We start from the raw sequence: 72,089 nt of genomic DNA, 5'->3' as shown, positions 1-72,089 counted from the left end.
ATGGAATCTAAGAGATTTGAGGAAGGAGTTATTCCTTTCAGTTGTAGGAGGAAAGGACTCATAAAAGAGTTAGTGTATGAGCTAGGTCTTGAAGGAAGAGAATATGTTCTATACCTGGGAGATAGCCTGAACAAAAAAAAATACATGGAGATAGGAGAGAGTAGGATGAGATAAAGGAATATCTAAAATCCCAGTTTGGCTTCAATGTACGGTATATGACCCTGGGTGAATTAACCTTTTTTTAACCTTAGTTTCATCATTTGTAAAAATGAGATTAGGCATGTAAAGCATTTCATGCCATATATATGTGAATGATTTAATTATTTGTAATCCAAGCATGAGGTTATGAGGAGCTGGATTTACATGGTTACAATGAAAATGGAAAAGAAAGGATGAAGAGAAGAGAGACGATACAGCTTTGTAACTGATTTGCTATAAATAGGGAGTGAAAGGACTGGATCAAAGATGATTTCATGGTTTCAGGGTCTGGGTGATTGGACAAATGCTTGGTAGTTCCTTTGACAGAGACAAGCTGTGAGCAGGGGAGCTGGTTTAGACATAAAATGATAATGGGATCATTGAGTCTAGATCTAGAAATGGAAGGAACCTTAGAGGCCATCTAGTTCAGCCCTCTAATTTCATAGATGAGGAAATTGAGGCCTTGGGAGGTGAAGTGATTTGTCAAAGGTCACACTGGTCGTGCCAGAGGTGGGATGATTTCAATTGGGACATATTGAGTTTGAAGTGGGACAACCAAGTGGAAAAAAATACAGTAATTCTGTCCTGATAGGGGATGAAAGGTCAGATAAGAAGACCAGAAATAGTTATAGATGAACTAGCCATAGCCTTTGGAGAAGAAGAGTAAACCTTGGCATTTTTCATAAATTTCCTAATTGATTTCCCTTTCTGAGAGCATGGGATGAAGCTTTATCTTTAGTTTCAAGGTAGGTAGAACTGCTTCTGGGTATGCCTGCATCAAACAAGATTGTTACATAGATCAGTGGAATAAGACCTTTGGGAGACATGGAGCTCTATGACCCAAGCCCTTCTGAATGCAGTTTTCCCACTGATAAACTTTTCAACACCTCTGAGTTGTTGTGGTTGGGTGGAAGATTTAAACAAATACTGAGGGCTCCTTTGGAGAAAAACATCCACTTGTCAATGCCATCAGTATGTTTTCTTTACTCAATCTGGAGCTCTCCCAGGCAAGGTCCAGCACCACCCTCCCCCAACACTCACTTTTAGAGGTCTACATTTGGATAGCTGTGTTATGGGTACAAATGTCTGAAAAACCTGTACTGGCTTTCTTTTCCTCTGGCAAAACTACTTAGAACTCAGTCATCCAAGGACATGGATGAGACCAGATTTATTACCAGCAGTAACTAAAGGATGCAGTGCTAAGGCATTCCCTTAATACTTAAACTCATGCACAAACCACTGATGTTAAAATATCACTGTTGAACCAGGAGTTCACAATTAACTTCAGGCACTTATGGGTCACTTGGCATAGGCTGTATACCAAAATGAAAATAACAGTCAGGCTATTTTATATGGTGCGATGTCAGCAACTGCTTAAAATGAGCAAGTGAGTGAGTGTTTGTGTGAGCTGTGTGTGGCAGACGGTGATGAAAGGTGGGGGGTTTCTGGAGTATTACGTGCATTCGGAAACAAGAAGGGGATACTTTCATTTCAGAATTAATAAAGATTGGTATCCCGAGTACAATGCTCAGGGAGTTGTACACCCTTAAAGTGACTATTTTTTTGAAAAGAGAAATCAAACTGGGATAGTAGAAAGGAAATTGGTTATGATGTCAGAAGAACTAGGGTTGGAAAACGTAAATTAAAACAACTCTGATAATGCACTCCATACCCCTCAATGTGGTAAAAGATGGACATAGTCATGTTGGATGGGATGTAGGAAGATAGGCACACTAATACATTGTTGGCAGAACTGTGAATCCAGTTATTCTGAAAAGCAATTAGGAATTGTCCAAGGAAAATCACGAGACTGTTTATCCCATATGATCTAGGAATCCTACTGTTGCTCCATGGAGGTCAAATACAGAGAGAAAAATGCCAAAAATATTCCTAACAATACTTTTTGTGTTAGCAACAAACTAGAGACAAAATGAGTACCTATTGATTGGGAAATTACTAAGCAAAATGTACTATGTGAGTATAATGGAAATAGTTATCTTCATTGTTGGAGGGACTATCTATGTAGATGAAATCACAGTCGTATTTGAAGAAGAAATAAGGGATGTGGAGAATTCAAAGAAACAAGACACATAAACTAATGCAAAGAGTAGGGAAAAGAATTAGAATATGAGTATATTAAGGAGATGACTATAATAATGTACATGAAAACTGAACTAAAAGACTGAGCAATTGTAATGACCAATCATGGTCAAAGAGAATAATAGGTGATGAAACACATCCATTAAGGGAGTCTGTAGGTATGGAATAGTACTGGTTGTCAGATGCTATAGCCCTATGAGATGGTTTTGTGTGGCTGTTTTTTAGTTGTTATGAGAGAATAATTAATGAGAAGGTAAGGTTTATGGATTGTGGCAAAAAACCAAAAGGCTTTGATTAAACTTTGGGGCAAAAAAAGACCTGAAATCTAATCTTAATTTTCCTTCTGACTGCCTACACGACTTTAGTCAATGTTGTATCTTGAGTGCCTCATTTTCCCAAGTGAGAAATTTGACCTAGAGGTATGATGGATTGAATATTGGACTTAGATTCAGGAAGAACTGGGTTCAAATTCCCATCTCAGATACTTACTAGCTTGGACGGGTCACTTAACTTCTTTTTTCTTCCTCATATGTAAAATGAGGGGGTTGGACTCCATACCCTTTTAAGGCTCCATTTACTCTCTAAATTCATGATCCTATGTCTGGACAGTCTCTAAGGTTTTTGTCAGCTTTGAAATTCTCAGATAGCCTTCACCTGATTTTTTTTTCTATTTTCTTTTTTTTTATGATGATATAGTTATTAAGCACTTATTATTTACTTGCTTTTTTGTAGCCACATCATACTAATATCTCTTATTTTTATGGTCAGCTAAAGTTTCCAGATTCTTCCACCTTCATGAATTATCAGACATAGATTACTTAAAAGTATTGTTGCCTATACTAGAGGTGATTAACAAATAAAACTATTGACTGAGCCTTGATCCTATCTATGAAGTATAAGATTTATAAAATCTAAAAACTCATTATGTAACCAAAGAAATAATTATGTACAGGGTATTGTTCTAAGAACTGAATATGTAAAAATAAAAGACAGACATGAAACCAGGGCTAGAAGCTCATATAATGTTGGTGGCGAGGGAATTATACAATATATAAACTGATATTTCAATATAAGGTGTAATTTCAGGTTGAGAAATAGCACACCACCAACTGGGAGGATTAGGAAGAACTGTTAGGAAGAAATACTATCTGAGTTGAATCTTGAAGAAAATGATTATAAGAAGTGGAGACAATGAGGGAATCCATGCCAAGCAGAGAGGACAACCTTGGCAACTGAAAAGAAATGGGAGATGAAGTGCACTGTTCAGAGAATATATTTCATATTGGCTAGTTTGGCTGAAGCGTAGAGTACATAAAGGGGAATAATATGAAATGTCAGGAAAGATAGGTTAGAATCAGATGTTGGAGAACTTTAAATGATAGATTCCATGTAAAGCAATTTAAAAAAAAGATTACATTCTATTGAGATGGCCAGGAACAATTGATGGCAGAACAAATACAATGCAACATCATTCATCTGACTCTAGTCCATTTGGATCAAGAATTTAGTGGGACTATTCTGCCCTTCATGCTACTTTGTCAGGGGATACCTCTGACCCTTTTATCTGGGCCAAGGATGGGGAACCTGCAGCCTTGAGGCCACATGTAGCCCTCTAGGTCCTTACGTGTGGCCCTTTGACAGAATCCAAACTTCATAGAACCGATCCGCTTAATAAAAGAATTTGTTCTGTAAAACTTGGACTTGGCCAAAAGGCTGAACCCAAGGACCTAGAAGGCCACATGTGGCCTTGAGGCTGCAGGTTTCCCACCCCTGATCTGGGCAGTGTACTTGTCCTCTTGGGATTTTATGCAGGTTGGAAAGGTCCCAGGTCATCTACTCCCACTGCCAACCCTCTCCCTAATGTACCTGAAGAGAAAGATCCCCAAATATTTCTCCTAGATTAACCAATTCTTTACCTTCAGATTTAGAAATGAAAGAGACCTTAGAATTCTTTTTGTCCAACTCCCACATCTTACAAATGGGAAAACAGAGGCCGATAGAGGTTCAAAGGATCCTAGGATCATGAATTCAAAGCTGGGTATGGCCTTAGAGATCAAGTCCCATTGTCTCATTTTAAAAGGGAACTGAGGTTCAGTGTCACACACCTAGTAAGTAACTGAGGCAAGATTCCAACCTGGGTCTTCCTGAATCCAAATCCAGCATTCTATCCACTAAGCCACGCCATTTTAAAAGTAAAGCTGGAGGATGCAGTCCATGATCCTGCTCCCTCTTACAAAGTGGTTTGCCTTAGGTTACGCAGGCAGCGGCAGAACTGGGAAATGGACATGGGTCCTTTTGCTCCATTTCTAGCACTCTTTATACATCACCCCAAACTAATTTGCCTTCCATTCTGACCTGTATAGATTTAGGTAATTCTGATAATTTTTCTGCTTGTGAAGTGGGAAGGATAGATATGGTGATTGGTGGGTGATCCCAATACTCTAGAATCACATAATGCCCCAGAGATAGGAGTGGGTCTGTTAAGTAGCTTGCTCTGGTCCTGGTAAGGCCTTAAACTATGCCAGATGTTCCATGCATTCTTTGACTAAGATGTTTTTGGTGATACCAGTCCACTTGCCAAGGTCAAGGCCGGAGTACAGTTATTCAGTTTGTATATTGCCTACAGGCACATGGTTCATATTGTCCATTATTATAATCAAATAGATCATGGCATAGTTTGGTTTTTAAGGTCATTCATCTGGCCCCCATTCTATTTTTATATGATTATCTCATTTTTTGCATTTTTATCCTTATCACCCATCAGAACTTAGCACATGGTTGGTTGATTGTTGTCCTTCATTCTCTAAGAGGCACAAAATAACATCACTAGGTCAAGGTACAGTGTGTCTGACTGTGGCTGATCAAATGAATATGAGCCTGGAAGACTCTACCGTGGGTTTGGCCCACATAGTCCATATGAACATTTGGAGCGGAGATGGCTCTAAATTTGTGCATCTTGTATTTCTTTTGAGCTACTGAAATTCTGCTTTGCTCATAGAGCATAGCACCTTCCTTGATGTGGGTATGCCATGCTGGGTGGTCCTGTGCCAGTACTCCTATGTCTTCCAATTGATTCCAGAGTTCTTCAGAGAGACCTTGAGAGTGTCCTTGTATCACTTCTTCTGACTTCCATGTGAGCCTCTTGCTTTGTGTGAGTTCTCTGTAAACATATGTTTGACATTTGAGCAATGTGGCCAGTCCATTGGAATTGTCCTCTTTGCAGTAGAGTTTGAATCCTTGGCAATTTAGCTGAAAAAAAAAGACCTCAGTGTCTGGTACCTTATTTTGCCAGGTGATCTTCAGAATCTTCCTAAGACAATGATGCTGGTATACTGTCAAACCTGGGGAGCATACCTGCACCACGTCAGGAGACTGAATCATGTCCTTTAACACATAGTAGGCATTTCATAAATATTTGTTGATTGATTAATAGTTTACTAGATGGAACATTGGACTTGGAATCAGGACCCAACGATCTCATTCCCTACTTTGCCCATTATTTTTACTCCTTGAGAATTGGAGGATTAAGGAAGTCCTTCTATATGGTCATAATAAGGAGCTTCTTCCCCTTTCATCCTATAACTTGTCCTATAATACTATAACTATTTGCACTGATTAAAGCGAATACATTGGCTAGCACAGGTTTCCAAAGTAGGTGATACCACCCTCTGGAGGCACTGGAATAATCCAGGGGGGTGGTAGTAGCTTCAGATGCAATTGGGGGGGCATTGAATTAAAATAAGAGGGTAGTGGAAGCATAAGGAAAGAAGAGAAGATAAGATTTTGAAAAACCATTCCTACATGTTTCATCTGTTGTGTAACAGAGTTAAAGTCATAGTGATTACATTATTTTCTAAATGAACACACAAAATGCAAGTTATAACTGATCAGTGGTCAAGTCTGCTGACAAGTCTTAACAAGCAAGTGTTGGCCAATGTGCAAGTCATGCATTGTCTGGAAGTCCAGCATGCATTTGAAGTAATATGTGAATGTAATGACTTGTTTACAGTACAGTACTATACAGTTACATGACAATATTGTATCACCAAATTTTTCTTTTTTGGTTAGGCAATAGGATTAAATGACTTGCCCAGGGTCACACAGCTAGTAAGTGTTATGTGTCTGAGGCCGGAGTTGAACTCAGATCCTCCTGAATCCAGGGCTGGTGCTCTAGTCACCAAAATTTTAATGCAAGAAAAACCCCACAAATTTACAATAAATTATTAGATTTAAAATGTGTAATTTAAAAAATATTTTATATTTTTTTGGAAATGATACAAATTTAAAAAAAGTTAAAGGGTTAAAGAAAGTAAATTTCCAGGGGAGCCCTATGGATTTTTTTTTGAAAAGAGGACAGTAGGTCAAATAAATTTGGGAACCTCTGGGCTAGAGCCTACAGGGACAGACTATGTAACCATCTCCAATTATGGCTATATTTGGCTCCAATTATGGTAATTATGACATTAGGAGGGATAATAGAACTGGGATACAGATATAAGGTATCAATCATTAACAACTACAACATTACCAGGAGAAGTGGGGAGCTGAGGACACTTTGTAACAACCCTATTCAAGAAACACTCCTTTAGGATTCTTACAGATGCTTGTAGAAGTACTCCACTCTACAATTTAAGAAAATGTTGCTGTGTCTGATGCAGCCACAAAGACAACACTCCCCCACCCCCTGGGGGTTTGGGGAGATCTTCCCTCCCCAATAAAAGAAATATGTGTAGGTGAAATACATCTGCAAAACTTTCACTTGTTTGGCAATATTCCTAAAAAGGGCCTCATCCTATATAAGGTAAGAAGTTTTACCAAATGAGATAATGTAGCAAGAGTCCTTTGCAAACCTCAAAGCACTCTATGTGAGATATTATTATCACACACAGAGGGCCCATCCTACAAGCAATGCTATGGCCAATTAAAAGTCCAAAATATCTCAGATCCAGAGATAGCACCTCATCTCCTCACCAATTAAAATGCCACGAAGTCCAAAGCAGAAATTGAGAAGTGAGAATAAAAGATAGCACCTCTGAAGGGAGCATAAAGAGAGACAGAGACCATTAGACTGTGTTCCAGTTCCCCATGGATGCTGAGCCCTATGCCAGTGGCTACTACTTACAAAGACCCAGGAAACATGCTTCCTGTGGAACTGGACTGACGCCTATCAGGGGCCAAAGGTAGTCATGTCTTACCCGTGTTAAGACTAGCCGACTGTGGAATGTGTATTTTTTCAGGTATCACTGCCTAGAAGTAGATCCAACGACATGGGAGTATGTGTATGGTACTATATCCACATCGAGGTGAGTAGAGTTTCTCTGCTGAGCAGGTATTGAAAGTGTCTGGTACTTATCATACCCCATACTTTGTCTGAGCTTGAATACTTTTTTGCCTGTAGCACAGAGGAGTTGGACATACTGCTTGCCCATCTTCCATGAATTAGACTCTTACCACCTCAAAACAATTCTTTCCTCAGAACAACCCTTTGCAAATGAAAATGTGCTAGGTGGGAAACTCAGGAAGTTCCTAACATTTTCTTGTGAATGTCTATTAGAACCTAATATTTTAGTAAAAATTAGTTTATTAATTCAGTATGAAGACCCTAGTCAACTTGAATAACTATTTAGACTTGACTCTGGGAAAATAAATAAATAAATAAACGAAAACTTCCTTTCAAGGGTGCAGTTCCTGAATCATTGGACATTCTCTGTAATGCCCCAGAAACCTCTTCACTTAGATGCCTACCCTACCCTTGGCCTTCACATGTTGGAAGTATCCTTCCTCCCTGTGACTTCTCCCTCTGATTGGCTGGTTCCTTCCAGAAATTCCATTTTAAGGAAGTGGTCATGCCAGCTGTGTCTTCATTCTCCTCCAGGCTGCACTTCTGACTTTTCAGACCCTCTCTACAATGTTCTCATGGTACCTCCATCTCTCTCCCAGAGTCTTCTTTTTCTTTAGCTCCGCTATGTGTTGCCTTTCCTCATTAGACTGTAAGTTCTTTGAGGGTGGGACCTGTTGTTTTTTATGCTTGTATTTGTATTCCCAGCACTTAGCAAGAGTCCGAAATATGGAGGGCATGATAAGTACTTGTTAACTTGAATTGTTGTTGACTAAGAATTAGAGCTATCCAAAAAATGAGATGGGCTGCCTGGAGAGATCTTTAAGTAGAAGCTGGATAAGCATTTGTAATATACGTTATAGTGGGGATCCCTTTTGGGTTTGGGTTGGGTGAAAAAATGGCCACTTAAGTCCCTTCCAAGTCTCAGATTTTCTGATTTTTTAAATCTTTAGGGAAGGAAAAGTCAGTAAGAATAGATTGTGAAAGGGCTACTGAAGGAAGGGTACAGTAAACAAAAATAGATCAACTTCACAGTTTTGTTGCCTATAGGAGTGAGGAAAGAAGACACAAAGCTGAGCCATAGGTACATAGAAAATTGTAGCACACTTGCCTCGGAGCTGAGTAGTGTCTAGTGCTCTAAGAGAAAACAAACCAAAACCAAACAAGCAAAACCCCTCCCTTTCGTTGGTTTGCCTTTATGCCAAATTAATAGGGCTTCAAGTAAAAGAGCATTTTCCCCCTCCAGGCAGGATTTTTCTCAATGTTTAGACCCTCCTTATTAAAGCAGTGCCAGCCATTTTAGTCAGAGGATGGCCCCCATTCCCAACAGGTGAATAATAACAAATCATAATGACTGGCTAATAGGTTCCATGTTGACTTTTGAACAGAGTGCTCAATTACTTCAGATTTCCTGTAGCTCACTTTTGGACCAGAGTAATACTGCTTCATGTGTGTGGTTAGTACTTGAGACCAGAATGTGTACAGAGTCTTGAAAGATAGATTTTTATAGGTAAGCACCTCGTAAAATATTTCTCTGAAGACATTTATCAAGAGAGACTTTGAAAACCCAGGAGGAGAGGAGAAGAGGAAGGGGGGCAGGGAGGAGGTGAGAGAAGGGAAGAGAACATGTGCTTTTCAGCTGCCACTAGCCCTGGAGCAACAACCTCCATGTGAGAGGTGAAGCTTTGCACACAACAACTGTGATCTGAAAGATTTATACCTGGTACACCAAATATATATCCATGACTCTCCATGGCGCCATTTTGAAAGGGTGATTATTGGTCTGATGGGAGGAATATTTTATATGAAATTGCTGAAAGTTCTCTGTGTACACATCAATAATTGACTTAATGTCACTTCCTTCCCTTTCCCTCTTATATGACCACAAAGAAGAGCTCTAAAAAGTTTTTCAAATTGTTTTCCAAGACTCATTGGCTATGAAAATTTGTATGCAGTTGACCAAAGGAACACTTTTTGTTCTGAGGGTATCCAGCAAGTTCTGGAGAAAAGAATCACCTTATTGTTTCTTTATGTTTGTTGTCTGCTCACCCTACCTCAGTCTTTTTCTGTTGTGTCAAGAGAATCCAATATTTCAATTCAATTCAGTTAAAGAAACACTATTAAGAACCTACTGTGTGTTCTTCAGCTATCACTTGCAGGATAGCTCTTATTTTTATAATACAAGCTGTTAATAGCGATATGAACAATGCTCCCAATTGCTAATCATTATGGAATACAAATCAAAGCAACCTCATACATATTAGATTGGCAAAGCCAACAAAAAAGGAAAATAAAAATGTTAGAGGGGCTGCAGGAAAACAAGCACATTAAAGAACATTTATTTTATTTTATTTTTTTGTTATATTTTGAGTTCTGAGCTGTCTCCATCTCTCCCTCCCAACTCCACACTACAGAAGGACGACATTTCACACACACACACACACACACACACACACACACACACACACGTATATATGAAACCATACATAGACTTCAATATATCAGTTCTTTCTCTGGAGGTGGATAGCATCTTCCTCTATAAGTCCTTCATAGTTAATTTGAATAATCGTATTACTCAGAATAGCTCGGTCATTCACAGTTGATCTTCTAACAATATTGATGTTATTGTATACAATGTTCTCTTGTTTCTGCTCATTTCACTCTTCATTACTTCATGTAATTCTTTCCATGTTTTTCTAAAATCAACCTGCTTGAAAAGCATTCGTTTTTTCTAGAATGTGGATTTTGCTGGAAGAAATGATATTGTTCACAAATAGATTTTTATTACCTTCTGTGTAAGATGAGGCTAATTTTCATTTCTTTTGTTAAATGGGTCAAATAAAAGCACTCTAAGTGCCACCAACAGAGTTCGATTTATTACTTGGTGCTTTAGAAAAATTCCATGATAATTAATATATTGGTTTCTTAGCCCAGTTCTGTCATTGGTGCTGAATTTGCCATTAATATTGAAAAAAAAATTGACTTGGCACTTTAAGGCTTAAATCTTGTTCAAAATCTATTGCCTTAACAGATAAGCAGAAGAGTCAACAGCACATGACATACTGATGATGATAACAAGAAGAGGATTTTTGGAGGCATTGGGGAGATCTTATTGCATCTTTATGTTAAAGATTTCATCTTTATGTTGAAGGTTTTTATAAGAAAAAGCAAGGTTGTTTTCCTTGAAAAATTGTCCTGTCCATTGGTGTTGTTAATGGTGTTAAATATTATCATACGTATAAAAGGTGTTAAGTGTATACATTGTACCTTGAGAATTGTTGATGCCTCATGGAAAAAAGTAGTTTACTTTTTATATAAAGACAAGGTATTTGTGCATCTTGGTGGAGTTAACAGAGATATTTTGCCTTTCTACTGTTAAAAATATTTCCATGAAAATTCAGGTTATATTTTTGTTCCAGAAATATCTTTGTCCTATAATTTGTTGTAAAATGGTATGACCTGCAGATTGATACAAAGAATAGATGAATGTAAAGTAACAAGACGATGATCCAGCCAGCCCTTGCTTCTTTGCTGTCCTCCTCAGTAGCCCCCAAGAGCAGAAACACAGCAGCTCCAGGAGCTTTATCTATCTATCTATCTATCTATCTATCTATCTATCTATCTATCTATCTATCTATCTATCTATCTGTCTATCTAATAAATGAATATTGAAAGAAATGTTGGTACATGTTAAGAGTTCATTTTCCAAGAGGTGCCAGTCGTAACTTGAGGTGTGTTTGCTTACAGGGTTGTTTCATTTCAGTCTGAAGAATGAGATGTCCTGTCAGGAAGGCCACATGCTTGGAGCAATTTTTCCACTGATAGTGATGGATTATGCTCCACTTTTGGCTGGTAGCATGTGTTTGCAAGACAGTCATCTTGGGTTCAGGGTGTAGTCTTTCTCATAGGATACAGCAGACCTTGCTAGTGTCACACTGTAACCAACTCTGCTAACTAGTCATAGGTACTAGGAAGTGTATAACTGTTTCAGTAGTAGAGAAAGCTGAGAGACATTGAACCTATGGTAAGTGAGGAAAGAAACCTCCTTAGCTATTAGTGATAAAAATACTAACAGAACTACTTTTCTTAAAAATCAAAAACTAAATAAAATCAACCTGCTCATCATTTCTTATAGCACAGTAGTTTTCAATCACCATCCTATATCATGACTTATTTAGCCATTACCCAATTGATGAGCTTTCCCTCAGTTTCAAGTTCTTTGCCACCACAAAAAGATCTGCTATAAATATTTCAGAATACATAGGTTCTTTTTTGCTGATCCCTTTGGGAAACATACCTAACAGTGGTAATGCTGGCTTAAAGGAAACACATCATTTTATGACTCTTTGGGCATAATTCCAGATTGCTCTCCAAAATGGTTGGATAAATTCACAATTCCACCAATAGCATATTAGTGTCCCCAAAACAGTTACATTAATATATTGTTGGTGGAGCTGTGAATTGATTCAACCATTCTGTAAATTAATTTGAAACTATGCCTCAAAAGTTACTAAACTGTACATACCCTTTGACTCAGCAATGCTGCTAGTAGGCCTGTATTCCAAAAGGAAAGAAAGAAACCATGAAGAAAAGATTAATATGAAAATATTTATGGGAGCTCTTTTTGTGGTGGCAAAGAATTGGAAACTGAGGAGGTGCTGGGGAATGGCTGAACAAATTATTCAATATGAAAGAAATGGAATAGAAAGTGGTGAAACTTGAGACAACTTGTATGAACTGATGCAGAGTAAAGTGAGCAGAACCAGGAGAACAATTTATAACAACATTGTAAAAATGAATAATTCTGGAAAATTTAAGAACTCTAATCAATGCAATGACTACCCATGATTCCAGAAGACCAGCGATGAAGCATACAACCCATCTATTGCCAAAAAGGTGATATACTCAAGATGCATCTGAAAACATTAATTTTTGGACAAGATCAATGTGGGAATTTATTATTTTTTTTCCCTGAGAATGCATATTTGTTACAAGCGTTTTATTTTCTCTCCCCCTCCCCAATGTATGGAGTGTGGGAAGGTGGAGGGAGAGAATAAATGCATGTTAATTGAAGAAAAATGTCATTAAAAATGACACTTTTATGTGAAAGACATTGTGCTAGGTGCTGGGGATAGGACGATAAAAAGAAAATAGGTTCCTGCCCTCCAGGAGCTTATGCTCCACCATGGGGAAGCAGCAAATTCACAGAAAAATAAATACAAAAATATATAAAATAATACTAATTAATTTTCATGGCAGGAGGAGAAATTTACACTTGCTGTCAGGAAAAACTCCTAATATTAGAGCTGGACAGAAATAGATGAACTCTGCCAGGAGGTGGTAGAGTATTCCCCCTCATTGGGGGTCTTAAAGCAGAAGCTGAATGGACAGTTTTTTGGCGATGTGATATGGGCATTTCTTTTGATTATGGTTTGTATTAGATGACTGCAGAAGTTTCTGACAACTCTAAAATTATGTGGTTCAGTGATTCTTTTAGAAGCATTCATATCTGGATAGTAGAAGGAATCAGGGAAAGCTTTTTAAAGGATTTGGCATTTGAGTTGTGCCTTGAAAGGTGGTAGGAGTTCTAAGAGCTGTAGTTTAGGAGTGAAAGCATTCCAGATATGAGGAACAGTCACTGGAATATCGTATATATTGAGTCATATTTTTTGGTTCTGCATCTCTTGTCCTCTTGTCTTTCCTTTCAATGAGTTCTGTTGCTTAGGACTGAACAGGGATGGTGAGAAATGATGACAGGCAACACCTCTTAAATCCTAGTGGAAGCCAAGAGTCAGAAATACCCATAGCAGTTTCAGACGGGAGCTGCAGGCCAACGTGTTCTCTCAGTGAACATTTGTTAATTAACATTTTTCATCACCTGAGGCCCCAACTGGTATCAACAGATGAAACTTAGGAGGCGAGATGACAGAACTGATGGCCATTGTTTCCAACGACTGTGTTTCTGGTTCTGGGCCAAGTTGCATCCAGCTTCTCGGGTAAAATAAGCTGCTTCCTCTTTCTTAAGTTTCATTCTCTCTTCATTATTATAATGGATATTGTAATTTAGTTGCTTGCTTTTTTTCCCCTTATGATTTATTTCCTTATCCAAAGAATCCATGTCAAAGTGAGGTGAATTAGTCTGACTGTGGTAGTAGTCATACCTTGTTACATGTGGTGGCATGGTCCAGTGGAGTTAGAAAGACATTCAGTTTATGATAAACAGGGCTGACATGAGAAGACATTGTTTATATGTAGGCCAAGTCATCATTAAGCTCTTTCTCCTCCCCCCATGTCCCACCAGTTGCATTTTAAAGGATAGGCTATCTTCTAAAATTCTTGAGTCAATATTTTTGTGCTTTTTATTTTACATGAGACTTGGGGGAGAATTTTAAAGTTGTAGGGGAACAACCCCATTATTTTATCAGCAAGGACTTCAAGGCTAAGATAAGTGAAATAGCTTAGTCAAAGGATCATGTATTTAGGGACGGAAGAAGCCAGAGAAGCTATCTAGTTCAATTCTATCACTTTAAGAGACTAAGTGAATTAATTGTCCAAGGTCATATAATCAGAGGCAGTATTTCAACCTTTTCCTTTAGACTCAGTGTCCAGTGGGTCTAGTCCACTGCATTGACTTGCCCAGATTTTTACAGTTAAGTGATGGTACCAGAACCTAGTTCTTTCCCCATCCTGGTACAGTGTTCCTTTCAGTACACCAGGCCATCATTCGGATGTGTCTTAACTAGTTCACTAGTTTTCTTTTTCCTCTTTCTCCTTCATTTATCTATTTTCAGCAGACTCCTGGGAAAGGAAGTAAATTATCTCTTCTAGATCCAATGGATAAGAGATAGGAAGCAAACCTAGGCCTCTTATTATCTTTCTTCATTAGAGTCACATACAAATTGAATTAAGAACAAGAGTGGTGACAAGATGGAGCTCTACAATATAGGGCTTCGGGGAATGTATTGTCCCCAAAGCCTCTCTTGGGTAGCACTCCACCAAGGAAAGACCAGAGTTAGCGTAATGTGACTCTCTCTACCCCCTGAGGAGGCATCAGGTGAATCAACAAACTGGTGATCAAGGATACCAAATACTGTTGATAGACATGGGACATCTTCAGACAAAGAGCCTGAGATTGCTTTTTTTCTCCATTCTATTCCTGAGCCTTGGGATTTACAACTTGGATTATCAAATTCCAGCAATGTGCCAAAACTGTTTGTATCTCCTCTGTTGCCGGTGACAAATGACTTTTCAGTGATTTGAAGGTCAGTGACAAGGGTCTGCCTTTGGCTTAATAACTTCCCATTTTAAGTGAGGCAGATAGTATAATGGAAGGAGTGCTGACCCTGGAGGTAAAAAGAGTGGAGTTTGTATCCTGCTTCTGACTGTTATTAGTTCTGTGACCTTAGGCATGTGTAATTTCTTTGAATCCTCATTTCTTCATCTCTCAAACATAAATAATAATAACTGTAGTATGTAGCTTACAGGATTGTTGTGAAGTTAGAAAAAAACGATAATGTATAAAAGAATGTAATATGCTAAAGGATTTGTGATCTCATCAATATGGACAATTCCTTCAACAGTGTAGACCACTGTTGATCCATACCTGCCCATTCTGGGATACTCTACTACATGTCCTTCTGTAAGTTCAGCACTGATACCACATGTGGTAGGGGCCATCCTTGCTTTGTCTTTATACCAGTGGAACATTTGAGATGTCTCTTCAATATCCTTTCCTGTTGCTACATAAATAGCCATCTTCTTTTTCATGCATACATCTCCGACAAATCAAACATCATGTACTTATTCCTTGTCCTCTGATTTACATATGTTCAGTTCTTTGTAGACTTTAATGTTCTAAGACATAACTAGACAACAATGCTTGTAGAATATTGATACAAAAAGCTGGGCCTTTGTTTCAGGGAGAAGCTTAGGGTCAATAAAAGAACTTTGCAATTCATGAAATAATTCTGTGTATATGAAGAGTGATATAAATGCTAGTTATAATAACAATTATAATTATTATAACTTACAATTACCATTTAGACAGTGCTGTAGGTTTTATACAGACTTTTGTAGATATTTTCTATAGATACTGGGAGGTAGGTGCTATTATTATCCCCATTTTACAGATGAGGCCACTGAGGTTGAGAAAGGTTAAGTGACTTTCCTAAGGTCATACAGCTAGTAAGTATATGAGTCAGGATTTAAATTCAGGTCTTCCTGACTTCAAGTCTGCCACTGCTCTATCCACTATCCCACCTGCACACAAAGGTTTGTTATTAGGTGAATGTGGGCTTTATTCTTTCTAAAGGAAGGAGTTCTGAATATTTAACTAATGCTTCCTTGGGCCACTTGGCTAAAGCAGGGGTAAAATATTCCTTTGTGAGGCCTCCATGCAGCCCACAGGCTTGTCTCTTATTTCTATTTATATAGACAAGGCCTTTACTTATCCTACTGTCATGAATTAATAATTTGTTGTTCAGTCATGGTAGCCATGTCCAGCTTTTTGTGACCCCATGTAGGGTTTTGTTGGCAAAAGACACTGGAGTGGTTTGCCATTTCCTTCTCCAGCTTGTTTGACAGATGAGGAAACTGAGGCAAACAGGGTTAAACTACTTGCCCAAGGTCACACAGCTAGTAAATGTCTGACACCAGGTTTGAACTCAGGAAGATGAGTCTTGCTGATTTCAGGCCTGGCACTCGATCCACTGTGCCACCTATTTACTTCTTGTACTTTTCATTGTTGTGTCATGGAGAGGAGTGCTATTCTTCCTTTTCGTTCTGGTAAGGAGTCTAGGTGGCAAAAAAAAAAAAAAGAAAGAGTGTGTGGGTTTTGGAGACTTTTGCTCCACAGATGAAAAATTGCTTCAGAACCACTTAAGGCAACTCAATTTAATCTGCCTTCCTTTATCTCCAAATAGTTCAAGGAGAGGCACCTTGTTAAGAAGAAAGGAAAGAACTCGAGCCTTCGTTTCACTAGTGCTCCCTTATTATTACGGTAATTTCTCTTGTCTTTCCCATCTCCTCTACACCTCCTCCTCCCTGGCCACTGTCTTCTGCAAGGTGAAATTTCTAGGCACTTAAATATACTGTGATGTAGGAGAATGGAGGTAATACGGAGTCTCTCACCTTGCTAGAAGGAAGGAAATGGTCACAAGATCACAGAATTTTAGAATAGGAAGGGATCTTAGTGGCCATCTAATTTAACTTCATGTCCCACAAAGAACCCTGATTCCACTATACTTCATAAATGGTAATACAACCTCTGCGTGAAGAGCTCTGATGAGGGAGAGCTCATTATTTCCCAAGGCAGCCCATTTCATACCATGAGAGTTCTATTTGTTAGGAAGCTTTGCTTTACACTGAGTACAAATTTGCCTTTTAGCAACATTCATCTATTTGTCTTGTGACCTCTCAATTCTTAGCTGAGTTGCTCCTCTCTTCTAACCCTCCAGCTGTAGAAATTTGGTGTCAGTTAAATTTATTCTTTGGTTTCTGAGGTTGGAAATAATTTCCAATCAGAGAAAGGCTAAGGGGGTATTCAGTAATCACAGTGCAGGTCTATAATGTTTGAGTTATGGGTATATCCCATTGATCAGCCATATATACTACTGGCCATATATTCAAGGCCACTAAGTCCAATTCAAGTCCACAAGGTACTATATTTAGGAACTAAATCGTAGTTGTTTTGATTCTGCAAATAAATAAATAAATAAATAAATAAATAAATAAACAAATAAATAAATAAACCCACTCTTTGCCACTCTGGATGTCACAAATACGGCAGTAGATTCATCTTCACTTAATTAAGAGGGTAACATTTCCACTGAGTTAGTGAAAGCTAAACTTTGCTGTCAGCATTAGCACCCATTTAAATTAAACTGACAGAGCTGAAGATTTAAAAGACTTTGTTTATGTATCATGCAGCTTTCATAATAAGACACAAATCACATGCAAATATATGGGAGTCACTAGGGTAAATTCACAATGGAAGATTCATTTCCCCCTTTTGCTGTTTGGTGCAGTAATGAGGGGAACGCGAGGGAGATGGTAGACATGATATCTGCTTATATTGAAGTGAATTTGGAGGAGAGAGGATGATAGTGACATTCCTTGAAATGGTTCCTCTGATGGGGCCTAATTCCTTGTTCCCATGATTCCCATGATCATTTTACAGGTGCTTTCTCCAATTCTATTCTCATGTGACTAAAGAATCTTCAACAATTAGACACAGTTACAAGTCCTGATTTGTTTCTTTTGTATGAGATTCTCTGCCTTGGTAGTTGGATCTTTTTCTTTTCTCTCATTTTGTTTGTTGGTTTGTTTGTTTTGCATTTTGTCATTTTTTTATATTCTGGTAAATCTTGAGAGGAAAAATGTTTTGCACAGTGCAGGAGAACAGAAAGGAGGAGAGAGAAAAAGGGAATGAGAGCATCATAGAAAAAGAAAGTATGCCATGGAGAAAGAGGAGAGGAGTAATGAGACAAGAAATAGATAGATAGAGATAGAGAGAGAGAGAGAGAGAGAGAGAGAGAGAGAGAGAGAGAGAGAGAGAGAGAGAGAGAGAGAGAGAGAGAGAGACAGAGAGAGACAGAGAGAGATAAAGAGACAGAGACAGACATAGTGACACAGACAGAATGATGGAGAGAGACAGAGACAGATAAAGATGCATAAGAAACCAGTAGATAGACAGAGAGAGACAGATACAGAGAAGAGAGAGACAGATACAGAGACAGAGGAAGACAGAGAGAGAGACAGAGGGAGAGAGAGAGAGAGAGAGAGAGAGAGAGAGAGAGAGAGAGAGAGAGACACACACACACACACACACAGAGACAGAGAGAGACAGAGATGTAGAGAGGCACAAAGACCAAAAGAATAAGAAAAATGGAGTAGACAGCAAGATGGACATAGGGAAGGGTAGAAGAAGGCTAGGCTCCTTCTCTGGTCAGGTACATACCATCCCTAGGACTCCTCCTGAGCCCAGCAGGAAGCTGGCAATAAAGAATCCACAGCCACAGGGATACATTATCCAGAACCAGGAGTTGAACCTAATTGTAACCAGATCTTGCCCGCCTCCTTCGGATGAGTGATGGCCTACTGGCATGTGACCTGGCTTGGCAATCCCCCTCTCCTGTCCAGGCTGCCATAAAGAGATACGTAATGTCTAGAGTGATGGGAAATTCTCGCCTGCAGATGGTACAGAGCTGCCTCATAAAATGACTCACTGTGAATCCTCACAGAAATCTCAGCTATAAAAGTAATAATGGAAAAAGCACAAGAAAGACTTAAAAAGGCTGGAAAGAAATTTGTTCCAGCTTGTGTATTCCACTTCAGATTTTGAAAACAATAAAAAAGGAGAACGAATTAATAAAATACCAGAGAGATAATGAAGTCTTTCCCCTCCCCCCCCCCCACTAGCAGGAACGTGCACACAACTGACCTCTTTTTGACTTCAGTAGGAAAGGAAAATTCAGGGCAATGAAAGAAGAGGAGCAGTTTTGGAGAAAGATGTGAGAGTTATTTATTGAAGAGGAATGTTACTCTGGAGAGGGAGCGGTGTGTTGCAGAGGGAGAGGAAGTTCTGAGGAGAGAGTGAGGTATTCTGGAGAGAGCCGAGGCGCTGAAGGAGGAGAAAGATTTGTACTTTCCTTGGGCAGGCTATCCAAGGATGTGGGAGTGTGGCCCTAGAATGTGAGGTCAGACGCTGGAGGAAGGGGAAGCAATGTATTAGAGCTGAGTTGTACACTCTTTCTGTAGCAAGTGGAGGAAGTCTTTAATAAATCACAATGGTAAATCTAAAAGTAATTTTTGCAGCCTGTTTCATTTGACCTATCCTTGTGAACCCCTACTCTTCCCTCCTTTGTTCTGATGAAAGGAATGAGGGAAACAAGTATTGATTAAGCACCTATTATGTACCTGGTGCTGCTCTAAGCACCCCAGTTATTATCTCATGGGATCTTCTCAACAACCCTAGGACATCGGGTGTTGTTAGTATCCCTATTTTACAGCTGAAGAAACTGAAGCAGGCAGAGGTAAAGTGGCTTTTCCAGGGTCACTCAGCTAGTTAGTGTCTGAGGTCAAATTTAGATTTAGGGCTTCATGGTTCCAGGCCCAACGCTCTATAAACTGCTCAACCAAATTGCCTCTAGTTGGCCCTCCTCCTTATTTTATTTTATTGATCTATCATCTATTCATTTATATATCTATATTCATATGTCTATCTATCCATTCATTTGCTTATTCATTAACTTGTTTCTTTGTTTATTTACAGAGGCAATCAGAGTTAAGTGACTTGCCCAGGCTCACATAGCTAGTAAGTGTTGGAGGCTGGATCTGAAGTCCTGCCTCCAAGGCTGGTGCTGTATCTTCTGTGCCACCTAACTGCCTGGCCCTTCTCCTTAATGAGGCCAACTTCTTTATCTCTTCTCATTAGGGGCACATGTCCTTTTGAGTTCCTTCTATCTCTCTAATTTTCAATTTCTCCTTATCTATTGTTTTTTTTCTTATATGCCCAGTCTAACCCTATCCTAAAAACAAAACAAACTCCTTCACTTAACCCTGTCATCCTAATTATCTATCATCTTAAATCTTTGTTGAGAGGAAGAAGAGCTATCAAAGACAGCTGGTTATGCTGTGGATAGAGTGTTGGGCCTGGAGTCAGGAAGACATGTGTTAAAATCTGGCTGAAGACACTAGCTGTGTGACCCTGGACAAATCACTTAACCTTTGCCTTACTTTCCTCAGCTGTAAAATGAGGATTATGATAGCACTTACTTTGTTGTTGTGAGGATCAAATGAGATAATATTTGTAAAGAATACTTAACACAGTGCCTGGCACATAGTAGGTGTATATATGTATGTGTGTGTGTGTGTATATATATATATAATATATATATACACACACACACACACACACACACATATATGTATACATACATATATGTATATATATACACACACATATATATACATACACACACAGATACGTATATATACTATCACATAAATAATAAACAAAAATATAAATTATATGAATAAAATATAAACCATATAAATTCCCTTTCTTGTCAGAAGCAAAGAGTTCTGGCTTTGGAATCAGATGATGTGGGTTCAAATCTTGATTCTGCTACTTAATACTTGTACCATTTAACCTCTGTGTGCCTCAGTTTCCTAGTTGGTAAAATTATATGCTTGGATTAGATGATGTCTAAGCTCTCTTCCGTCTCTAGATCTATGATACTTATAATCTGAGTCCTGAATTTACCTGTTAACTGAGAATTATTCCCTTCAAGGTTGCCAGTTATTGCTTAATTATAAATCTATTGATCTTCCTTCTGGCCTCATCTATCCTTGACTCCTCTCCAACTTTCGATGCTGTTGACCACCGCTCTTCCTAGATACTCCCTCCTCCCTTGACTTCTATGCATGATTCTTTTCTGGCTTTCTTCGCTTGAATGGATGAAAAAGCATTATTAAAATAGTCACTGTTTGCCAGGCACTATGCAAATACAAAAACAAGACCATGCTCTCAAGGATCTTATATTCCGATAGGAGATGTAGCACATATAGGAAAATGGGGACCAAGGAGAAGATTTTGATGTGGGGAGTCACAGGAGTGGTAAGAGGAGGCATGGGGCAACTGAGTTCCATGTTTAGTGGCAATATGGATTTGATTATTGTTCCAGAGTAAGAGACAGAAAGGGTGGGATGGGGAAGAATGGCGAGGGACAAAGGACGCATATGGCGGCACAGCAGCTGTGAATGGGTGTCAAACACAGTCTGGGACCATAGAGCGTGTTAAATGAATATTCCTGTACTCAATCACAGGATAGCTCATCTCTAGGGCAGAATTCTAAAGCCAAGTGGATTAATTTCCCTCTGGAAGTCTGGTCTGGAGCATGCTATTCTAAGTGGGGAGAGGGGGAAGCAGCATGACAGATGGAAGGATACCTGAGGTGGAAGGATATGAAGCCTCTTTCTTGGGTCAATTAGATATAGTGGCCTAGGTAAGTTTTCATTCACTAACTCCCTAACGGGGATCCCTCAGTCTCATCAGGCAGAGTTCCAAATCTGATAGAACTAACTCCCCAGTGGTATCTCATACCTGTTTTACCATTCCATATCATTCTCTTTTGCTGGATCTTCATCCATCTCCCATGCCCTAAGAGTGAGTATCAATCATGGCCAGGGGTGGGGAACCTGCAGGCCACATGTGACATTCTAGGTCCTCAAGTGTGACTCTTTGACTGAATCTAAGCTGCACAGAACAAATCCCCTTAATAAAAGGATTTGTTCTGTAAAACTTGGACTCAGTCAAAAGGACACACCCAAGGACCTAGAAGGCCACATGTGGCCTTGGCTGCAGGTTCTCCACCCCTGTAAATCTAAACTCTTTCCTCTCCAGTCTCTCTGCTACTTGGTTGCCAAAATATGCTTTCAAAAACGTAGGCCTGACTGTGCTCCAAAATCTTAAGTGGCTCCCAATTGCCTTTAGGATAAAACACAAACTCCTTAACCTGGAATTTAAGGCCCACCTTAATCTTATTCTCACTTATTTTTTAGCCTCACTTCCCATGACTCCTGTTCATAAAATCAATGCTGCCACCAAAGTAGACTGCTAGTCATTTCCTGAATTTGGTATTCCATCTTCCATCTGCCTTCTGTGTATTAATGAGAGCTGTGGCCCATGCCTGGAACATACTCCCTCTAATCCTACTACTTTGCCTCTCGGAGCCCCTTGCTTTCTTCCAAGGTTCAGCTCAGTTGGCACCTCGTTTGTGAATGCAGAATCCCCCTAGTTGTTAGTGTTTTTTTTTTTCCTTAGTGTTTTCCTTCTATTAGTCTTTTTATATTTTAAACTTCTACTGGATCTACTGGATCCATTGACATTAACTTCTTTTCTGGCCCTCCCAAACGATATTCCATCTCTCAACTCAAAGCGTACCATTGGCCGCCTTTTTGTATTTTATACTTTCATATTTTTAACGTTTTTATATTTATATATTTTATATATTTTTATATTTTAAACTACTACTGGATCTACTGGATCCATTGGGATCCAGTGACATTAACTTCTTTTCTGTCCCTCCCAAACGATATTCCATCTCCCAACTCAAAGTGTACCATTGGCCGCCTCCCATTCCAAGAATGCTCTACCTCTTCATCTCTACCTTTCGGTTCCCTTGGCTTCCTTTAAAAAGCTCAGCTAAAACCCCACCTTCCACAAGAATCCTTTCCCAAACCCCTTTAAATAATTAATGCTAATGTCTTCCCTCTGTTGGTTGCCTGTAAATATCATGTGTGTACATGATTATTTACATGTTGTCATCCCCCATTAGACCATGTGATCCTTGAAAGCAGGGACTGTGTGGTTCTTCCTCTCCTCCCCCTTTTCTTATATCCCTAGCACTTAGCAGTATCTGGTACATAGTAGGTGATCAGTAAATGTTTGTTGAATTCAAATGAATACCCCAGCTACATCATCTCTGCAGCATCAGCAACATCAACAGAGATTCTAGCTTAGATTAATTAAAAGGCTTGCTATGAGATGAATTCTCCATGAGCACAAAACGTCATTTGATAGCCTGAGCTAGCAATTAATGAAATATATAGCGGGGTTAGCTGCCCACACACATATCTATCTAGCTGTCTGTCAGTCCATCCATCTGTTTGTCCATCCATTAGTCTGTCTATCTATCTACCTACCTATCTTATCTCTCTATCTAACCTTTCTCTCTATATGCATATACATATATATGGGGTAAATTTTGTTATAGTATTTCATAAATAGTATAATATTCTTTGACACATAATGTATCTAGTGATTTATTTTTTCTATTTATGTTTCATTGCACATTCTGATATTTTACATTATGAGTGTCTGATGTTTTCAAGAATGCTTACTTTTGAAGGTTCATTTTCTCTTACAAAAAAGAAAAATCTGTATTTTTAACTTTGTGCATACTCACAGTAGGTATGTTTAGAATTATCAGACAAATGAAAAAAAAAAGACCCATAACCACTGAATTCTTTGTGTTGCTGAATCCCCCATTATGTCGGGAGACACATCCTCTGAGCATTCCCCTACCAGAAAGACTGAAATATTCCTTATGTATCCTTTTTTTTTTTGAAGGCAATTGAGGTTAAGTGACTTGCCCAGGGTCACACAAATAGTAAGTGTCAAATGTTTGCACTGAGGTCAGATTTGAACTCAGGTCCTCCTGAGTCCACGGACGGTGCTCTATCCACTGTGCCACCTAGCTGCCCCTACATATGCTTTTCTTTATGGAAATCGCAGACTCCAATGTCTGCTAATGTTTGGATCACTCATTTGTTTGTCATCATTTGTTTCTACTCTAGGTGATCTAGTTCAACCTGCTTTTTTCTCTCTTCATGCCAACATTCTCATTCAGACATTTCACAGCATTCAAACATTATTTTTGTGTTATTATTATTGCTACTAACAATAATAATTGGTAACATTTTTATAGGGCTTTAAGGTTTGCAAAACACTTTATATATGTTATCTCATCTGACTTTATCCTCGTACCAACCTTGTGAGGTAGGTGCTATTATTATTTCCATTTGACAGATGAGAAAATAGAGGCTGAGAGAGGTTAAATTCGCTCCAGGGATACTAACCTTTGTCATCTTAGAATTAAGGGTAGGCTATTAATTATGAATTAGTTGTGAATGTGGGAGAGAATTTATGACTAACAAAATCTTTGGGAGAGCCAATAAACTTCTAGTGGCTAATTCCCATAAAACTGGCACTCAACTCAATTCACATTAAGCAGTGCAGTGATGCAGCTATCATAGGATTAGATGTCTGAGTGACATTGCATCCATCTCCATTGTCCATTTGTGTGAGGGAGTATAGCTTCTGTGGAGCCTAGCTATTCAGGTGAGGATCCATGGACTTGCATAATGGCTGTGCATTCCTGGATGAGCAGATGCCCTTGGAAGGGGGCTCATTGGCCTCCATCCTTCTGTGGGTGGTAGGAAGGCTCAGGGAGATGCTCTAAGCTAGGCAGACTATGCTATGTCATTGAAAGCCCTGTTTCTCTACTGGAGCTGGCTGGAGAGAGAGAAAGAGAGAGAGAGATCATATTTAGGCACTAACTGGGAAAAGGAAAGCAGCTGTGTTCATGCAGCTAGCATGCGTGATTCATGAGTCGATGCTTTCCCTTACCTGTGATGGCAGGATGCCAATAAAACCCAATGACAAGCAAACTGTGACATGGGTAATGTGGTCTGCTTGCCTGTCTCTGGTCTGGCAGGGAAGATTATTGATTGTTGGGTTGCTCACAGTATCCTGAGAACTAAGTTGCTCCTTGCTCTAAGGATTGCTTCTCTCTTATCAGTCTGTGTGGGGGGGACATCACTTCCTTGGTGCCTGATCACTAAGGTTTAGGGCCAGGGATCTGGGTCAAGCCTGTGCACTCCTGAGAGGAAAACAAATTCTCAGAGGAAGGCTAAATCATCACCATCTCTCTGTAGTCAGTAGGAGGGGCTCAGGGAGTCAGTGGGAGCCAGTTAGATTACAAGGGGGAAGTCATCCCTGGTGAAGTCTGTTTACAACACTAGACCAAGCTGGCTCTAGCCTGAGAATAAATCTATGTGCCTGGCATTGTGGTAAATATAAAGATGAACAGGACACACTCCATTCACGCTCTCTTCAAGGAATTTGCTTTCTGGTAGAAGAGATAACACATACACAAATAAATATAATACAAAATTGAGTGTGAAAATTGCATGAGAAGTGCAAGTAAAGTACTCGATATAAGAAGGTGGATTTGTCAAGACTGATAACAAAAACTCAAATGATATGTAGTGTCTTTCTATACTATTTTTATATTCTCTGCATTCTAAAATTCATATTCTTTTTTTTTTCTATTCTCCCTTACTCTCATACCTGTTTTCAAACATGATTGGCAGCTAAGTATTGCAGTGGAGAGAGAAGTGGAGCTGGAGTCAGGGAGATGAGTTCAAATATCACCTCAGTCACTTAGTAGCTGTGTGACCCTGGGCAAGTCACTTAACCTATTAGCTTCAGTTTCCTTATCTGTAAAAATGGAGACAACAGCACCTACATCACAGGGTTATTGTGAGGATCCAATGAGATAATTTATGTAAATGGCTTTGAAAATCTTAAAATGCTATGTAAATGTTATTCAGTGTTATTATTGCATCAAACTCTCTGGATATAACAATATTTAATTATATGGGAGGATGAAAGTAGCCCACATTTCATTTAACTTTTTTTCTATTAGCTAAACTTGAGAGTAAAAACTTATAGAATGGCATTCAGACCACTTGCTAATCCTACTTGTGACACTAGCTGTCCACTTCTTCCATGTACTTTCTTTCAACTTTTTTCTCCTACCTTCTTACCCACACTTACTCCCTACAACTGAGGCAGGCAGTTTTGAGAAGTTATCGGCATCTCACATCAAATATGCTTACCCTGTTCCCTCACGTGACCATTCAAAGTGGAGAGATAAGAAGATGAGAACAATACAGATATTTCATGACTGTAATGAAGGTGAGCTTAGCATAGGTTTGGCTGTTAATTGAAATCTTTGGATTAAGAGTTGTCTAGGGGTATATCCTGTCTACAGAGAGATATATCCATGCCTTCACTAATGAACCTAAGGAGTTTAGAACAGGCCTGTACAATATACAGCCTGTGGGCTGCTTGCGGCCCACCAAAGCATTTTCAGGCATCCCGCAAAAAAATGCAGAGGATGTAAAAGAGAGTAAAGATGTAACAAGTGCTTTGTCCATGCCCCCCTTAACCCGCCTTCCACTAGTCACTATTGTGCCTGTCTTGTAACTTGGCAGGTGGGTTACCACTGTGGACTCTTTCCTGTTTGTCATGTGACCTGCAGCAACCAACCTTCATCAGTCTGGCTCTGGTCTAAGAGGAGCAAGTCATATCTTTTTGCTGTTTCTTGGTCATTGCTGGCTTTGAACAGGGACAAAGTGAGTGCAGCTACACGCCAACACAGCTGATGCCTGCTATGCGATCAGTAGCAAGAACTCGAAGGCTTCTTCCATTCCCCCGCTGCATGGCTGCCCTCCAAGTTACATTAGAGTCTGACACTCTCTCCAAGGTCAGACACTCAGTTCAGTATCTCTTTGTACATGAGCAGTTGCTGTGGAGATTTTTTGCTCTAACGTTGAAGTTTTTGGGGTGACTTTGTAAAATGGGTGATAAAAAGAAATAGAAGGTTGAATCAGAACACAGAGTGTTTAATCTGGAGTGGACAAATAAATGCTTGTTTACTTACACAAGACACAAAATATTATTCCTTATTTGCTGAGAAGTAATAGCCATTCCAAAGGAATACAATGTTTGTCGCTATTTCAAATCAAAGCATCCTGACTTAGGCAAATTGGACACCAATGAAAAACAAATTAAAGCATCCAAGTTGTTGAAAAACTCTGTGGGGAACAATGGTTTTTCAAGAAAGTAGATGAGATGGCTACTATTTCTACAGAAATCGATTTCAAATACAATTCTGGAGTATGATAAATTGATTGCTGATAAGAAGTGTAATATGTCTTATTACCTATATGTAAACAGTGAGAAAGCCTGAAAAATGTATTAAAACTTGCACTGCTTAGCAAAGTAATTTTTTAACATTAATGTGATTTTGTGATAAATAAAAATCTTAAATATGTGTAATTAATTGATATTAGTTGAAATTTCCTTTTTTAAAAATATGGTTTATTTGCAAAATAGTTAAATCATTAATTATATCTTTACTTGGAAGGTGAGCCACTAAAAACCTATCTATAGCCTGAAGAAGTTTAGCCTATTTTAATTTTGGCCCCTACCTACTGCCAAGTTGTGTGGGTCTGGTTTAGATGAACTAGAATACCAAGCTACTCTAGGGGTTGGGGGAAGTAGAAGGACACTATATGCATTCAGGTATATGACTGAAATAGTTTTCATTGCTCAGATAGTTATTTCAATCCTAATTAAATTTTTATTGTCGTCAATGATGTTTCTTTCATGGACCTTGTGGCATAATGAGCAGGAAAATGTTCCTATTTTCCATCTTGAGTGAAAGCAAGTAAGCCACAATAAGAAAATCACTAGACATTGCCATTTTCTGAAGCCATTGTCCTATATCTCTTTTCCCTTTCTCAGTTAAACTGCTAGAAAAAAAGCTATCTACACTTGTTGATTCCATTTCTTTTCTCACTCCCATCTCAACTCTTTGCAACCTGCCTTCTAAACTCATTAATTGACCAAAATGGCTCTCTTGAAGTTACCAATAATCTCTTATTGCAAAACCTATACTATGCTGAGTCTTTTCTTAGTTCTCCTCCTTGACCTCTCTGCAGCATTTGACAGTGTTGCACAACTCTCTCCTCTCTGGTATTCTGCTTTTCTGGATTTTCAGGACACTAATTTCCTTTGATTTTCTTCTGCCTCCTTATAGTCTTCTTTGGTTGCCCATCATCTGTATCATGCTCCTTAGCTGTGGGAGTCCTCTGAGGCTCTGCCTTGTGTCTTCTCCTTTTCTCTTTACACAATCTCTCAATGAACTCATCAGTTCTCATGGGTTTCATTATCTTCTCTATGTTAATGGCTTTAAATCCTGACCTAGTCTCTCTACTGAGCTCCAGTCTTGCATTACAAAAGGACATAAGGACACTTTGAACTGGATGCTCTGGAGACATCTCACAGTCAACATGTTTAAAACAGAATTCATTATCTTCCCCACAAACCCAAACCTTTTCCAAATTTGCCAAGTTCTGCTGAAGGAATCACCTTTTTCTTTTCTTTTCTTTTCTTTTCTTTTCTTTTCTTTTCTTTTCTTTTCTTTTCTTTTCTTTTCTTTTCTTTTCTTTTCTTTTCTTTTCTTTTCTTTTCTTTTCTTTTCTTTTCTTTCCTTTCCTTTCCTTTCCTTTCCTTTCCTTTCCTTTCCTTTCCTTTCCTTTCCTTTCCTTTCCTTTCCTTTCCTTTCCTTTCCTTTCCTTTCCTTTCCTTTCCTTTCCTTTCCTTTCCTTTCTTTTCTTTTTCTTTCTTTCTTTTTTGGTGAGGCAATCAGGGTTAAGTGACTTGCCCAGGGTCACACAGCTACTAAGTATCAAGTAAGTAAGGCTGGATTTGAACTCAGGTCCTCCTGACTTCAGGCCTGGTGCTCTATCCACTCCTCCACCTAGCTGCCTGTACCCTTCTCTTTTCAAAATTTTATTTTTTTCCATTGGCAAGCATTTATTTTCCCTCTTACTTCCACTCTCTGCTCAAATGAGAGAAATAAAAATGAAACCCTTGTAAGAAATATGTATAGTCAAGAAAAAAAAATCCTTCATTGGTCATGGCAAAAAGCATATGTCTTATTCAGCATCTTGAGTCCATTGACCCTCTGTTAGAACGAGGTACATTCTTTTTCCAATAACCCAGGCTTGCAATCTTTATGTCATCTTTGACTTAAAAAATATAGATCCGGAGCTCAAAGGGATCTTAGAAGCCACTGAGTCTGATTCTCTCATTTTGTACATGAGGAACACTAGGGAGGTTAAGTGATTTGCCAAACATTACACGAGTAGTAAGTGGCAGAGGAAAGATTGGAAGTCAAATGACCAGGAATCACCATAATTATTATTTTTTTCATTGCACCACACTGGCTCCTCCCTCTTATTCACAACACACACCCAATTAAATGCCAAATTTTATTGTTTTTGCCTTCATAGTATCTCCTACATTTGTCTCCTCTCAATGCAGCTGTCACTCTGGTTTAGCCCCACCTTTTGTCTGGCTTATTTCAATAGGCTCCTAATTGGTCTCTCTGCCTCATGGTTCTTCCTTCTTCGATCCATCCTACACTTTTTTTTTTTACTCCTACCTTTTTTTTTTTTATATCCTACGCTTTTTCTGAATCAAAATTCTGACCACATCATCCTGCTGTTCCACAAATTCCAATGGCTCCCTGGATTTTTTAGGGTTGGATATAAACTTCTATGGCATATAAAACTTTTCACAACTTTATCCAATTCTTCCTTTTCACCTCATTACATATAACCCCCCTTCATATATACTATGGTCCAAATTGGCCTTCTTACTCTTCCTTCATACATGATGATCCTATCTCCATGCTGTTGACCATGCCTGGAATTGACTGTCTCTGGACCACTATCTCCTAGAATCCCTAGTTTCCTTCAAGGCTCATGTTTTCCCCTGATTAGATTGTAAGCTCCTGGAAAGGACAATTTTGCTTTTGTCTTTGTATTTGCAGCACCTGGAAAAGTTCCTAACATGTAATACATGCTTGGTTAATACATGCATGATGATTGATGGATTGAACTAGGCCTCTGAGCCATGTTTTAGTTCTGAGACCCGGTCTTCTGGTCTGAAATGGACCTTATTGGTTAACACCACAAGTTAAAGGGGAAAGATCACTGTGTATAGAAATAGGTTATCAGTTCAAATCTCAACTTTGCTACCTTTCACCTGTATGAACTTGGGCCAGTCGGTTAAGATCTTTGGGCCTCGGTGTTGTCATCTGTAAATTGAAGGGGTTGTACTAGAAGTCTCTTTCATTTCTGAATTTACAACTATGAACAATGTTGTTTCTGTACATATGTAGGCTTTGCATTGGAGGCAGCCAGATGGCTCAGTGGATAAAGCACTGGGCCAGGAATCAGAAATCTGAGGTCAAATCTAGACAGCTGTGGCACCCTGGGTAAGTCACTTAAACTCTGTTTGCCTATTCTTCTGGAGAAGGAAATGGCAAACCATTCCAGTATCCTTGCAAAGAAAACCCCAGATGGGGTCACGAAGAGTTGGGCATGAGCAACAACAACCACAACCACAACAACCACAACCACTACCACCACCACAATGAAGTTTTGCTTTGGACTACATCTGTGATTTAATTGGTTTAAAGAACTCCCAATGAGGAAATTTGTATTGTTCATGCAGATCAGCACCTGCTCTTCAAGTGTACAGTCTTAGACAATTACCTGGGGCATTGGGTTTTTACGTGACTTGTCCAGGGATCACACAGACTTGCACCAAGGTCTTCCTGACTCCAAGGTCAGCTCTTTATCCTCACAGATGCTTGGATTCTCTCTGGAATAGTCTTCTTCCTTTTCTTCTGCGTCACTCCTTTGAGAAATTTGTCTTGTGGCCCTTCTTTCCACCTCAGTTACTCTGTCCCTGGGACTACCATTTTAAGAAGGACATCGTTCACTTCACTGAACTCTCTTCAGAACCTTCCCCCTTCTCCTTGCCTTCTGCACGACCTCTTTGCAGTGACTCCTGCCATGGGGGGTGTGTGTGTCTCTTCTTATTGCTAACTCCCTCCTAAAGTTCCCTTCTTTTGCATTAGTTCCAGTTCCCCTTTATGAATTGTCCTCCCTATTAGAATGTAAGCTCCTTGAAAGTAGGGACTATCTTTCTTGTTTGTATTTGAGTCCTCAGCACTTAGTACAGTACTTAATAAATATTTTGTTTCTCTATACTTATGTTATCATATCATATCTATCTATCTATTCTATCTATCTATCTATCTATCTATCTATCTATCATCTATCTATCTATCATGGACCACGTACTGCATCTATCATCCATCCATTCATTTATCTGTCTTCCACCTATAATCTATCATCTATCATCCACCTTCTATCTATTATCTCTCTTCCACCTTTCTACCATCTATCTATCTATCTATCTATCTATCTACCTATCTATCTATCTATCTCTCTAACTATATGTCATCTATCACCTCTTACCTCTCTCTCTTTCCTTTTGGATGCTACCTCTGTAAATGTAGTAAATATATAATAAATGCTTATGAATTGAATCAAATACTGGAGACCTGCTGTACGCTGTAGCACTACAGTTATACCAGGTAATATTTCCACGATATTCTTGGAAGCTTTTGAGATAATTGAGTTCTCTATATCGAGTCCTCTCTCTGCTCATAGCAAAGTAGCTTAGAAATTCTTGATTCCCTTCAAGGCAATTCCTTTCTTCAGAAGACTAAGGAATCAAAGGAACTGCTATTCTCTACTTAGTTCTAATTAAGAAGGAAAAAACTGGAGTAGAATGGATGGAAACCTTAGGGGGAATGATCATTCTGTCTTTGAGTTGTTGGTGGAAAAAGAAAGGAAAGCCATATATAGTCAGACATGCATCCCAGGTTTGGGGAGAGATTATTTCAAGGTGTTCGAAGGAAGGAGAGGTCAGATTCCATGGCCTCGAGTTCTACAGAGGAAGTCAGCCCAGAAGAATGAAAGGCCATCAAGAATGAAATCTGGAAGATCCAAACAGAAACAAAACCCAGGAAGAAGAAAAGGAGCTGTCTAAGAAGACCTGTGGCTTTCGTATATGGAGGTAATTGAACAATTTAGATTTAAAAATATGAATATAGAAAATTGAAGCAAGGATGAGTAACAGAATATACATGCAAATGTGGCATAGAGTTACAAGAATGTTGGTAGCACTCTAGTTCAGAGTGATCTGAGGTGAGGACTTGTTCAGTCACTTTTCAGTTGTGTTGGACTCTGTGACCCCATTTGAGGTTTTTGGGTTTTTTTTGGCAGAGATACTAGAGCGGTTTACCATCTCCTTCACCAGCTCATTTTTCACAGATGAGGAACTGAGGCAAATAGGGTTAAGTGACTTACTCAGGGTCGCACAGCTAGGAAGTGTCTGAGGCCAGATTTGAACTCAGGAAGATGAGTCTTCCTGATTCCCAGACCAGTTCTCTCTATCTATTGCACCACCTGCTAAGGATAAGATTTTAAAAAATAGATATGTTGGGGAAAAGAGGAGTATTAAGGAAGAGATAGGTTAGTGTATGGAGTGGCTGGAGGTGATAATAATAGATCATGGAGAAAGATCAGAGTTATTCAATACTTATTTTTCTTATGTTTTCTCTACTGAGAAGAATTGTATTTGGGCTGGAAAGGAGAGAAAAAAAATGGCTAATAGGAAGTTGAAACTCAAGTATAGAGAGCATTTATCTATCCTTGACTAGTTCAAGACACCAAGCCAAGACGAATTACACTCTAGAATACTGAAAGAACTGGCCAATATTATTGCTGAGACACTATAAATTATCTTTGGATGACTATGAAGAACAGGAGAGGTCCCAAAGGACTGACTGGAAAGGGGCAAATGTTCTACAAATGGAAAATAATGGAGCAATGGAAGTTATAGGCCAATGAGCTTGACTTCAATCCCTGGCCCGTTCTAGAAAGCTGGTAAACTCCTTACTTTCTACTGCTGCTGTCACTCAGAAAGCTCCACTCTTTTCAGGGGAAGGGGTAAGGATGATCTAGTCTAGAAAATATAGGTGTGTTAGGAGGTCTACTGACCTCCAAGTCATACCTTCTTTTTTGCGAGGTTAGCTTGCAGTCTTCTCTACTTCTCCTGCCCTCATCTTTGAGGATTTTAAGATGATTGTCCCTTTGAATATCTTGATCTTTCAGTTAAACTTGCTGAATGTCATGATCTCCTGCTTCCATCTTCCTCAGTTACCCTTGGGATGGTGACACACTAGATGTCACCATTGCCCACACTGTTCTACCTTCATGATCTTCAACTCTGATTTTCTCTCCTTTGCCTGCAATCTTTGTTCTATTTATTTAGTTTTTTGCTTTACCTTTCTTGAGACTGCTTTGCAATTTGACCTTGATCTCTGTTCCCTCTATGCTTTCCTATTCTTTTAGTCTATCAAGCAGGCTTAACCTCCTCTTTCTCCTTTCACATCCATGACCTTAGAGTTAGCCAGTTCTAAAAGGCACTGACCCTCCACCCTTTATTATCTTGCCCCATTATTATTCTATATTCATCCTTTTCCATTCCTCAACACTTGTTCATTCCCACCATCTCCTTTTTTCTGCTCCTACTCTTGAGCTGTTGAATGCTGATAAGGTCATGCTGACTGGATGCACTAAAGGTTTATTATTTAATGTTAACTGGGCTCCCATTATTGTATGGAAATAATTTTATTCCTCTCTTTTTGACTTTCTACAATACTCTTCAAAGTAACTATTCAGGGTCTCTCCTCAAGCCCCTGACTATATCACCATCTCACTTTTTCTAGAAGATGATATTGCCTCCTATTTTATGAGACCACTAATTGCTAGTTCCCTCATCTCCTCTATTCCATGACTCAACAAATCTCTATATCTTTACCTATTCTCTACTGTTTTGCTTCTTTGCTCTAGCTCAAAAGATGAGGCATTCCTTCTTGTCAAGGCTAACCCCAATACTTCTAGCCTGTGTTTCTTCAGCCTCTCATCTCTTCCATTAATCATTCCCTCATGATTATCTTTAAAATCTCCCTATCTATTGAATTCTTCCCTGCTGCCTATAAACATGTGCAGGATTCTCTTATCTTTAAAAACAAACAAAAACCCCACAACACTTCATCTGACTGGGTCATCCTTTCAAGGTCTATATCTCTCCACATTTTCACTGCCAGACTCCTAGAAAAGAGGTGTTTATAATTTCCATCTCCTCTCTCACTTGCCGTCCATGCCTTAAGCCTTACAGTATGGCTTCTCATCCTATCTCTCCACTGAAACTTCTCTTTCAAAGGTTGTCAGTCATTTCATTATTGAGAAATCCATTTTTTCTAAGTCCTAACTTTCTTTGACCTTTCTGTAGCTTTTAATACCATTGACAACCATCTTTCCTCCAGTATACTTTGTTTTCCCTCAATGATATTTACTAGGTGTGTGATCTTTGGGAAAAAGATATTTCACTTCTCTCAGCCTTGGTTTCCTTACCTGTAAAATGGGGATAATAATAGCACCATTTCACAGGGTTATTGTGAAGATGATAAATGTAAAGCACTTGGAAACTTTAAAACCCAATATAAGTATTAGCTAGTATTATTGCTTTCTCGAGGTTCTTCTACCTGTCTGTCTCTTTTCAATTTACTTTTCAGGATCATCATTATCTTTCCTCCCTCCCTCCCTTTCTTCCCTTCTTCATTCCTTCTCTCCCTCTCTCCTTCCTTTTTCCTTCTTCCCTTCTCTCCTTCCTTCTTTTTTTCCTCTTGTCTTCTCTCCTTTCTGCCTTTTTCCTCTCCTCATCTTCCCTCTCCTTCCTACAATCAATAGACCTCCAGTCTAGTGATGACTTCATTTCTTGAGGCTTTTATTGCCCTCTTGATGAGTTCAAGCAATGTTCATAGAACAATACAAATGTATGCTGATTGTTTGTTCTTCGTTCTTGAAGAGGACCAATGATATCAGCAGGTTGACTTCTTGACTTACAAGGGAATTGGATTTAAGTGAGGCAGAGCTATGCAGTCATCAGCCTCACTCTCTCCTCTAGAGTCCAGTGGCAAGACATAGGTCAGGAGGACTGGTGATGACTCCAACACACCGTTCATGAATCCATTATTATATCAATTATATCATTGTTATATCAGTCCTTCTATTTACTTCATTAGTTCTGAATTGATCTAGCCGAACTATTTCTAGTCTATCACTCATCATTTTATTTGCAAGAAAGATTTTGTGAAAAGTTCTATTGCAATTCATATAAACTACCATTAAAAAAAGAAAATCAGGTTAGTTTGTCATGCCCTGCTCTTGATGAAGCCATACTAGTGCAGCGATCGTCATATCTCCATGTTTTAGAATTTGACTAGGAATTGAAGTCAAGTTCACCAGCCTACATATAGTTCACAGACACTATATGCTTCTCTTTTGAAAATTAGGACAACATTTGCCCTTCTCTGGCCATAGAGCATCTTTCCAAGTCGCAGAGAATTGGTAGTCACATTTGCCATTTTTTTTTTCATTACCCTAGTAGTTAGCTTTGTTCTCCATAGTTGGAAATCATTGAAAGCAGAAAGATACTCTTCTTTCACCTTGTCATCTTATCTTGGGTTTCCATTTGCTGTTACCCATTATTGTTCCATCTTTCCCAGTCCAAAGACAGTATTTCTTGAAAGTCGATGAGAATTGGTCATTCTGCTTTCTCTGCATTGTTCAACTCACCTCTCTTCAATTGGTATCTTACTCTTTCTTTGATCTTCCTGAGAAATGAGTCCTGTGAGTGTCATTAGCCCCATTTCATAGATGAGTAAACTAAAGCTCAGATATATGATTTATTAAAGGTCATACAGCAAGGCCACCACCTGGATATAATTTCTTTGACTCCAAATCCAGGGTCCTTTTTCAAACAAACCCGGAAAAGCCAAGCCTGTGAATTTCAGGAGGTGGATAGTTTATGTTAGTGGGCTGAGTTCTGAATCTGCTCATCACCTTTGTTTAGATTACCATTTATGTGGATTAAATGTAGGTACTATTTGGTCTAAGTGTCTTCAAACCATAGACACAAGTAACCAGTGGACTGAAATGCCTTTTAATTGACATCAAAGCCTGCAAGGCAGCAGCTAAGAAATGAAAAGGATAAAGTCCATTGCCCACCATCATCTGTGCCCCCTTGTCTATTCTGTTCTGTTGCTTAAATACCCTTTGGAATTAGGATAATTGTGCAACTGTGCTTGTAATGAGCACCTTGCATTTATCTCTCCCCTCCCCTGTTCCTCTTAAGAAAAGCTCTTTAGAACCACATCTCTTTCAATCCCCAGTCTACTATGGGTACTATGGGTGGATAGGATCACTTTGAGTCATTACAGCCTTCAATACAAGCATTCACCAAATTCTTGCCATTTGGGTAAGTTCATTTGCTGCTTTCCTTGATTTTTTTTTCAAGTATAACATTCCTCAAACCTCACTGATACAGTTCTTTTAACACCTGGCTCAGATGTGGAAAGAAAGAGAAAGGCTTTGGGTGATGGTAACCAGGAGTGGGGGTGGGTGGGAGAATGACTGAATTGAACTTGGGCTGCTGGTGCCTGTTTTCATTTATGGAATCTGATCCAACAGCAGTCCAATGGAGAAGCTGTCTTACAAAGAGGTATCAGTCAGGTCGAATTAACATATTGTTACCCAGAATCTGCACACTGAATTTGAGAAGTTCCATTTCTGAGCAAGCACCAGGTGTTCCCATGTGCTCTGTGGATTGATGGAGATGCAAAGTTTGCTCAGTACATACAAATAAGCTGTAAATCACCCCCTTCCCCCATGGTACCCAGAGTCTAAGTGCAGTGGAATGGAGGTTTTATTGTAATATTACTTATATTTGCTGCTATCTTTCAAGGATTTGTGATTTCAGTGATGTGGACGAGTTACTTCTCCCTCTACAGTCTCAAAGCACATCACAACTTCTCCATTTGACTATAGACAGCCTCCATGTGTTTAAATAATGGAAATAAAAATATTACCTGGTAACTAACCTCATGAAAAGAATCCAAAAATAGGTTGGCTGAACCTTGGATGAGGGACCTTTACACTTTATTACTGGTCCTTTACTTGAACTGAAGACCATCGTTATCTAAAGCAGCTGAAGCTTTTCTTTGGAGGTGGATGTGGAGAAACACAATGTGCTTATGGTGGATAAGGTGGGTATGCAGATGCACAAGGTGCAGAGGACCACTGTGAGGAGAAAGCACCTCTCCCATGTTGCTATTCTGGTGGCAGGAAGTGCACACTCCCATTCTTTTAGTCCAGGCTGGCCACTTCTCAAGGGGCCTATCACTGTTAAGCACCTTTTCTGAGTTCATCCACCGCTTCACCAGTGTGAACCCACTTGGGTTGAGCCAGACTACCTGTACATCTCTTGTCCCAAAATTAGTGGTAATAGCGGCCTGTGATGGTAACTGGGAATTTCGGAACCTCTGTTCCTGACTCATGCTTCCCTAGCTGAATGTGTCTCAAGTCCCAGAGTTCCCAATTACAGTTCTACTTGAAGCCTTTTCAGTTTGGCAAACCCTACCAAAGTTTGTACATAGCCTTTGATAAGACAGGGTTGCCTTCACACCATGATGTCTCATCAGAAGGGTGTTTATTGCATAATCACATATTTAGTTTTTTCTGGAGGTTTTTTTTTTTAACACAGAGTAGTATAGTTTCATTGTATGTGAACAGATATTTCACACTAACACAGCCTAAAAAATTGTGATGAGGCGCCAATGGGAGTCCAGAGGATGATGGTGATTCTATCAGGCTTTAATATTCTCCAGGTGGTATTATGTACTAGAAATTTTATCTAGCATACCCATTCCCACAGCCAGTGTCCTCTGACTCTACACTTGGCACAATCATAAAACAACACCCTATGCATTTCCTGCTGGGCTAGCATGGGATTATTTTAGAAGGTTAAGATCTAAGGTTGTGCGTAATTGCTGCAAAATGAAAAATTTAGTCAAACCATATTGTGTTGTTGTCATTATTAAGCACCGTGTGGACAAACCACTATATATCTCTATGTAAAAATGGCATTATTGTCTTCCAATTTGTTTAAAAATATTTTGGGAGAAGCGGACAAGGCCTTAGCAGCAATTTTGGAAGTGAATTGGAAACCTCCTGGAAAGGTCAGTAAGGAGACTAATTGTATGCAGATTCGAAGCAATTAAACAACATATACCAAGAAGCCAAATAACATAACGAATCAGGGCAGGTCCCCTCTTTTGCAAGGGTAAACTTATTTTCTTTTGATTAGAAAATGGCCACCAGGCCACTATAATTTCTGTCTCTATCTCTGACTCTGTCTCTCTTTCTACCTGGCCAAACTCTCTAAAGGTCTCTGATCATGGACAGACCTTGAATAAGTCAAAAGAGACTAAAGGTGAATTGTTCTAACCAACCCCAGAGCCAATACCAAGATTAGATTATGCAGTTATTGCTAACAGTTTTTGAAGATAAGCAAGGTGTATAACTGATTTTACCTTGGTTTTTTTGTATCTTTAAACCTAATCAACATTTTTAAAAGGAATTAGAGATTTGACATTGCTAAGCTTTATAATACAATAGCTATGGGGTGTTTGGGGTGATCAAGGAGGACTAGCATCTCTGGTGTGAGGGCTTGCTAAGCCCTTTTCTGGGCTGCTCATCCACCTTTGGTGCCCAGCTGGCACTCAACTCTCGCTTGTGGCTCCAATGGCCCCATCCCAGTAAACTATCTTGGCAGACCTAGGTTGAGGGTAACCAATAGGCCTCAAACTTGTCAGTGAGTTAGGGGGATATCTATCCCAAGCATGTGAAGGCTTCCTTGTGAATGAGAACAATTTGTTCCTATGGCCATGAAAGCAGCTGAAGCAGGCATTGTAGAACTCTTAAAAGCCTGATCAGACAATGAAGACGTCAAGGTCATCCATTAACCAGGGCCATCATCAATGGTCTTGACTTTTGTCCTGCCACTGGACTTGGATGACTCTGGAAGAGAGAATGAGGTTGATGACTTTGTGCGACTCAGCCTCACTCAAATCCAAGTGATGCACAACTCAAGACATCACTCTGTGATCTCATTTTTCCTCTTCAGAAATGGAGGATGAACAACGATAATAGCTATACATTTTCTAGGGAAAAAACGTAATTGAATAGAAAAATCTTCTAGCTTCATACCTATGGGAATCTTTTATGTTCTCCAAAAGTCGGCATTGCCACCTCTTGTTTCTAAGCATTTGTACAAGCCATCCCCGATTCCTATAATGTACTTCTTAATCTTTCAAAAACTTTATCCTCTAAGACTCGACTTAGATACTGCCTTCTCCATGAAGCCTTACTTGAGCCACTTAGCTATCAAATGCTTGCTTTTACCTTACATATTCCTAGGATTCTTTGTCTCATTTGTCTTTTGCTCCTTTTATTCCCTGCCCTGTACTGTACTTATCTGTGCTCATATTGTATCCCTCCAGTAGGTCATAAATCCCTAGAGGGCAGAAATTGTTTAGTTCTTGTCTTTGTATCTCTAGCATCTCGTAAACTATCTTGTATATAGTAAGTGTGTAATACATGTTTGGTGAATGTGAGTTTGTTTAGACCTTACACTGTCTAAAGCACCACTACTTAAAGTTCGGCCATAGTATCTGAATGGAAACGAATACTAGCCTTTGCTACCATTGAAAATCCAAACCTATGCACTAGTGTTAAGCATCAAAGAGCAAATATTGATATAATTAATTTGATTCAATTCCTAATATCTTCACTGATTTGTTAACTGGACCAACCAATAATTGATTCAATAAAATTATTAAACTAGCTTGTGTAAAGATATGATACAACTGAAACCTTACATGATTTGATCTGTAAACTATGGTGATAAACCTGATAAGGGAAAGAAAGTTGAATTGCATTAAAAGAAAATAAATAATATATTTGATTAATTTTAGATCACTTCTTTCTTTTGTCAAACTAAGCCCATTATAGCAATAAAAGCTTGTATTTCTCTGGTTTTTTATAGACTGTAGCTGGCTATAAAGTAGATAGAATGAATATAGCATTGGATCCAGTATCAGGGAGACTTGGGTTTACATTTTACCTTAGATACTAGTTATGCAACCCTGGAGAAGCCACTTGATCTTTCTGTGACCATTTCCTCATTTGAAAATGGGGAACAATAATACTGTCTACCTTATGGGAGACTGTGAAGACCAAATCAAATGAGATAATATATCTATATATTACTTCACATATATGTATATATAAATGTAAACTATAAAATGTATGTATTATTTTTATTGTTATTATTATAAAGTCCTCTTATGTGTAGTAAGTTACCTTATTTGAGCCTCAAAACCACTCTGTAAAGCAGGTATTACTCACTGATTTTATTCCCTTATATTTGCTTTTGCTCTTTATTTGTTGTCCTAAAAACGTGCTTTATTTACTTTAAATAATTTTGTGAAAAAATGATACTTAATATCATTATGTAACATTAGATTCTACAATATTGATACATTAGTGTATATAGTTTTGGAATCTGGAATCTCTAATCATTGTAATTTAAGAACAACCTTGAGCTTAGGTGCTTTTTTGACTATTATAAATACCCAAATTAACTACAAAGGACATATATAGGAAAACAATATCTGTATCCAGAGAAGGAATTGATAAATAGAAGCATGCATGGAATGATTTTACACACTCACACACACACACACACACACACACACACACATTTGTGTCTAATGGTAGCCACGTCTAGGGTGGAGGTGGGGGAGGGAGGGATGAAAAAAGGAAAAAAAAAGAAAGTTACACGATAACTTTATTACATATTTAAAAGGAATAGCGAATTGTACATAATAGATTTGCCATTTCATGTGAAATCATGTTTTCCTATTCTACTGTTATAGAAATGCTTGTTTTATTTCTTAAATTCAGAATAAAATAAATAAAAATACTAAAAGACGGTAATAAATAATGGTGTGTGTATTTTACAGAAGAGCAAACTGAGGCCCAGAGAGATTGTGACTTACCTTATTTCACATAATGAATAGGGGGTAGAGACAAGACTAGAACCCTTTCAGTTCTAAGTCTACTGCTTTTTGACCCACACCATGCCTGGTTCAACTACCACTTTCTGGAGTTTTTATTGAACCCTCCCCTCCTAATGTCTTCCTTCCCAATATCTTGAATATATTTTAAATATATTTTTATATGTGTGCGTGTTGCCCTCTCCATAGATTGTAAGTTCCATGAGTGCAGACACTGTTTCTTTTCTGAACTGGTATCCATAAAGTCTTACTGATAGGGATATTTTTACGGACTGGACCTTTGATTTCACCATTATACATAATTCTTTGGTGAAGATACTCCCTTTCCCAAAGCAGGTCCTCTGTACCTTCTCTTCAGCTTATGCTCTTATATGAGATAATCTGAAAGTCCTAACTTAACCTACACTAAAACTTTTGAGACACTCAGTTTAAGTGCCTGAGATGTTAAGTGAATTTCCCAGGATCACACAGTTAGTATGTGTCAGAGACAGGACTTAAACTCAGGTTTTGCTGGCTTAGGGTTAACTTTCTATTCATGCTGCCAAGCTACCCTTGACCATTTCTTTTCTTTCTTTGTATTCGCAGGACCTAGCATAATGTATGCCACATAGTGGGCACTTAATAAATACTTGGTGATTGATTATATAGAAAAAATTAACAAATACAACCAGATCATATCCACTGGTTTTTCATTTACATTTACATTTCATAAAGATACTACTCATAGTTCATCTCTATGAATGAAGTCAAATGGTTCAGTAAACTGGTAATAAGTAACTCAGGGACTACGAACAGTCCGCAAATAATTCATGAAACACTTCTGAAGCACTGAGTCAATGCAGGGCCCTGTACTAGGCACTGCTGATACAAGGATCAAAGATGACACAACCCTTGTCCTCAGGGTGCTTATAATTTAATGAGGTGATGTGACTTGTCTACAGATGAATATGCTACATGTTAGAATGTCACAAGGGCCAAGGGAAGAACTAGGCAAAGGGCTACAAGAACATATGAGGAAAGAGAGATCAGTTTCATTGGTGGTGGGGTGAGAAAATGAAAGAATGAGTCAAAGAAAAGATGGCATCCAAGCTGGACCTGCAGAGTTGAGGACAGAACATATTCCAGGTATGGGGAATTCCAATAGTGAGGAAGTGAAGACACAAGGAATTTGTGAAAAAGAGTACTGTGAAATGAGATTGGGGGTAGGTTGGAACCAGACTGGGGAGGCAGTTAAATGCTAGCCTGAGGAGTTTATATTTTATACTATAGGCTTTGGGATTCTTTGTAGAATTTGTCCACCTCTTCATTCCCCACAACAGATGTTGGCACATAAGCTGCGATTATTTTCATGGTGGTCTTTAGGCAAAATTTATCATGAATCCTGTAATATGAGATGACATATACCATGAAATGATATTTCTCATTGCCTTTGAGTGTGTGATAAAAGATCTGCAAAACTTTATATAACAAGATATTTTTCTTTTTTACCAACAAGGACAATAGTACCACCACACTTGGAATTTAACATCATAGCCTTTGGTGTGCTGGTAGGGGAAGTAAAAAGGTATTGAAGAAAACAAAGAGAAGAAAAAGAGTTGGATTAGACAAAGTATACATAAAGGTGTTCTGTGCTGTAGGAACCACACTTCTGGGAGTTTTCTGAGATCAGTTCTCGTTATGTGAAGAAAGGATAGATAACAAAGGCATTGGAACAATACTTCTACCTTATTTCAACATCCCTTGCCCAGCCAACATCAACCAATAGACAATAGGATTAAAAAATCATTGATCTGGGTTTGGAAGGAACTTCAAAAGTCTTTTGGTTCAACCTCCTCATTTTACAGATGAGTTAAAAGAGGTCGGGGGCAGAAGGGTGATGGGACTCTTCTAAGGTCACACAAATACTTAGTATCATGATTTGAACCTTCTGATTCAGGACTTCTGATTCCAGAGTTAGTGCTCTTTCCCCTGTATCACAAATAATTGCCCACCCAGTTATATGGACAGGGTGTAGGTATGTCTATAAAACATTTTCTATATAAACAGACACAAGGTAGCCCTGATGAGGGGGCTAAAATGTCAGGTGGTGATAATGTGATGATCCATGTCAGAGGTGTCAAATACTCTTGAGGGCTCCCAAACCAGATTAAAATGTAAACGGGAAATATTTAATAAAAATAAGTGATATTACATTTTAAAAATAATTCAATATGCATCCCACTGGGATCTTTATGTATGATTTATTGACTCTCATTTCTATTTGAGCTTGATACCACTAGTCCACTTTATCACATACCTTTACCATAACACAAAAAGATGCACAGAATGTGATTCCAATGTACTTATCATTCAATCACTATAAAAAAGTTTGATTTAGTGGCACAAAAACCTTCAAGGTCCTTCTCCAACAAGGTGCTTTCCATGTATGTTTCAAAACTATGCAAAATTTCTTGAAAAGTATAACAAAAGAAATAACCTTGTTTCTTGTCTCTCTGAGCATTACTAAGCAAGGCTTAGAACATGCGGATGTATACTTGCCAAAAGTATTTGCTTGTTGCTGTCACGGAGAGGATTTAGCATAAACTCCAAGTCAAAGAGAGATTCCTTATAGAGAGTGAGGTTTTCCAGATGCTGTTCTTTGTCGATGACATTATGCTGATTGCATCAAATTCTGGAATATTGAAGACCTTTCTAAATTAAATCCATGATCATTCAAAAGAGACTGCAGTAACTATTGGTAAAGGGAAAATCTAAGCGAATGAAGACTGCATATCATCCAGACTGTGATAAGTAGTTGGAGGTAACTTTGCCTCACAAGATCCAATTCACAAGTAAGTTAAAACATCACCCTGTGATGTCATTGGTTCTCTTCAAAAACAAAGGACAATTCTCTCTCTCTCTCTCTCTCCCTCTCCATCTTTCCAGGACAGACATTGCTAGTGGACAACGTATTGGACCCAGAATTAAATGGAAGGAGTAGAAAGGGCTGCATTACCTTTGAGAAAATGTAGTTCTTTTAATGACCCAAATCTTCTTGAAACAAAGTCCCTTCTTTTAAATACTAATATTCTTTTGGCAATTTTGTAGGTTGAATCACGGAATGTTGTTACCCTCCATGAAGAACAGAAGCTGAAGATCTTCCAAAGGGCAACAGGATCTGGCTGTAACATATTCCAAATGAGGAATTTTGAAGAAATACCACAAAATATGTAGTGTGAGGAAATGCATGAAAGAAATAGAAGATAGGCTAATCAAATGGTGAGAGCAAATCCATGTACTGACATTGGTATTCTTGGAGTGTTAAGAGAAAGTAAGGAAGGCATCCAGCATAGTGTGTGGATCCCTGGTGGGGAACTTATGGATGAATATCACAAAGAATGGACAGAAATGGATGTTTTAGAGAGCATGGCACAGTGGAAAAGACTTAGAGTCGGAAGACCTGGGATTAAATACTACTTCTGATACCTACTACTTATGGGACATTGGACAAGTCATTTAACATCCTTAAGCCTCAGTTACTTTATCTTTAAAATGGGAATAGACCTGCAAAAAGAAGAATAAGGAATAGATGACCTTTAAGGTCCCTTCAAGCTCTAAAGCTAAGATACTATGTCTGTGATATGCATTTCTGGAGGGAATACTCACGATGATAAAACTAGAGATTCATTGGAATCTTGGTTGCTAGAAACATTGGGGAGCCATTGAAGATTTTTGATGAAGGTTGCAAAAAAAACCACACCCGTGAATTCGGAAAATTATTTTGGCATTTTAGGTCAATTGGAGAGGGGAGAGATTGGAGACATGGAGATCATTTAGGAAGCTATTACCCTAGACTATGTGAGAGACAGCAAGGACCTAAATTAAGGTGATGATAGCTGAGTAGAGAGCACAGGGAAGATATTTAGTTAACCTTATGCTATCAAAGACTCTCTGGGTTTTGGATCAAATCGAAATGGGACCACTATCCTCCCATCCCCCTTCCATGAAGTGCTTTGAGCAACAGCTGATGAAATAATTATGAGCTCTTTTGATACCATGCAATGCCATGTAAATGTGAACTAATAGGCCCAAACAGTCTATCACTGAGTTGTCAGAAAATAATAGAAAGCAAAGAAATTTTAGGCATCCGATCAGGAAAGAAGTTTGGGCATCATTTGTCAAGGCCAATCAGATTGTTTTGAATTTCCAGTCAGTTACCCCATAAATGGATCAAGTCAAGTTGGAATGTGAAAGGATTGATTTTCTGCTCCTTGTCTGTTCTTGTTGAGAGGATGATGTATCAGAATTGTAATTCATAGCTCGTTCCATGAAATATATCTGTGCACTCTGCCTCCGTGACCTTTTCAATATTCTCTGTTTTGGTTGGCCATTCATCTTTGCTACAGAAGACTGGGTAGCCACTAACAAGGGAAAAATTAAATGGTCAGCTAATCAAATTATAGCATAATGAAAAGGTTGAGGTATGCCAGGGTACTCCTATAATTCATGGAATATGTGAATATTTGAAATGAAGATTTTATTCTCAGGGCAAAAACTGAATTGGCAACAGGCAGTGGCCTGATCAGAATCAGTTCCCCAAGCAACGATGATAAAAAATATGAGAAGCATTATGAATGTGGAGGGAGATATTACTCTAAAGCTGATGACATGAGCCATAATTTCAAATGCCATGTAAGAAAGAAATTGAACTAGAGTTGTTAAGAGATTTTGAATCAACTTATACATATATCTCTTTTCTTTAGGTTCTGCTTGATCTCCCTCTTTCTATTCTGTTTAAGGGTATGTTACTAACATTGCTGACCTACTTTCTCATAAAATAATTGCTGAACTAAAATGAGTGAAGGCAAGATAACGGGGATTGTCCAAAGAAATGTATATTCCTTTGCTCTTCTCTCTGGACTAAATACCAATCAATCAGCTAGTGTTTATTGAGTGCCTTTGATGTGCTTAGTAATTAGGAATGTAGAAAAAGAATATGTCTCATCTAATACACAGTCCCTCAAAGAATTCACAATATAGTTGGAAGGAAGAAAGTAACTAACACTTTAAGCAATAATGAACAGTACTGGATGGTGTCTACAATCAAGATAGTAACATCTTCAAATGGGGAACCAAAAATATTCTGGAAAATTGACACTTCTGAACTTGATGTGGATAACTGGCAAAATTCTAGAATGATTTATTCAATGTATGGTTTGGAAGCATTTAGAAAGGAAATGAATGATTACTAGAAACTACCATGGGTTCACCAAGTGCATGCCATGCTAAACTAATCTATTTTCCTGATCTTTTTTTAATTTTTAGCATTCATTTTTTACAATATTTTGAGTTCCAAACTTTTCTCGCTCCCTTCCTCCCCTTACTTCTTCCCCCTCTTCTCTTCTGAAAATGGTAGGCAATTTGATATAGGTTATACATGTGCTATCATGTAAGACATATTTCCATATTAGCTACAGTTGTGAAAGAAGAAATAGATCAAAAGAAAAAAAACACACAAAAAGAATAAAATAAGTGAAAAAACATGCTTTGATCTGCATTCAGAGTCTATCAGTTCTTTATTTTCCTTCATGAGTCCTTTGTACTTGTCTTGGATCATTGTATTGCTGAGAAGAGCTAAGTCATTCATAGTAGAACATCACACAATGTTGCTGATAGTGTCCAATGTTTTCCTAGTTCTGCTCATTTCACTTTGTATTAGTTCATACAAGTCTCCTCAGGTTTTTCTGAAATCTGCCTGTTAGTCATTTCTTATTGCACAATAATATTCCATCACATTCATATACCACAGTTTGTTCAGCCATTAATGGATGGCACCTCAGTTTCCAATATTTTGCCACCATGCAAAGATCTGCTATAAGCATTTTTGCACATGTAGGTCTTTTCCTCTTTTTTTAATGGTCTTTTTGGGAAATATACCTAGTAGCAGCATTGCTGGATCAAAGGGTATGCCCAGTTTTATAGCCTTTGGGGCATGGTTCCAAATTGATCTCCAGATGTTTGGATCGGTTCACAACTCCATCAAAAGTGCATTAATGTCACAATTTTCCCACATCCTTTCCAATTTTTATCATTTTCCTTTTATTTCTGATTGTATTAGCCAATCTGATAGGTGTGAGTCAATACCTCAGAGTTGTTTTAATTTGCATTTCTCTAATCAAAAGTGATTTAGAGCACTTCTTCATACGCCTATAGATAGCTTTGATTTCTTCATCTGAAAATTGTCTATTCATATCCTTTGACCACTTATCAGTTGGGGAATGGCTAATCTGCTTATAAATTTGATTCAGTTCTCTATATATTTGAGAAATGAGGCCTTTATCAGAGACACTTGCTGTAAAGATTGTTTCCTATCTTTCTGCTTTCCTTCTAATCTTGGTTGCATTGGTTTTTGTACACTTTGTATAAAAGTTTTTTTTGATATAATTAAAACAAATTATTTTACATTTCATAATACCTATAATTCACTTAATTTCTCCTTTAAGAATCTGGATGCTATATCACTTGGTGCATATATGTTTAGTATTCATTGTCTATGGTATCTTTTATCAAGATATAGTTTCTCTCCTTATCTCTTTTAATTAGATCTAGTTTTGCTTTCACTTTGTCTGAGATCAGGATGATACCCCTGATTTTTTTTACTTTTGCTGAAGCAAAATAGATTATGCTCCAGCCCATTACCTTTACTCTGTGTGTGTCTCTCTGCTTCCAAGTGTGTTTCTTTTAAATAACGTATTGTAGGATTATGGTTTTTGATCCACTCTGGTATCTGCTTTCATTTTATGGGAGAGTTCATTCCATTCACATTCACAGTTATGATTACTAACTGTATTTTCCTCCATCCTATTTGTCCTCCTATTTGTCCTCTCTCCTTTACCCCTTCCCTCTCCACCAATGTTTTGCTTCTGTCTACCACGTCCTCAAATCTTCTCTCCCTTCTGTCACTCTCACTTCTCCTCCTTTTACTTAATCTCTTCCCCTCCTACTTTTCTGCCAGGTAAGATAGATTTCTATTGTCAACTGATTGTGTATGTGATTTCCTCTTTGAGCCAATACTGATGAGAGTAAGGTTCACTGATGCCCATCACCCACACTCCCATCTTTCCCTCCACTCTAATAGGTCTTTCACACATCTTCAGATGAAATAATTTACCCCATTCTACCTCTCCCTTCCTTCTGTACCCAGTATGCTCTTCTTTCTCATCCCTTAACTATTTTTTATGTCATTCCCTTGAATTCACCTTATACCTGTACTCTCTGTCTATGTATATTCCTTCTAGTTGTACTATTAGTGATACAATTTTTAAGAATTACAAGTATCATCTTCTCATGTAGAGATGTAAACAGTTTAGCTCTATTGATTCTCTTATGTTTTCTTTTCCTTGTAACTGTTTATGCTTCTCTTTGGGTTTTGATATTACAGATCAATTTTTTGGTTTAGTTCTGGTCTTTTTATGAAAGTTTGAAATCCTTCTAGTTCATTGAATGATCATTTTTTTCCCCTCAATGTATTATGCTTAATTTCATGGGGTAAGTGATTCTTGGTTGTAGTCTTAGCTCCTTTGCCTTCCAGAATATCATGTTCCATGACCTCTAGTCTTTTAATGTTGCAGCTGTTAAGTCCTGTGTAATCCTGATTGTGGCTCCCTGATATTTGAATTTTTTTCTTTCTGGCCACTTGCAATATTTTTTCCTTGACCTGATAGTTCTGAAATTGGGCTATAATGTTCTTCAGAGTTTTTATTTTGAGATCTCTTTCCTGAGGTGATCAGTAGGATTCTTTCAGTTCCCATTTTGTCCTCTGGTTTCAGGATATCAGGGTAGTTTTCCTTGATAATTTCCTGAAAGATGCTGTCCAGGTCCTCCTTTTGATTATGGCTTTCAGGTAGTCTAATGAATCTGATGTTGTCTCTACTGGATCTATTTTCCAGGTCAATTGTTTTTCCCATGAGGTGTTTTACATTTTCTTTTTTTTTTTTAATCATTCTTTTGAATTTGTTTTATTGATTCTTGATGTCTCATAGAGTTACTAGCTTCCAATTGCCCAATTCTAACTTTTACGGAATTGTTTTCCTCAGTTAGCTTTTGTACTTTATTTTCCACTTGGCCAATTGTACTTTTTAAGAAGTTGTTTTCTTTAATGGATTTTTGTATGTCCTTTTCCATTTGGCCAATTCTACTTTTTAAGCAATTATTTTCTTTTTCCAAGCTGTTGGCTTTTTTCATAATTCTCTTGCACCGGTCTTGTTTGTTTCCCCAATTTGTGTTCTACCTCTCATATGCTTTTAAGCTCCTTTTTGAGCTCTTTCATGAGTTCTTTCTGGGCTTGAGACCACTTCCTATTTTTTTTGGTGAGGTTTTGCTCAAAGATATTTTGCCATTGTTGTCCTTTTCTAAGTTTGTGTCTAGATCTTCCTTGTCACCATAATAACTTTCTCTGATTCTTTTTGTTGTTTGTCCCCCTCATCTTTTTCAGCCTTTCCCCTTTCTTTTAAATTTGACTTCTGCTCCCAGGATGGAAGGGGCACTGTCTCAAGTTTCTTGTGCCAAGGGCTGGAGGCCCTGGATGTTTACCTGGTGCTGCATTGATGTTGCTCCAAGGCTCACAGGGAACCCTGTCTGGTGTTGTTTTGAGGGAATGTGGTGGGGTGTGGCTGGGGCTGCTGAGGGCCATAGGGGTCTGGCAGCTTACCGAGTGCTGAGCCAGGGTCCTAGTGGTGGTGTCTGGCATGTGCTGAGGCAGTGGGGTATTTCTGCATTTCTCTGGGGCTCTACTGAAGCATGTGGTGGTCTGGCCTCTGGAGGCTGCCTGTTTACCCAGGGCTATGCTGAAGCAAGTGGCAGGGGCCTGTTTGCTTAAGCACCTAGAAGGTTGACATCTACTTGTTTACTCAGGGCTGCCTCCTTATGTTTTAAAAAATTTAACTTAAATAAAAAATGAGTGGGAATCTTTTTTTCTCCCTTGTACCTTTTTTTCCATTGGAAAAACTCCCCAAAACATTTCTAACAAATAAGAATATTCAAAGAATGCAAATTCCTACATTGGTCATATCCAAAAATGTGTGTCTTCCTGCGTATTTATTCCATCTCTTCTCTGTCATGAAGTGAATAGTACTCTTCATCATCAATCCTCTGAAACTGTGATTGGTCATTGCATTGATCAGATTCTTAAGTATTTTAAAGATATTTGTCTTTAAAGTGGTTGCTGTAGTATAAATTATTTTCCTCATTCTCTTCATTTCAACCTGTACCATTTCATAAAAAAAAAGTTTCCAGATTTATCTTAACCCACTCCCTTCACTGTTTTTTGTAGCACAATAGTATTCTATTTCATTCATATTTCATATATTGTTTAGCCATTCCTCAACAGATGGGTAGTCCTTTGTGTTCTAGTGTTGACCACTGTGTGTGTGTATGTGTATGTGTGTGTGTGTGTTTGTTTGTGTGTAATTACATATAAGTTTTCCCCCCCTCAATTTTCTATCTCTGTGGAGTTTAAACCTAGAAGTGAGTTTGACTCAGCAATTGCTGCGTCAAAGATTATACAAAGTTTAGTAACTTTTGAGGCATAGTTCCACTGCTTTCCAGAATGGCTGAACCTTTACCAACAGTACATTAATGTGCCTATTTTCCTATAGTTCCTTCAACATTTGTCTTTTGTTGTTAATAGCCAATCTGATGAGTATGAATTAGAACCTCAGAGTTTTTTGTTTCTCTCTCTTTTTTTAATTTTTAGGCAATTGGGGTTAAGTGACTTGCCCAGGGTTACACAGCTAGTAAGTGTCAAGTGTTTGGTCTGAGGCCGGATTTGAACTCAGGTCCTCCTGACTTCAAGGCCAGCACTCTATCCACTGTGCCACCTAGCTGCTCCGAACCTCAGCGGTTTTTTTTTAATTATCTAATTATTGGTGATTTGAAGCATTTTTCATATGACTATTGATAGTTCATGTTCCTTTCATAGAAAACTACTTGCTCATACCCGTTGATAATTTATTACTTAGAGAATAGCTCCAATTTTTTATGCATTTAAACTGGTTCCTTTCATATCATAAAATGAGATCCTTATCAGAGAAACTTGCCAACGAGATTTTTTTCCTAGTTACAGTTGCCCCTTCTAATTTTAATCACATTGATTTTGTTTGTACAGACACTTTCAATTATTTACTTATTTTTATCAAAATTGTCCATTTTATCTTCTATGGTCCTCTGTATTCCTTGTTTGGTCATGAACTCTTTCCATATTCATAAATCTGAAAAGTAATTTATTTCTTTTCCCTTTAATTTGTTTATGATCTCACCTTTATGTCTAAATCACATCTACATTTGGAGTTTTATACAGTATGAAATATTGGTGTAGTTCTAGTACGTGCCTAACTGTTTTCTCACTTTTCCAGCACACTTTTTTGGCCAGTAAATTCTTACCTCTGTGTCTAAGTCTCTAGATTTACCAAATACCAGGTTACCATATCCCTTTGCTTCTGTATGTTGTATACCTAATACGTTTCACTGATTGACATCTCTACTTATTAACCAGTACCAAATTGCTTTGATGATTACTCATTTCTATTTCAAAGTTTCTACTCAGTTCTGTCATTTCAAAAATCAGAATTCTTTTCTTTAAAGGTTCATTTTTTTAAAGCCTAGAATGTCATACTCAATTCTGTTAGGTAAATTATCCTTTGTGATAAGTCTGTATCTTTCGCCTTTTGAAATACTATATTCCAAGCTCTCTGCTTATTTACAGTGTTGGATACTTAATTTTGTATGATACTGACTGTAGTTTTTTTTGAACTCTCTCTCTCTCTCTCTCTCTCTCTCTCTCTCTCTCTCTTCTCTCTTCTCTCTCTCTCTCTCTGAATTGTTATTTTTTTTAATCTGGAAGCTCATGGTTGCTGTCAGTAATGAAAATGCCATCTGTGCCACCAAAGTCTTCAATTTCTGGCCCAAGACTATGTAAGCTTTAGCAATGTTTTCTAGATTCCTTTAGAAAGTGTCAGCTGTGTCTATATGAATCATCAAAATGGATGATAGTCATCAGTTCTGATCTGTTGAATCCTAGACACGTGCCCTAGGAACATAGATCTCTCTGTAGTTACGGCCAAGTTGACAAATACCTATATAATTACTCCCCAGAAGATAGTTGCCAACTACCACTCTTTATTTCCTCTTCCTTGACCCTGATCGGACGACTTCTCCCATGACTTTACCTTCATCACATTTACTTCACATCATCACTGGAGGACAAGAGCTTTTTCTTTTTCAGAAAGCCCAGCTCCTAATTCTTGAAGACAAGACTCTGACTTCTGATTCTGTTTTCTTCTCATTATCATAGAATATTCGCCCTTAAAATGTGAAATACTTAGAATGCTATGTTTAAAAAGTGAAATGTTAGCTAGACTAGAATGTAGCCAGGATCATGGAAAAATAGGAAATGATTTTTGGTCCCAAATATGCTAAAGTACAGTTCTTTATCTCACTGCTCACTAGACAGTTCATAGGATCAGAGATTGAGAGGTGGAAAGAACCTTATAGACTATGGAGTGCATTGCCCTCATTTTATAGATGGGGATTCTGAATCTCAGAGAAGTTAAATGACTTACCTAGGGTCGCACAATTAGTAAATGCCTAAGGCAAGATCTGAACTCAAGTCTTCCTGACTCCAAGCCCAGTGTTCTATCCACTGTGCCACCTAACTACCTCAAGCTACCATCTTGGCCATTTAACAGTTAGTTACAACCTCAACCAATCACAATTCTTTCCCTATGTCTCTTTATGGTGTTCTTAAAGGCTGTGCCAACGTAATCTCCAGCATGCATGACCCCATGTGGGATCGCAACCCACAGTTTAAGAAGCCCTGAAGGGGTCACAAGTGGAAAAAGTTTAAGAAGTCCTGGTCTAGACTGTGGCAGCTGCTTCCAAGCTAGAAAGGTTTTGTTCCTGATGATAAACTATGTGTTTTCTGCCAATGAAATAGCCTAGCTAAAGATAGGCTCATCATTAGAAGGGAATACCTTTTTGGGGAAAAGTGTGGTGGGGCACAATCAGTCAGTCAGTAAATACATATTCACTGCTTACCGTGTTCCCAGCACTAATCTGTGCTAGGACATGGAAAGGTTAAGGTATGTCAATGTAAGGAAACCCCATATATTTTTAAATAAACCAATTGCAAAGCACTTGAGAAATCATGAGTCTATTCATTTTATGCATATTCTTTAAAACCTAGAGTCTACGAATTTTTGAAAGTTCTTTGGGTACTTTATTTCAATATATTTTTGCAACCGTATGTATTTATTTTATGTATTTAAAAACATTATTATAAGAAAGGGTCCGTGCTTGCCAAATAGATCCATGGCACAAAACATGTGCTAATTACCCCTGCCCTAGAGAAATTTACATTGAGGATATGAAGACAAAGATTCAAGAAATGATTAGATAATGCAAGATAAATCAATCAATAGTAAGTTAACACTTATTAAATATTTACTATGTGCCAGACATTGGGAATACAATATGAAAATGAGAGAGCTCTTGTCCTTAAAAAGCCTACTGCAGTTTGGGGGTAGAGGAGGGAACAAACATTTATTAATCACTTAGTATGTGCCAGGTACTGTGCTAAGTGCTTTACAAATGTAATTTCATTTTATCCTCACTACAATCCTGTATTTACAGATAACTAAATACAAGATGTATTCAAAATAAATACTTAATGATTTAGGCGAAACAGGAAAGGCCTCTTGAATAAAGTAGAAATTAAGCTGAGCCTTAAAAGAATTAGGAGTTTCAAAAGGTGAGAGTGAGGAAGGAGAATATTATTGGGCAAAGGAGGACAGATTGTGCAAATGTATGGAGACAAAAATTGTATGATTGGGTACAACGGACTGTCAAATAGGCAAACTTGGCTAAAGTATAGACTGGCAACTAGGGGGCGCAATGGATAAGGAGCTGAGCCTGAGTCAGGAAGACTTGAATTCAAATATGACTTCAGAACTTACTATCTGTGTGACCCTGGGCAAGTCACTTAGCCTTGTTTGCTTCAGTTTCCTCACCTGCAAAATGAGCTGCAGGAAAAAAAAAATGGCAAACCACTCTAATATCTTTGCTAAGAAAACCCCAAATGGGGTCACAAAGAGTTGGACATAACTGAAAATGACTGAGCAACAACAGTAGCATAGACTGTGTGAGGGGAGGTAATATTTAATCAGCCTGGAGAAGAAGGCTAGAATAAATATAAAATTGTGCAAAATGTCTAGAAGTGCTATGGGAAACATGGAAAATAATTATAGATTGGTGGGTAAAAAGTAAACGTTAAGCCAAGGGGCTTCCTTCTTTTATTAAGTAAAAATTGAGGCCCTATGACATTAAATGATTTCCCCAGGGCCATAAAGGGAGTCAATGAAGGTGCCAGACTCAGATCAGAACAGGGATCTCCTAAATCAGTACAGTTACAGACCTGGTTTTGTGGGTTTATGGTAGAACTGTCTTGCCCTGATGCCGAGCCTGGACAGGTTTGCTACCCATTAACCATATGAAGTGACTTATGGATTCCACCACCGATGAGACAGAGTAAAAAAAAAAACTGGCAGCAGATAACATCTTTGGGGGCACATAGGAGTTAAAACTGAACACCTTTTTGGTATTGTTTTCCTGAGCTCCTACCTGTGGTAGGTTGGCTCAGTATTTCTACTGGTCCTTCTGAAGGAAATTCTGTTCTTTCTCACACACATATTTTTATACACGTATGCACACATGTATGTAATATATGTAACATACACATATATGTATATGCACACATACATACATTTATACACATACACACCATATACACATATATACTTGTACACACAAATATGAGGTATATATATGTACATATGTGTATATACGTATATAAATATATACATTTATATTTATGTGTGTGTATATACATATATACACACATAAATATAAATGTATATATTTATATACGTATATACACATATATACTTGTACACACAAATATGAGGTGTATATATATGTACATATGTGTATATATGTATATAAATATATACATTTATATTTATGTGTGTGTATATATACATATATGTTATATATATATATACACACACATACACATGTTATATATATTATTTATATACATATATATTTTATATATATATATATACATACATACATATATATATATATAAAAACACTGTCCATGATTATTGAGACCAATGAGAACTTGGGTTGAGTCTTCTTCAGGGGTTTCTCATTGGCCTCAGTCATGGAAAGTGCTGCAGGACCTCAGAGAAGCTTTTTGATCAAACACTGCAGAAGCTGTAAAGAGTCATCCAATAGTTAATCAGTTTTATGACAGTTGGAAAAAGTCAGTGTGGAGTCATTACCGGAGAAAATGAAAATGACTGTCCTGCATGAACCTCTCAAAGGCAGCCCACACTCCACCTGGGACGAATGCTGGGCAGCTAGAAATCTGTGAGGAAGAAAGTAGAAAAACCAGCACCAAGCAACTCGAAAAATGTCTTTGTGATTAATAATATGCGTCTACTGTCAGCATGATAATGATTCATATTTAAATAGCACTTGAAGATTAGTAAATTGCTCTCCTCACATTAATTCTTTGAGATAGATTATATAATCTATTATTTATAATCTGTGTCTATCTATCCTTCCATCCATCCATCCATCTAACTATCTATCTATCTATCTTGGCCAGATTTGTAATTTTATCAATATAAGGAACTTCCAATGTGAAAGAGTCTTTTACTTAAGCAGATCGGCTTCTGCTTTGCAAGTTGTAGTCTTAGAAGTTTGCTTGGAGGACTGGGAGATTAAGTGACTTGCCCAGAGTCACACAGTCAGTATTAGTTGTAAGACTATGTTGTCAAAAGTGTTGTTAGCTGTGAGACTGGGATCCAGATCTTTCTTGCTACAAGGCCAGTTATACCTCTCACCCACATTTCACAGGTGATAAAACAGAACTAGGGAGATTACTCCTGTACCCATGGGTTCAGAGCTAGGATTCAAACCCAGGGCTCCAGGACTAGGATTCTCTAGGACATCTTGCATTCTCATTAGCATGCTGAATTAAAGCAGCTAAAAGCTGGATCCCTGCCTCATGTAAGACATTGTGGCCATTGGATACTAGCAGTGTTCTAAGCTGAGGCTATCTGCCAAAACCCAAGAGTAAACATGCTTTTTCTCCTTCTTCCATTCATCCTCTACAATTTGTCAAATGAGTAGTAGTAAAACATCACATCATTGGAGGCAGCTAGGTAGCTTAGTAGAGAGAGTGCTGGGCCTGGAGTCAGGAAGTCCTGAGTTCAAATCCGGCCTTAGACACTTACTAGCTGTGTGAACCTGGGCTAGTCACTTAACCTCTGCTTGCTTTTTTTTTTTTAAAGCCACTTGAGAAAGAAATGGCAAACCACTCTATTATCTTTGCTAAGAAAACTTCACTGACAGTATTGGTGTGCTATGTTCCATGGGGTCATGAAGAGTTGGACATGACTGAACTACAACAGTTAAATGTCACATCACATCATTTTCTCACTCTAAGACCTTCAGTGACTCCCTATTGCCTCAAAAATAAATTACAAAATCCATAGTCAGGCATTTAAAGTTCTCTACCACTGGACTTTAACCAAATTGGTAATAGTTTTATTATATAGTATTCCCTTTCATTCACTCTTTATCTAGTCAAATGAGCCTATTCCTTGTATTGAAAATTTCAAACATTTACATCTTTGCAAAGGGCATCCTCCATAACTGTATTTCACTCCCTTATCATGGTCACTTCAAAGAACAGCTCAGGTGCTATCTTTTACCCTGGCTTTCAGTGCTTTCTATTTTGGGGGATTACTTTGTATATACTTTGTATTTCCTTACTCCTGTAGGTAGATAAAGCCTTTATTAAGTGCTTTCGTTGTGGTAAGTACCGCGCTAACCTCTAGGGATACAAATACAAATATTGTTGTTCATCCTTAGTTCTTGAAGAGGACCGATGACATCACAAGGGGAATGTCTTGACCTGTGTGTGAATTGGATTTTAGTGAGGCAGAGCTGCTCAACTTCATCAGCCACACTTTCTTCTCCAAGACAAAAGTTAAAATGACTGGTGATGGTCCAGGATGCAGTAGGTGATTTTGGCCTTTCTAAATTAAGGTCTTTCCTAGATCTCACAAATACAAATAAAACAAACAAGATGGTCCCTAAGGTTCTAATAAGGGAAGACAAAATATTAAGAGGAAGCTGGGAAGGAGTAGAGCACAGAAAGGCACATGTGTTGGGGCAAGGTTGCCCACAAGAATAGCCTGGAGAGTGAATTGAACCAAAAATGAAGAAACACGGCTACCTAACCTTTTCTGCCCCCAAAAGAAATGGAGATCCCAGGCAGCAACTCACGAATCTGGAGAGCAATTCCTAGGGTAGTCATCTCTCGGTGGGCAAGGTAGCTAGTTTGGAAGTGGTACAGAACTGAGAGTGATCTGAGCTGGGAGAATACCTGTTGTATCCCTTAGTAGAATGTTAGTTCAGTGAAGTCAGGGACTTTTTCATTTCTGTTTTTGTATCTGTAGTGTCTAAGACATAGTAGGCATTCAATGTTTGCTGATTTGAGTTTGAAAATCAATGTCAGAAAGTTGAGTTTTTTCCCCCCTTACCTACTGATGTTTGCCAATTTCTCTCAAATGTATTTTTAAAGCATAGGCAGTATGTATGCTAGTGATTGTTCAAAGCCAACATCAATGAGTCTGCCTACTTCTGCTCATGCCTAATAAATCTCCAGTAACCCTACCATTCAGGTGTCTGGAGCACAAACAGCAAAAAGTGACCTCTTGCATAGTTGAATGAATGGAAACCAGTGTTCCTCATGAGAAGTAGAGTTAGCTGACGAATCTTGTCTGACTCTCTTAGGGATGGGGAAAGATTAGAGGTCATGTGTTAACCAGTTGGTGCTGCAAAAATATTTGATAAGGGAAAGTCAACAGATCTTGAGCATTCTTTTTCTCTTCATTAAATAAGTTGGAGGCCACTGAAGAAGTATGCAGTTTTTCTATTTTCCTGGGACACAGGCCAAATGCAGGGAAGACTGTTTGAATATGAATGATTAACCTGCACCCAGAAACTCTGAAGTGGTGTATATTACCTTACCCCAAAGCTTAGGTCAGGTTTTAGTAACTTTTTTTGCACAAAGCTAAACACTTTCCAGAATAGTTGGAAAAAATCATAGTTTTATCAGCAGTAAATTAGCATGTCTTCCTGTACAGCCCCTTTAACACTGACGTTTTTCCATCTTTGACAACTTTATGGCTATGCATTAGTACTTCAGAGTTGCTTTAACTGTTATTTGTCTTCTTATTAATGATTCTGAATACTCTTAAATGTGTTTGTGGTTCGCTTTCATTTTTTTTCTTTTAAACTGGTGTCCCAGGGAGTGTTCCCCCCCCCCCAAGATCATGGTTCTTTTGCCCCAACTTTTCCTTAAATAAGAACCCCAAGCATTTTTGAGCCATATGTAGCTGCAAAAAATACTCTGTGATGGTACATTTAGGCCCAAGGTATAGTTGTGTCTCCTTCTTGTACATGCTTCTCTTGGGCTGATTCTCTCCTTCCTGCCCTATAATTTTAGCTACTTGATATATATCATTCCATATGACCTCTTTGTTTTGTCTTAATTTGTTTTAATGCCCTCATTCTCTAGCCCAATGATCTTGTTGAGACCTCCTTTGACATTTCTTTATGTAAAACTTTCTTGGTTTTTATTTCAACACTGTGGAAAGAACATTGGTTTTGGTTTCAGAAGGCCTGGATTTGAATCCTGCCATGAATACTTAATCCCTGAATAACCTCAAGCTGGTTACATAGCTTCCTTGGGCCTCAGTTTTGTTGTGTAAAATACAAAGGTTAGACTACATTGCCTCTTAGCTCTAGATCAAGAATCCTGGCAATCCTCTAAATATTGCCATCGTCTTCACCATGTACAATAAAAATTGCTCTTTCCCATTCTCAAATAGCTTTTCCTGTTAGTTGAGTAATTCTTTCCCACCAGCTTTTTTGCAAGTATTCATGGAATTTGAAGCTTTTTTCACGGATGTTGTCCTTTTCTGTCTTCCTACTATTGAGGTCCCAAGAAACCTTAAACTAGAAGAAAGATTAAATTGGAATAAAAATAATTATTTAGATCTAGAAAGCAGACATCATGATGATGATGATGATGATGATGATGATGATGATGATTACTTTGGCCTTGTCTGGCCCCTTTCTCTTCCTTTCTCCATGAGCTGTCTTCTGACACTTTGTCCTGCTATCCTATAGACCAATAAAGAAGGTCCGTATCAATAGAAGTAGGCACTCTTTTGGTGGAGCCATTAGAAGAGCTAATTGGTACCAGATAATTAATTAGCCCTAATCTATTTCTCAGTGATGACTTATAAATTCCATATACTCACTGTTTTCCTTCTTACTTCCTTTACTGTTGTTTTATTATTCAAATTTCCCCTGGGACAGACCTCATGCTTTTCTACTTTCCTGCCCACTCTACCACCACTCTCGCCCTGTCCAGAAATGTGTGTCTAATTCTGCATACCTAGTCCATCACTTCTCTGTCAGGAGATGGGCAGTATTCTAAATCATTGTTCCTTTGGAATCATGGTTGATCACTGTATTGATCAGAGGTGTCTTTCAAAATCATTCACTTTTTACAATGTCATTGTTATAATATAAATTATTCTCCTGGTTCTGCTTATTTCATTCTGCATAAGCCCAAAGTCCACTGCTTCAAACTCTTCCTCATTTGTATAGACTTCTACTTGTACCCTCTGATTATTAGAGGTAAGGCCTCCTCCTATCCCTTCACCCTTTGCCATTTCTACCTTTTTCTTCTCCAGAGTATCCTTCCCTCATCTCCCATAGATGGAGCTTGAGTTAAAATACTTTGTGTTTTATTTTATTTTATACATTCAAAACCAATACACTGAAAAGAGTTTTATAGATTTTACCTATCTGCCAGTTGGGGTCCATGATGCAAAAAAGGTTAAAAACCTTGACATAAGGGCATTTTGAAAGACTTATTTTAAAATCTGACCTCCTCTGATAACAGTGATCAGAGAATCATGAGATTCTGGAGCTATAAGACACTTAGAGGTCATATAGTACAACTGTCTTACTTTACTGATAAAGAAACTGAGGCCCAGAGAATTGTGACTAGCCCAAGGTTATGCAGACAGTGAATAGCCGAACTTTAATTTGAACTGAAGTCCTGTGATTCTGTTCTTGGTGCTCTTTCTATTGTACCACAATGTCTCCTAGCAGGAATAGCACACATCTAGCTTTTTAAGGTTTCCATAGTACTTTGGTTGTAACTTTGTGAGATAGGTGGTACGTGTGCAATTATAAACGAGGTGGGAGGTGAATAAACACATTTTAGCTTCTACTCTGTACCAGACGCTGTGATAAGGACTCTTAATAAACATTATCTCATTTGATGCTCAAAACAACCCTAGGAGGTAGGTGCTATCATCATCCCCATTTTACAGCTGAGGAAACTGAGGCAAATAGAGGTTAAGTGATTTGTTTAGGGTTGCACAACTAGTAAATGTCTGAAGACTCATTTGAACTCAGGTGTTCCCAATGTGAGGGCTAGCACTTTAGCCACTGTACTATTCAGATGCCAATGGCGGGGGAGGCTCGTTAAATTACTTACTTGGGGTTGTACTTTTTAAAGAACTGCCTCAAGCTATTCATTTCACTTGGCCTGATTGGCTCTAATTGGACATACTCTGCATTTGTTCCACTAGTAGAGCATAAGCTCTTTAAGGCATGAGATTGTTTCATTTTTGTCTCAGTGTCATCAGAGCCTACCATAGCACCTTGCACAGAGTAGGCACTTAATAAATACTTATAGAATTGAACAAAACATCTCTAAAAGTCTTTACAGTCATGTTGGATATTCTCCTAGAAGGTAGATATGTTCTGCATCTGTACCTGGTCAATCGTGGTAGTCTTATTTTGCTAACAGGAAAATAAAAGCACAGCTATGTAAAGAATTTTGCTGGAGGCAACCTAAGTCAGAATTACAGCAAGAATTAGTTGAGACCTTTTTTAGAGTTTCCCTCACTGTGTTCGTTGTGCCAAGAGGGCAACTGCTCTGCCAATACAACTCTTGCTGACACTGGCCAATGCTATTTTTTGCTCTTACTCTGACAGGAACAATGTAGAAGAAAAGGACGCTAGGAAGAAAAAGTTATTTTTTGCATTTGAACCATATAACGTTTCTGATTGGTATTAATTCACTGTCGTTATTTCTGGCTCTTTTTGGAGGCATCTTAGGAATTCTGTGCTTTTCCATGTACCCTGAAGCGGAATTTTCTTTTGCATATTATATATAATTTATATTTTTCCTCCAATTAGAGTGTGAGTGCCTGTCTTCCTTTTTCTACTTTTATCCACAGTAAGCATTTCATAAATATGTTAAAATTCATTTTCCCAGGTGATGTAACTTGTACACATATTAATAATAACTGATATTTGTATAGCATTTTGAAATTTTGGTATATACATAAAGTTATGGGAGCATAGTAAGTATCAAACACTTGAAGACTGTTTAGTCTATATCTGATAGTACAGGCTGCACAACAGACCCCCCAAATCTGACTTGTACAAAACCTCAGTGTGGCCTTATAATTGAAGTTTAAGTGATGGATTCAGGGGAGATGACATATTGTGAAAGAGAACATGACAGCAGAACTGATAAAGACAAGAAAATAGTGATAAAATTTTTATTTAAATTCAAATTATTTTCCATAATATATGACTCTATGTAATTATTTTATATGCTAATGTTATAAATACTTATGCAGTTTTTTCCTTTTAAAAAGATTTAATTTGGAGGGCAGGGCTTTTAATTTATGTCAGATGTCAGTTTACATTGGGCCAATTTGGCATTAGGTAATGCTGATGACTAATGAATTGACCCAATTACCTACTACTGCTGATGTGTTGTTTATATCTGAACCAGATGATATCATTAATAAAAAAAAATCTGAGTCTATACTGAGTGAATTTGATTTTTCCATATGTATTAGAGCCATAGGGCTCCTACTAGATACAAGGTACTGTTAGGCACTGAGTTTATAAATGTAGAGACGATGAGGACTCTACTCTAGAGAAGCTTTAAAAGACTTACAATCTTTTAAAAAATAGAATTTTATTGATTTCTTTAATTTTTGACATCTGTTTGAATTCCCCCTGCATCCTATTCCTTCTCTTTTCCCAAAAAGTCATTTCTTATAACAAAAATTAAAGGAATAGAAAAAACAAGAAGAAAAAAATTCAGTAAAATCAATCAATACACTAAAAAAAGAAACTGATGCTATATGCAGTATTCCACACCCACAGCTACCATACTCCTGACCCACACACATACACATACCTCTGCAAAGGAGTGGAAGAAGGTAAATAATCATGTTTCTTCTTTGGTGCCAAGTTTGCTTTTATAAGTTTATCTTTCATTTTTTATTGTTTTGTAGTTTTTTTTTAAAACTTATATAGTTGCCTTTGTGTATATTGCTTCCCTGGCTCCACTTTCTTCACTTTCTATCAGTTCATATAAGTCTTTTGATGCCTCTCTCAATATTCTTCATATTTGTTGTTTCTTATTGTATGATAATATTCTGTTACATTCATGCAGCCCAATTTGTTTAACTGTCCCCTAGTTAGGGAACATCTACTTTGTTTTCAGTTATTTGTTACATAAGAATTGCTGCTATAAATACTTTGGTTAACATGGAACTTTTCTTTTTTTGTCAGTGACTTCCTCAAGTTCTATGCCTAGCAAGATAATCTCTGGGTCACATGGTATGGACATGGTAGCCAATTTATTTGTATAATTCCAAATTTCTTTCTAGAATGGTTGTAGTAATTCATAGCCCCATCAACACTGCATCAGAGTGCTCATTTTTCCACAATAATAATAATGTTGTTCAGTTGTTTCAGTCATATCTGACTCTTCACGTTCCCATTTGGAGTTTTCTTGGCAAAGATACTGGAATGGTTTGTAATTTCCTTCTCCAGTTCACTTGACAAATGAGGAAACTGAGGCAAACAGGGTTAAGTGACTTGCCCAGAGTCACACAGCTAGTAAGTGTCTTAGACTGAATTTGAATTCATGTCTTCCTGACTCCAAGGTTGGCACTCTATCCACTGTGCCAACTCTATCTAGCTGCCTCAAATAATAATAGCTAGCATTTCTATAGTGCTTTAAGGTTGTATTATGCTTTCTATATATTATCTCATTTGATCCTCACAACAATACTGGAAGTTTGATTTTTACAGATTTTACAGATTAATGATTTTTTTTTTTTACAGATGATGAAATGAGGCAAATGGCAGTTAAGTGATTTGCCCAGTTAGTAAGTATCTGAGACAGGATTTGAATTTAGCTTTTCCTGACTCCAAGTCCAGAGCTCTGCCCAATGTACCACCTGTACTATCTAGCTGCCAACCCCCTCTATGATTGGCTATTTCCATCTTTACTTATGTTTGCCAGTTTTCTGAGTGTGAGGTGAAACCTAGGTTTATTTTCATTTGCATTTCTCAATTACTTTCTAGGCAACTAGGTGGGAGAATAGATGTTGGGCCTGAAGTCAGAAAGATCTGAATTCAAATATGGCCTCAGACACTTAATAACTTTGCAATCTTAGGCAGGTCACTTAACCTCTGACTGCCTCAGTGTCCTCCTCTATGTAAAATGGGGACAGTAATGGCACCTCAAGGTTGTTGTGAGTCTCAGATGAGGTGATATTTGTAAAAATGCTTTGCAAACCTTAAATTACTACATAAATGCTATTATTACTAATGAATTGAAACATTCTTTTGTAGGTATCAAAGTTTGCAATTCTACTTTTGAATAAGGTTCATGTTCTTTGGCCACTTGTCTTTTGGAGAATGAGTTTTTTTGTCACGTGATTCTGTTAGTTGTCTATATACAATTCACATCATTATGTAGGCATTTGATAAGAAGTGTAAATCTAATAGGGAAGAAAAGATATATCTTTTTTGAATGCCACATGAAAATTTGAGTAGTAATGGATTGGTAAGTCAAATATTTGATAGTATTTATGGCAATTAGACTTAATCAGAACAGGTTTCTAAGAGCTTGTCTTTCCACTAATCTCCTCTATCTCCCTATTCCTACTCCTGCCTTGCCCCTCCGCCATCTAAATTCCTTGCCTCCCATTTTCTCAATGTTATCATTCTTTTCCTACCAAGATCCTGGAATCATAGACTGAGGGCTAGAAGTAGCCTTGGAAGCTATTTAGTCTAACCCCTTCATTTTTTACAGTTAAGGCAACTGAGATCAGAGAGGTTAAGTGACTTGCTTGTGGTTCACATGGGTAGAAAGCATCCAAGCGTAGAATTAAAGCCAGGGCTTTTAACTTCCAGTCCAAAACTCTTTTCTCTATGTCACACTGTCTGCTGACAGGAACCATCTTGTAGATTTCTTTTGTTCAATACAGTGCTTGGTATATAGTACAAGTTCAAGGAAAAGAGTCTGTAAGTTAACGTATTGGGATGTCTTTGCACCAAAAACCAATTCTCCTTCCTCAGATATCTTGCTCATTAAAGTCATGAGTGGATGCTTGAAGGACAAAAGTCATGAGACGATTAGTTTTCAGTGAGCTCAGGAATTGTCTTTCACCTCTTTTTGTATTCCTAGTGCTTAGCACAGTGCCTGGCACATAGCAGGAACTTAATAAATGTTTATTGATTGATCTAGGACACTCAGTAATGCCCTTTGGGGCTTGGATAAGATAGCAAGTCAATTCAGAACCTGGTATTATAGAGGGAGTGAGCCTGGAGAGAGCAGATTCAGTTTCGTCCTTGAGAGGAAATTGGTGGGAGAAAAAAAGAGGTAAGACCCCTTGTTTCCTCCCTTCCTGTTTCCATTGACCAGAGGAGAGGCAGGGGATAGCTGTATCATACCTAAGGGTAAGGTCATGAAGACCTCACAAATAGGAGAAAAGGACTTCTAGTAGCCAGCAACCATGAATTACTTCTGCCATACATACTCTTGAAGTTTGAGTCCATTTTCCCCTTGGCTCTACATGTACTTAATGGAGAATGTGCTTCAGTTGTGTGTGTGTGTGTGTGTGTGTGTGTGTGTGTGTGTGTGCGCACATGCACATATGTGTTTTCTATCAGATATTATTACTATACCATACTGGTAAAAACAATTCATTATAGCCAATTTTCTGGTAGGCCAATTAACATTAATTGATAATCAATGGGAGGGAGCATTGGTGGTGTCTTGAAAGCTATAATACTGGAAAACTAACCTCAACCCCTCAGGCTTACCTCTAGAACTCTAAAGGGAGAAGAAACCTTTCATCCTCAGAGCACCCAGTGTGGAGAGGAGTTGAGAAGAGCCTATGCTACGATATGCTTATAGATTTATATATAGAAAGGAAGTTAGAACTTAATAGAGATATAAGGAAATGACCAATGTCTTGGCAGCCATTCAAAACATGGGTATAAAAGAGCATGGGATGATACCTCATTGGATATCACTTCTGGCATCTGTGGGACTGGAAACCCACCCAATGCCATAGTTCATTTTGCCAGAAGGTAAGAATTGATCAAGGTACCAAATGTAATCCTTCTTCAAATATTATTTGAATATACTCTAGAGGTAACCCTGACGGGTTGAAAGTTATTTTCCAGTGTTATGACCCTCACCCCAATGTGCTCCCATCCACTGATTATCACTTGATGTTAATGAGTCTGCCAGAATCTAGTCCAAACCTTTCATTTTACAGGTGAGGAAACAGGTACCGAGAGGTTTAGTAATTATCCTAAGGTAATACAGGTTGTATGTGGCAGATCAGGATGTGAGCTCAAGACCTCCTTTGAATCTGTATATAACATTTTTTTCCATTATACTATATGTACTATATCTTTGTTCCTTTTTTTTTTAAGGCAATTGGGGTTAAGTGACTTGCCCAGGGTCACACAGCTAGTAAGTGTCAAGTCTTTGGTCTGAAGTGGATCTGGACTCAAGTGCTCCTGACTTCAGGGCCGGTGCTTATCTTTGTTCTCTTTGACTAGTTGTGAGTTAGTTGACTTTGTACATCCATGCGAGAATGGTTCTTAATGGATTAGAGAGCTGGGCTTGGAGCTACGAGAATGTGCTCTCAAATCCCTCCTCTGATGTTTTCTAACTATGTGATCTTTGTCAAGTCATCTCACCTCTATCTGGCTGGTTTGTTTCTTCACTGCAAAATGGGCATAATAATGACTATGGTATCTATTTCACAGGGTTGTTGTGAGGCTCAATGAGAAAAGAGACATAAAGCACTTTGTAAACTTTAATATGCTGCACAGATACCAGTCATTATTACTGATAACCTAGGGAAAATCCCTTACTTATCTGCTCCGTGTTTCAGTTTCCTCATCTATAAAATGAGATTGTTGGACTAAATGATCTCAGATGTCCCTTCTAGCTCTGTCTGTGATCCAATGGTTGTCACTGTTATTGTTATTATTATTAATAATGATGGACTTAATATCCAAACTATACAAGTTGGGCCTTGATGAATCTGGAGGAGAGGCACAGGGAAAGGGAGGAAAAAATTTAGAAATAAAATCCCAAATCTCTCTTTTCAGTGTAATAAAAGCAATTTTCTTTTGCCTGTATAAACAATTTCCTTTTAGAGCAGAAACTAAGGAATGCATTCTTGGCCCAGGAAAGCAGGATTCAATTTGAAGGTTAATGTTTGGTGAGAAAAGTATTCCCAGAAATAATATTTGAAGGAGGATTACGTTTTGTACCTTGGTCAGTTCTTACCTTCTGCAAAATGAACTATGGCATTGGGTGGGTTTCTAGTCCCGCAGATGCCAGAGGTGATATCCAATGAGGTACCATTCCATGTTCTTTTACATTCACACTTTAAATGGTTGCCAAGACATTGGTCTTTTCCTTACCTCTCTGTTCAGTGCTATGACGCGTGGCCTGATGTGTTGCACACGACGCTGAAGGTGGGGGGATTTTGACAGCTTGGTGGATCCAACGGATTCAGCAGAGGCTGAAGATTGGTTGGCAAATGCTAGAGAAACAGATTCCTGAAGAGAGACACTTAGAAATGTGTTTGATTTCCCTTATGGGGATAAGGAAAAAAAATCTCCTCTGTTCATGCTATAAAGAGTTTGAAAGAAGAGTCAAATAATTTTGGCTTGGGGTTCGAAGTAAGCTTTTAAACTTTGCCCCTTCTCTGAAACCATACACCCGGATTTTCCTCTAGGTTTTCTAACTACACTGAATGAAAGAAAGGATTTGGTTTAGGTTTAAAAAATTCCTTTTAGGATTTGTTGCCGAAATACTCTTGATTTGTGGATATTATATGAAAACCAGAAGCTTGATGAGTTCATTTTTTATTGTAGAGCTGTTTAAGATGAAGTAAAGGAATCCAAATTAGTTAGGAAAGATTAGATTGTACTTTAAAACATTGTGCATATAATTCTTTATAAAATGGGAAATATGATATCAAAATAGATTTTTAAAATCCTCCAACTGTATATACAAATCACAAACATTAGGTCAATATATTATCTGGATTTGTCTTAGTGGAAAAGGCTGATTTATGCAAAAGTAATTTGTGTGCTGCAAAATTTAGGGGCAAGAGAAATGGAAATATAGCCTGTTCAGCAAAAATCCTTCTCTAGCTGAATCTTGGACATGATTGCAATGCTTACTTAAAGCTCATGGAAAAGTCATTGAGACCTCTTATTTCTGGCCCCTTATTATGATTACGGAGAAAATAACTTTTAAAACCTGATACGTTCACTTATGCACAAAGGTATATTTTTACAGCATAGCTAAAACAGTAAATTAGAAATATTCTTATATTCCAAAATGACCTGGTATTATTTTATTTTGCCATAAATTGCAGGTATCCCGAGTGTTATGGAAACCCTACCAGGGTTTGAAGTTGTAACCGCAGCTAATGTATTTGAAAAATAAAAAGCTTTTTGTCAGTATGGTGTCTGCTTCAAACTGTGTAAGATACACTTATTCTCTGAGATAGAGGGACTTTTTTTTTTAAACAAAACCTTTAAAGACCATGCAGGAAATATTACACACTCTAAGGGACATAGTTAAAGCAAAAAGGAGTAATTGAATGCAAGTGAGAAAAAGGGATTTATTTTAAATTAAAGAATCTTGACAAGCAGACCAGAGAACAAAGGGTGGCATTCTCTACCACCTATTTTCCCATGGGTGCCAAACTCTCATAGGCTTCAATGGGAACACTGCTCATACAGGGGAGACCCAGAACTGAAGGAAACTAGATCAAAGCAAGCACCTCAAAGCTTTGTGCTAGTCCAGCTGTTCTCAAAATTCCATTTCTAGGGATATTTTGCAGCTTTTGCCTGCCTTTTCCAAAATGGCATGTGCAAGATATTTCAAAATCAAAGACCCAACTTTCTCTGGATTATCATTGTCATTACCATTACCATTACATTACCATGACCACTACCACTACCATTATTATTTACCCATTTTCTCATCTTTTGCCAGAAGATATATTGTGGTCTTGACTTTTTTTTTTTGATTAGGTGAGGAACAGGGGATTTTAACTCACTTGTTGGTGATGCAAGGAAGGATTCTTCTTTTTGTGGGTGGCAGGCAGGACTGATCACTGCTCGGAAGTTGCTTCTTTAACAACCCAAGAATGTTGGGCATGGGTACCTTCAGTGATCATGGCTAAGGAGAGTTTCCTGTGGTATCTACAATATGCAACCAAGGTGGAGTGTTTTTCATTTAGTTCCCCTGCAAGATTTGTCCCAAGAATTCTCTGTTAAGTCTCTTAAATCTTCAACACCAGTCTCCTGAATTTGTCAATCTCTTTGTGTCTTTGACTCTCCATCAGGAGGAGCCTCACATCTGCTTTTCCTTCCCCATACACCTTCCTCCTCTCCATGAGCTTCCATTTCATCTGTTCTCTCCTCATTTCTGCTGTTGTGAGACCAGCATCTATTGTTGCCTTACTTCCACATCCTTTAGAGACCATATATTTGAAAGGAATGCATGAGTCCATTGTTCAAACTCACACATGAGTGCACGCGCATGTGCACACACACACGTATACACATATATGTTGAATTGAATTACGTCATCTACTCTTTTTAACCAATGAATTTGTATTCTCCTCCACACCAGTGCCAAAGTGATATTCCTAAAGCATAGGTCTGTTGGTGTTACTCTTCTTCTCAATTACCTTCAGTGGCTCCCTCTTATACCTAGATTTACATACAAACTTATTTACTGGGCACATAAAACCCTTAGAAATTTGGCTCCAACTTACCTGATACAGCAAGTTGGAGTTCTTGCTATTCCTCACACATGCCACTCTATATGCTGTCTCTGTGACCTATCATTGGCTCTCCTCCATTCCTGGAATGCTCTTCCTCCTCAATTCTGCTTCTTAGCATCCCTGATTTTCTTTAAAGTTTTGCTCAAATGTCACCTCCTTGATGAGAGCTTTTCCGATCCCTGCCCCCTCTACCCTCCTCCAGATTGTGGTCCTCTATCTCCAATAACCTAATAAATAATTTTCTGTGTCCCCTATTAGGTATATATGCTGTCTCTTTTGATAGAATTGTATGCTCCTGGAAGCAGGGGTTTTTTCTAGTTATGGCTTTGTATCTTTAGTGCTCAGCACTGTGCCTGGCACTTAATAAATGCTTATTGACTGATTAACTCATTATGTTTTGGATAGAATACCAAGACTTTCTCAATTATATTATTCCTGTTTGATATCTTGTGCATAAAAAGAAATAAAAAAAAATAAGCTCATGAGGGGTAGCTAGGTGGAGCAGTGGATAGAGACATGAGTTCAAATCTGGCCTCAGAGACATAATACTTACTAGCTGCATGACCCTGGGCAAGTCACTTAACCCCATTACCTACCCCTCCCCCCCAAAAAAAGCTCATGAAATTGAATGGTACTGTATGACTTAATTAAGAAGGGCATATTTGAAGGCAGTAGAGTACAGTGGGAAGAATACTGTTTTTTGAGTCAGAAAATCTGGGTTCAAATCCTGATGCTGTCACTTATTCAATGGCCAAATTAGTCAGACTCTTTGAGTTTCTGTTTACCCATTTGTAAAATGAGTGTTTTAGGTTACATGGACTCTAAGATCCATTCTAGTTCTAAATCCATGGTCCTATTTGAAACAAACTCTCTTTGATCTACTGCCCCACCAATCTAGGACTTTATTTCCCACAATTTGAAGGATAATCAAGGAGAGGTGTGTGGAAGATGCCACAAATGGAACAGCCTCCAAGCTCACAGTATAAAGAATTGAGGTCACAATGTAATCACCATCTCTGTTTACATTGAAATTATGTCGCATCCGTGTAATGAGTCCTTTTCCATTCATTCATTACTAGACTACAAGCTGACATATAGTTCTGACTCTGTGAGTGCAGGGATTAATGGTAATTCATCTACTGTATCAATCAGTAGTTAAGTTACCTACTATGTGTCAGGGACCGTACCAAGTGCTAGGGATACAAAGAAAGGCAAAAAATAGTCCCTGCCCTCAAGGAGCTTACAACCGAATGGGAATAGATAACCTACACAAGGGAGCTGAAACGTTGGAGAGGTTGAAGGGACACGTTGGAGAAATCCAGAGGAGTGCAGCCTGATGAGACCAATTTAGAGCTGAGCTAGTGAGGAAATGATTCTTCTCTATGTCTCCAGGACCTAGAGTTCCATGAGACTGAAGGTAGACATGGAAGAATACTAGTTGCTTGAGATATGGGCTGATATTTGTTGCTATGTGGTATAGTGGTAAAAGTCTTGTTTTTAGAGGTCGGAAAAACTGTATTTGAGCCCTAGTCCTGCCATTTACTATGAGTGATACTGTGCAATCATTCCACCTTGCTGAACTTAACTTCCCTTGTTTGTAAAATGGGCATACTAAATAAAACCTGCTCCTGCTTACCTCATGGGGTTATTGTGTGACTCACATGCTGTTTTGCTGTTATCCAGTTCAGTCGTGTCCGACTCTTCATGACCCCATTTGGGGCTTTCTTGGCAAAGATACTGGAGTAATTTGCCATCTCTTTCTTCAGCTCATTTTATAGTTGAGGAACTGAGGCAAACAGGGTAAGTGATTTGCCCAGTGTCACACAGGTGGCAAATGACTGAGGCTGGATTTGAACTCAGGAAGATGAGTTTTCCTGATTCCAGACCCAGTGTTTTTATCCACAGTGTCACCCAGCTTCCCCTCACAAGCTATAAGAATGTAAAATAGAGCTAAATCACTCTTACTGTGTCACTGTATATTCATTAGATCATGGTATTAATGAGAAGAAAGCTTAGTAATCATTTGCTCCTACTACTTTATTTTATAAGTGAGGAAACAGAGAGAGATGTTAAATGATTTGCACTAGCATCCTCCCACTCACCCAGGCTCTTAATCTCAGTGGCATCCTTCGCTCATTAACCTCCCCGACCCCACATGTCTAATCAGTTGCTAAATCTTGTTCTTACCTTCCCAACATTTACTGCAAGTGCCCCTTATACTCTTCTCACATGACCATTCTTCTAGTTCAGGTCTTTGTGACTTTTGCAATAGTCTTATAATTTGCCACGCTGCCTCAAGTCTCTCTCCACTCCAATCCATTCTTTACTCATTTGTCAAAGCAATTTTCTTATTGGGAAAATCTGATGATGTTAACTTACTACTCCCTCAGGAAATTCCAGTGGCTCCTTATTATTACTAGGATCAAATATAATGCCCTCTGTTTAGCATTTTCATATATCCAGCCTGGCTCTTTTCTGTGTTTCCACTCTTCTCACATCTTGTTTTCCACTTATTTGACAATCCAGACACCTTGGTCAACTTGCAGTTCCTTGAAGGTGACCCTCCAATTCTCCCATCTCCATGACTTTAGACTGGTGGTCCCCCATGCCTGAAATACTCTACCTCCTTCACCTCTGCCACCTACCTTCCCTGACTTCCTTCAAGACTCAGCTCACACTATACCTTCTGCTGAAGGCCTTTCCTCAGCCTTTCCAGGTGCTCATATCTTTAAGTCAACAAGCATTTCCTTCCTCTTTTAGACTATCTTC

This window comes from Phascolarctos cinereus, unplaced genomic scaffold, assembly GCF_003287225.1.
Source record: "Phascolarctos cinereus isolate Bilbo 61053 unplaced genomic scaffold, phaCin_HiC Scaffold_4;HRSCAF=312, whole genome shotgun sequence".
In the NCBI taxonomy this organism is placed as follows: Eukaryota; Metazoa; Chordata; class Mammalia; order Diprotodontia; family Phascolarctidae; genus Phascolarctos; species Phascolarctos cinereus.
This window is presented reverse-complemented; position numbering follows the sequence as displayed.